The sequence below is a fragment of the Eptesicus fuscus genome, chromosome 6 (assembly GCF_027574615.1).
Source record: "Eptesicus fuscus isolate TK198812 chromosome 6, DD_ASM_mEF_20220401, whole genome shotgun sequence".
NCBI lineage: Eukaryota > Metazoa > Chordata > Mammalia > Chiroptera > Vespertilionidae > Eptesicus > Eptesicus fuscus.
In genome coordinates this window covers 88,554,264-88,615,211 of record NC_072478.1, presented here as the reverse complement: position 1 = coordinate 88,615,211, position 60,948 = coordinate 88,554,264, and the positions used below count along the sequence as shown (strand labels likewise).

The 60,948-nt window shown below is 41.9% G+C and overlaps 2 protein-coding genes across 5 annotated transcripts in view; one reads left to right on the top strand and one right to left on the bottom strand.

Moving 5' to 3' along the window:
- Positions 1 to 1,072: 1,072 nt before the first annotated feature.
- Positions 1,073 to 50,825, bottom strand: G3BP1 (G3BP stress granule assembly factor 1). 4 transcript variants are annotated; one of them, XR_008556414.1, is made up of 13 exons: positions 50,663 to 50,719; positions 32,658 to 32,770; positions 29,486 to 29,567; positions 27,974 to 28,147; positions 24,349 to 24,439; positions 23,263 to 23,356; positions 21,617 to 21,818; positions 20,432 to 20,533; positions 20,061 to 20,172; positions 19,722 to 19,850; positions 19,296 to 19,405; positions 15,086 to 15,345; positions 1,073 to 1,183 (listed from the first exon to the last, which is right to left on the bottom strand). XR_008556414.1 is itself a non-coding variant. In XM_008152240.3 (12 exons), the coding sequence occupies exons 2-12, from the start codon at positions 32,750 to 32,752 to the stop codon at positions 15,139 to 15,141; spliced, it is 1,398 nt and encodes a 465-aa protein (XP_008150462.1). In that variant the 5' UTR covers positions 32,753 to 32,770; positions 50,663 to 50,825; the 3' UTR covers positions 14,553 to 15,138. The 4 variants fall into 4 exon arrangements, 2 of the variants coding, with proteins under 2 accessions (XP_008150462.1, XP_054574041.1); XR_008556413.1 differs by lacking the exon at positions 1,073 to 1,183 and adding an exon at positions 14,553 to 14,913; XM_008152240.3 differs by lacking the exon at positions 1,073 to 1,183 and having other exon boundaries at positions 14,553 to 15,345; positions 50,663 to 50,825.
- A 7,656-nt stretch (positions 50,826 to 58,481) lies between these two features.
- Positions 58,482 to 60,948, top strand: part of ATOX1 (antioxidant 1 copper chaperone) — a 10,690-nt gene continuing 8,223 nt past the window's right edge. Inside the window, exon 1 of the mRNA XM_008152273.3 lies at positions 58,482 to 58,602. Coding sequence (XP_008150495.1) covers positions 58,597 to 58,602 — 6 coding nt within the window. The 5' untranslated portion in view covers positions 58,482 to 58,596. The remainder of the gene's footprint in view (positions 58,603 to 60,948) is intronic.

The following is a 60,948-nucleotide window of genomic DNA, read 5'->3' as shown; positions in this document are numbered from 1 at the left end:
CTGCCAGAGGACGCTGGTTTATTTCTGAGGGGGCAGGGATGTGTGGGGACAAGAATGGACCTAGGAGCTCCTGTCTCATTTGTTTTAAGCCTGCGATTTGTATTCCCTCCTCTGGCCCATGCAGTTTGAAATTTCACTGCTCTGAAAATCTCCTCGGGAACACTGGGTCGAGAAGTCAGAGTATAGAGAATGGCAAGCCAAAAATATACCCTTCAGAGAGCCCAGCAACAAAAATGATATTTTACATAAGGCCAATAACCAGCTACAGAGCAGTACCAGCTAACTAGTCTGAGGATGAAAGGCACTTGCTGGCTGCATGCAGGTTCCAGGCATAACGGGGTCCCCATCCCCATACCTGAGCTGCTTCACAATCACCTGCATTGCTTTGTTCCTGGCCTGCCCACCTTTTTCAGATCCAGCTGCTTTTTTATGCAACCTTAGAAACCCAGTGTCCTATTTAAACACATCTGCCATCCAAGGTGGACAGAGGTCAGTTGGAAAGGGTCCTCGTTCTGGCGCTACATTGGGCTAACCTTTCTTGGCTGGCTTACTGCCCTGTAAAAAGAGGGGATTGGCCCTAGCCGGTTTGGCTCAGTGGATAGAGCATTGGCCTGCGGACTGAAGGGTGCCAGGTTCGATTCTGGTCAAGGGCATGTACCTTGGTTGCAGGCTCAATCCTGGTTGGGGCACGTGCCAGAGGCAACCAATAAATGTGTCTCTCTCACATCGATGTTTCTCTCTCTGTTTCTCCCCGTCCCTTCCACTCTCTAAAAATCAATGGAAAAATATCCTCGGTTGAGGATTAACAAAAAATAAAATAAAAAGAGGGGGTTGAAGGAGAATTTTTGAAGCCAAACTCTAGATACTTTCATGGAAAGGGCGTGTTATAAAATGCTTCACTGTTTCCCCATTTTAATGTCACACTTAGAGCCCCTCCCAGGCCTTCCGGGACAGGTAGGGAGAGGTTGAGACAGAGGGGGCCCTCAAGGAGATTACAATCTTCACTTTCCTGCCATCAGTCAAGGTATTTCCCAGCACCGAGGACTTGCCTCTCAGACTAGCTTCTCACCTGCGAATGCCATCAAACACCAGGACATTGCACCGGGCATTTTAGCAGGCATGTCCTGTGGAGGCTATGGCCCACTTTCCAGGGCACCTGTGTGAATTCGCTCTGCGAGAGCCTCTGAAAGAATCAAAGAGAAGTGTGTCAGAGTATAACCTGTGAAACTGCCCTCGGGAAGTGACTGCAATGACTCCAGTCCCCTCCCAGCCTGATCCCAGCCCCCAAACAGACATAATTTAAATATAACCAGAAACTTCCAGCAAGATTGAAGAATATTTTCCTGTTAATGTAGTTGTAGTTACAGGCAGAAAAAAATGGGACTGCTCCAGACCATTGGGGGAGGGGGGGGGGCCATCTAAATTCATACCATTAGCTAGGCTACACTAATAAAAAGAAAAAATATTATAGCAGGTGTGGCTGGAGTTGGGCCAGCACTCTCCACTCCAGCTGTCTCCACTCCTCACCCCCAAACAAAACCTCACCCTGGCAACCCTGAAATTGCTTCCACACTCCTGTAGCTCCAACAAACACTGTTTGTCATCAGAAAACACTGCTCCTGTCTTTCCCAACAGGGATGTGTTTATGCTCCATTTCAACGGAATCTCTTCAAAATGTCTATAGGGTAACATGACAAATGTTCTTCAGTCTCCCTTCATCTGGCCCTGGAATTAATGAGAATATTGCAGACAAATTTTTTTCTTCTTCCCAATGTTAAAAATTAAGACTTAAAATTAACACTGTAAAGATTTAATATTTCCCATAATAATATGGAAACCATATTGTAAACCATTTCCTACCATCACTATATAGCTAGCCACTCCTTTGCCCCTGAAAAAGATTCAAATCAGGGATATTTTTTTAAAGACCTCAAAAAATAAATAAAATAAAAAGAGCCCTCTAAAAGGAATAGCTGTTTCAATAAAACAAATATAGCAAAATGGTAACTGTGTATTCCAGGTGGTTAATATAGTCAGTCCTCTAAAATGCTTCCACATTTTCTCCCATTTCCTCGGGCCTCAATTTTCCTATCTGTGAAACAGTAATCAAGCTTGAAGGGTTTTCCCAGCTGTAAAGTTTTCAAAAGGCCACTTCTCTAGTTGTCTTTTAATTGCAGAAAAATAGGAGGACTTCTCACAGGCTCTAAGGTGGCCCCACACTACATCTCATCCTCTCAGCTTTCCTCTAAATCCATTCCAGGTTCCCTCGTATGGTGGGAAGGGCACTAGCTTGGAGGTGCAACTACCAAAAGGTACACTATCCTGAACAAGACCATTACCTCTCTGACCTTGTTTATGTGTTCCGGGACAGTAATCTCCACATCACAGGTCCAATGTCCAGGTAAAATGACATAATGACTGCTAACTCTATCCCTACATTGCAAACTAGAAAGCATTCTCAGGATCTCATTCGCTATGACTCTCATCACTTCTTCCTGTTTGCCAGAAGAGGTCATCAAAGAGCTTTCTTTACTAACTGAGATGGGCTCCAAAAGGCCAAATCCACCGCCCTGACATCTCATGACCAGCTCAAGGACCCCCTTCCTGGTGAATCACTCCATGCTCACTGCCGCACCTGGACACGCTTTAGAGACCTAAATTCTAGTCCTGGTTACACTGATCAAGCACCTGCATCCCTTTTACCCAGAGATGTGAGCACCCACTGAACAGAAGGCACCATATTAAGCTCTGCGAATAGTTGCCACTCACATGCAGAGTAGTAGTGGACTGTGAAGAAACCTGGACTATCACAATATTGCTACTGAACACCTCCTGTGTGTCTTTTAATTAAATAACGGAATTTCCACAATAGCCCTGATTGTATTTCTCATTTTACAGTTGAGGACAGTAGGCTCCAAAAGTTCCTTTCACCAACCCAAGTCAAAGCCTTGCAGAGTTTGGACACGATTCTAAAGACAATGGGAAGCTAAGATTTGGAAACAGCCTTGACAGGTTTACATCTTCCACTTTCTGTTTTTGACTTTCAACAAATTATTTCACCCCATGACCTCAGTCACCCACCTACCTCCCAAATTGACTATAAAAGTAATTGATGTAGTTTGTCATTAAAAAGCAGAATACATGAGATTGTCCATTTTAACTGAATCTTATAACTTAACAAAAAATTATGGAGCCTTTAGCCTGGGTACTTTCCAGTATACAAAAATTTAACTCCTACAATCTGTTAAATACCAGGGAATAACTATCTTGTACTAGAACGGAAATCCATCATCTTTTAGATCAAGAACCAAATGAGACAATCCTCAGTCTTCATCTTCTCAGAACTTGGTCATAAGCAACATAAACTTTGAGCACCTACTAATCCAGTGTCTGGTACATGATGTGGGGCCATGTTCCAGCTAGAGTTATGGAAGAACCCAAGCAGGGTGAGCAGCAGGCAGATGGTTATCGATAGCATTTGGAGGACAGTGAGAACACACTCCCTGTTAACAGTCCTGCAGGAGAGATCAGTGTATGCCTAGAATGGCCTAGATTTGCCCAGAATCAAGAGTAAAGACTAAACCTTTTCTGGAGGTCCTCCCTACATCTGGAATCCCTTTAAAACATCACTCAACTAAGACAAGGCACCTCCTACAAATATGGCAAGGCACGGGAACCAGAAAGCAGCACTGTCCCTAACTACAGAACTTAAACTTAGTGAAGTGAGATGTGATCTGGATAGGAGTTCTCTAATTCGGGAAGATGTGGTAAGAGACAGAGGAAGAATTCAGAGGTGAGAATTGGGACTTACAGGAACCTTCTTGGAGAACAGGATAGGTGATCAGACTCCTATTTCCCACAGCAGTTTACTATCTGGATTTATATAATTGTAGTTTCACCTTTTAAATATAACTACTTCCCCCAAGCAGGTGTTCAGGTAAAGAGGGAGCACCTCTATATGGAAATGCCATTGAAATGAGTATTAAAAGTGGTGGCAGGCCCTAGTCAGTATGGCTCAGTGGGTAGAGCGTCAGCCTGTGGACCAAAGGGTCTCAGGTTCGATTCCAGTCAAGGGCATGTACCTCAGTTGCAGGCTCCTCCCTGGCCCTGGCCCTGGCCCGGGCCCTGGTCAGGGTGCGTGGAGGCAACCAACCCATGTTTCTCTCACATCATATTTCTTGGGTGAGAATTTTTTTTTAATCTAAGTAGAAGCTGCTGCTTGTCTCCCCATCCTTTTGCCTCTGACCTAACAATCCCTTGGATAACTTGATGTGCACAAACTAGGCCAGACCAGTTCACGGGACAAGGCCTCTGCTTACTACAGTTCCCAGGACTCGATTGGCCTATCCATGTCTCTCCGCCTGCATCCAGAAGCTTGACCTTTGCAGAATAAGACCATGAGCTACAGCAGTAATGCCAGAATGTGTAGGCCACTGCTCTGAAGGCCAGGGCCAGTCCTGCATAGCTCTGCGTGCTGGTGAGACAAAGGGCACTCTGAATGGCCTCGTCAGGGTCACTGGGTATGTAGGTAACTGCTATGTAATTAATTGCCTTGATATGATTTTTCAAAATGTCTCAGCATGGAGAAAGCAGCTCGGCCTCTCAGGGTACACGTCAGAAGTGGAAGCTCAGGGAGGAGGTCTCCATAATTACTGTCATAGCCAGCACTAACCTCCCTACACCCGCCTGTCATCCATCTACCTGCTGTTTATTAAATCTCTGTGGCAAAAACTGCAGTGTAAAAGCAGGGCATCAGAATGAAAGCCTCTTTTCTTACAATGTAAGAGGGGACAATAGAACTTGCAAAACAATCACTAATGAGAAATGCAGGAAATATGTATGAGAAAGGAGGGTGCCCAAAGTGGGCAGAAAACAGATCATGGAGCCTTTCAAGACCTGAGGGCCATTTGAGCAGTAGCACCTTAAAGAACAGAGGGAATAGCAGGAGTAAAAAACATGGAGGTAAAAAAAAAAAAAAAAAAAACTAGGGGCACATACAAGGTACAGTGATTATCCATTTGGTTCAAGTGTAGTGAATGCTAGGCACAGATAAAGCATGGAGTACATCATAACAACCTTAAAGTTCTGACAGACCTAGGGCACAGCACACCTTCAAGGGCCGAGAGTTTTCTATCTCCTTCCCATTAGCTGACACTTCCAGCCTCATTCAGATTCTCCTATACTTATCTGGGGGAACTTACCTTTTCCTTCATCTTAGAAGTAGACAGAGTACCCACTAGAAAGTCACATCTTCAAGGGCATTAATTCACCCCAACATATAGGAAGCACTTAGATTGTGCTCAGTAGGCACTGGAGAGGGAATAATAGAGTACAATCAAGTCCTGATTCTACACTGAGATTGCTAGTCTATGGTGACTCTGAAAAACTTTCTTCTGGAGCTTCATCTTTTCTCAGCCAGCCAGCCAGCCGGTACTTAGTGCATGCAGGTACTTCTAAAGGAGAGCTTGTGGTGCAAATACTATTACCTTTTGTTGCTCTGAATTAGAAAACAGAGCTGACCTGGAAGGAAAATATAGCCTAGCATATCCTTATTTTCAGCTGCATCTAAAATAACTTCTCCCAACTTAGAGCGTCTCTCCCTAGTCAAAGCATGAAGTCATGTTCATAGAGAAAAAAAGGTGTGAAGAGGAAAAGAGCCAAATATGAATTTTTTAAAAAGACAAATGTAACTGGTTTTTAATCAAGTCATTGCTAGTATGTAAAATGAAGTTTCTTTCAGAAAGAGTTGCCTTTCTTGGTTAAACTCTTTAGAAAGAATACTGTGGGGGGGAGAGATTAGAATTACCTACCCTAGTAAATGATTGGCCCAAATCTTTTTTTTAAAGTGGTGCTTACATATCAAAGAAGTAATTTGCTAAAATCAAATATTTTCCACATTAGGTATTTCTACCTCATTCAAAGGTATGTGTACCGCATGCTCTCAGCATGCCATTTAGCCCGAATATAGTAAGCTTTAAAAGTGAGTGTTCCCATAATGCATTTCAAAGTTTAAAATTTATACCATGAATTTAAGTCATACTATTTCATATTTTAATAGTTCTATTTTCCAAGTCTTAATCCATTATTGTATTTTCAGCACTAACAATAGTGCATCCTGCTGGTCTATTGGACAGATGAAATGCCTACCCAATGTGATTCTTATGCATATTAGACAAACAATAGTGCAAAGATCTCAAAAAGAACCCAAGAAAACTATGCAGGTAAGTTCTAATTTCAAGACAAACACAGCAAGGACCTCAGCTGCCTCTATGTTTGAAAAACTGGACAGAATACCCATCTTCCCCTTCTGTAATTACATTGATATATACAAAGTGAACCACAAAGTGACCAAGACAAAAACCTTAATACTTTTAAGTCCTCTAGTAAGGTTGTCAAAGGGTGTCCAGGTCTCCTTGTCTGGATCTCATTGTCATGATCGACCTATTGGCTAAAATCACTTCTCTAGAACTGAGAATTACTTCAATATAAAGAACTAGTGTCATTTGGGCAGAGAGCGGCTGGTGAATGATTGAAAGACAGTGACTGCTCACTTTCTAAGTGTTCAAACACACTAAAGTGCTTCCAAATCACAAATTGTTTGGTCCTCTCTCCCAGGAAGGCCATTTCCAGAAACCTCATTCTCAAAGTTGACTGGCCCAGGGAACCCATGGGAGGAGACCAAATTAACTTGCAGCCATCGTTGTGAACACACAGGAGGCATACCTAGAAACAGGACGAACAGGGCTACTGGTGATATTCAATTCACAGCTAAGACATTAATGAGAAAGCAGTTATTAGATTGATTTAAAACAGTCCAAAGTGAGTTTGAAATTATCAAATAAAAGCTTACTCATTCACTGGGGAAAGGGGTATTTTATTTACATGATGTATCATAAACTTTTTATCATAAATTTTTTTTTTTACTCAAGATTATCCACTAAAATAGGCCAGTTTCTGCCAATAGAACCAGTGCCCGATCTCGTCTCACCAAAGCAAATGGCTCCTGCATAACTGCAGTCATCTCCAAAGGACGCACCCTTCGTGTTTGCTCCAGTTCATTAATTTAGATATCTGCACAAAAGACCTACCCTTTGTCTTAACAGTTACCTGATTTGATATTTAGGCAGAATTATTCTTCAAGTGACTTTACATTTCCTTTTTTCCAAAAAGGTAGCTGCCAACAAAATGTGTTGTGACCGGGGGTGGGAGGGGGGGGGTAAAAGTTCAGTATTAACTTTCAAGAGATCCAGGGTATGTTACCTGAAACCTCACACTTCAATTCATTACACTATAGCTATTCAAAATTATTTTTAACCCCAAAGAACAGAAGGGCACCCAATTCTTCAGGTGACAATATCAGTGCAGGCTGTGGAGACTGCTACAGGTAAGACAACTTAAGTTACAATTCTGTGATTCCCATACTTTAGGGAGATGTAAAATATATGCTGCGCTGGGCAGTGAATTAGTTAAGCTACAAAGTGCTTGATCACCTATGATGGAAGAGGTTCAATATCACTCATACTTCCACGGAAGAGACTACAAAAGTCATAAGCCCACAGAGTAGTAACTGACAGCTAGCCAAAGTAAAAGAGAGTTCTAAGAAATAGCCTAGGGAAATCTTAAACAATTACTTGGCCTGGAAAACTGGGTCAGAATTACTCACAAAGCTCCTCATCTTTTCCCATAAGAAAATGTGACATTATGTCTTTTATATGGAAATCTCTTTGTATATATGTATAAACTTGGTATGGCCTTAATGCTGCAGTTAAGGATTTGTTTGGCTACCACCTTAAGCAGCGTGTTAAGCAATCGCTTCCTTAATGTAAAATTTTTACTTCTTACAGGACTCTTAACCTTAACCAACCTATTCCCTTTTGCCCCTTACTCCTCCCTTTTTTGCATGAAGTCATAAAAGTTATGGCAATTATTTTTTGGCTTGTAAAAAAAAGTCTATTTCTGCAGTTTGAAGATGGAATGTAAAATTTCTGTGATACATGTATATAAAATATATTTACTGAACCATCCATATACACATATCCATGCTGATTCCAATGAAAAAAATTAAAGTTTTCTGAAATTTTCTTTGTGGTTAATCCATAGTTGTTATTATTCAACCAACTTTGTATGTTAGAGAACTTTTGAAGTCTTGCAATTACCCCAGAAAGAAACCTACATACGATCTAGAAATCATCATTTCACTTACGACAGGCTTTATATTAATTCAAGAAATATTTATTGATATGTGCGCTAGGGAGATACAAATGACTCAGACACAGATCCTGCCCATCAGGAGCTTACAGTCTAGCAGGGGAGATAGAACACATACATGGGACCATAGTCAGAGCTGTTTCAGTAAGATGAACTTAGCGTGGGCTATCAGTAGGCTGGGGTAAGAAGAGGTCGAGGAAGCTGAGAGGCCACTGAAATTATCCCAGTGAGGAGAAAGATGTGAAAGACTGTTGAGGTAGAACTGATAGGACTTAGCTGGACACTGGATGTAGGGAGCAAGAAAAAGGGAAGCAGACAACATAGACTTGGGACATGGTTGATGACATGAACTGAAAGAACAATGGAGTAGGTTTGTGAAAAGAATTTAAATTTGGCACATAAAATTCTTCTATGTACAAACAAAATGCCTGGGATATACTGGGCACTTAAGTCAGGCCAAGGATGGAAGTACCTCAAAATGACCAGTGACTTCCTCCCTCCTCTGTCTCCCACCCCCCGCTTAAAATTTCCCAACAATCCCCTCCACTATGAAATGTCATAGTGCCTAAAATTTATTCAATTAAGTCCTGGCTCTAGACATACCTCCCTTTTGAAAATGAAAATAGAAATACATTAATTCATTCAACTCAACGAGTCATCATTAAATGCCTCTTTCCTATAGTCACTGTACCTTCAGTGGAGTGCAGGGATTAATTTCCCAGTCCTTGTTCTCTAGGAGCTGTGGTCTAATGATGTAGTAAAACAGATACATGTCATTCTAATTCCAGGTTGAAGGCATAAGTTTTCAGCTAGGAGAAAGGTAGAAAGTGCTCTAGGAACACCTATCTTTTAAAAATGAAGATTGGGACAGACTGTCAAACAAGAGAGACAATGTGGAAGGAAAGAAGATGGGAATGAGTTTGTTGTTCCTCATTTCAAATTCTGGCCAGATCAACCACCAAATAAAGGCTCCCCACTCCTGTTGCACATTTTTTCTCTCGGGGAAAAAGAACAATTAGTTCTTGAACTGGATCTTCAAAAAAATGACTTCGATGGCAAGGGATATATGGACGGGGGAAAGCAGATGCAAGTGTATCTTCAGGGAAGAGAGAGGCACTTGAAGCCACGCAGTTGCAATGCCTGGCCTCTCAGAGGAGCCAGGAGTAGTTCAGGATGGCTGGAGCATCACTTCCACGAAGAATGTGAGAAATCACTGGAAAGGAAGATTAGGACCCTGATACACACACGGCATTGCCAGGCACTGAACAGGGTACCTGCCTAAGACCAAATTGCTGCCCCTTAGGAGCTTACAGTTATAACAATACAAGGTGGAAAAGCACCACAATGTACAGAATGTAAAATGCTGACAGATTTAGGAGAAAATTACAGCTGAGTTTCAGCTATTAACATATTAGGATACCCAATAGCTTTCGGACAGCTAGTAGTAAACCCATCCCTGAGGGGAACACATGTTAATGTCCTTCAACAGGCCCAGGTAGAAGTGGGCATTAAGAGAGTTCTAAGGAAATGGAGTAAACCTAGGTATGAAAACTGAGCTATATAGGAGCAACTGAGTGAGCATGTAAAATGTGGCTCCTTCCCCTTTCTCCCATATCCGGACCTTCAGCCAGCCTAGGGAGGACTAGCAATCCCCTCCATGTTACTTCTACAGGACGATCTGGGACTCTGTACCAATAATCAATTCTCTGACTACCTAGATCTTTAGAAAAATGAAGGTGTTATATACAAATCATTTTAGTCCTTTCCAGCACTAGCTTTCTATGAATTCTAGGAGCTCTTCTGTCTCTTGTGCTAATAATCAGAACGAGAAAAAATCTTTTAAGGAAACATTCAATTGTTTCTCATTTAAAAATTATGGGTTTTTTTCTTATAAATCACAAAATGATTCTTATACCATCAGCTAAGTTCCACCTCCACCTCACTCATCTTCAAAATCTAACAACTACCTATGTAAATTTATTTTTAACAAGATATGTTCTACAATCTAAGTATGCATTGAATCTTTAAAGGAAGAGAAGTCCTTTTCTTCTCCCTACTCTCTTATGCCAGTTTCTCAGTATGTCTTCATTTAAAAGGGCCAAATCAGTATACATACACAATCTTCAGAAAGACATTTAAGAATTTAAGTAAAATAGGTGATTCTAACAAAGCTTGGGAAAAGTTTCAGTAACCAAAATGGTTAATTATAACAATAGTTAAAATTGCTTGTATCCAGATTAAATAAGATATGATCATCCCTGAAATTACTACCAAAAGTATAGGCAAACTTCCCATAAGTGGGTTTACAAAAAAATACTTTTGTTAAAATAATTCAATAGTAAACTTTTGGTAAACATCCCTTAATTTTCTTTTTTTAAGAAAATAAGACACACTGGGTAGATGCAAGTCCCTTGGAATCTGTGACATAGGCCATGTTTCAAAGTGCGAAACATGTGGATTTCTAGGTGGCAAGGTCACATGGTTTATGGAGTAATAGTGGAACTGACTTCCAATACTATTTTCTTTTCCCAGCGAACTAAAAAAAAAAGCTACCAGGTTCAAGTGGAAATTGGAGGAGAGACTGTCCAAGGTTTTCAAAATAAGTCACATAATCAAAAAGCGAACAACCTTTATTCTAAGCCATACTTTAGCATAAATCAAAACTAAAATAAAACTAGTGCTTTTAGGCCACCTCTAATCAACTCTTTATTCATTCAGGCTACAATGAGAGACTGTTTCATGAAAGGACAACAAAGCAGTCTAATTTCAGCATTATTCTGAGCTAGATACATAGTCACTAAAAAGAATATAAATGGAAGCTTTATCTCACACGTGCCACCATTTTTCCTTTAGTAAGAATTCACAAGCCTGCCTATGGTCCCCAGAACTTCAATATCACAGTATACAAATGCAAATCCCAAGAGGAATTACTACCTTTAAAGCAGAAATCCTTACATAATTATCTAGTACCACATAGCCAATACTTTACTTGATCATCAAGTTAAATCTACAACCTTATCCCACACAAGACATTGCTAAGTTGCTAACATTCATTCCTAAGGTTTTTAAACATTTGTGAAAGACTATCATGATTATCTAATGCCCATTTTCAATATATTAGGCAGTTAGCTAGAACCTTATATTCAAATAAATGTTGAAGTTGCTTCTTTTTCAAAGTTCAAGATTGCTTAACTAAAAGGTCATCTGTATGTAGTTCCTGCAGAAATTCTTTTAAGTAGCACAAAAATAAAACTTCAATATAAAAGATAATCTTTAGATCAGTAGGTTTGACAAATGCAACCATTTACATAAAAGAAATAGGCCATTCAGCATAAACAATGGTCTACAAATTTAAACCTCATAGGAAGATTATTTCCATATAGATTCTAACAAATTGTTTTCTATAAAGTGCCTCATTTTCCACTAACTCATTAAACTCTACACGGATTTTCAAATAAAGGGATGAAGAAAGTATCAGAGGATGGCAGTTATAAGCACAAAACATAACTGCTATAAATTCACCTGGATTATGCTCTGATAAAAATATTCACTTCCAGATTTCAAGACTGTACTAAATGTATTATCAAACCAGATAAGAAATTAATCTAAGAACAAGTCATTATTATTGTTACCAAATAGTCTGTAAATCAAAAGAAGTCCTATACAAATCATTTAATTATATTATTTACCCTAAGGAAATGAACAGAAATGCTAATCTTGTTATGAATGTTTTATAGACCCTGGTTTCTATATGGTCATATCCTGTATCTTAATATGTCATTCAAATGTACATATGTAGGCATTTTGGTTTTGGAGAAAAAGCATCAGTTTCGGAGGTCAATCTGCTCCTTGCTACATGGATGGTTTGGAGGCCTAGTCACACAGCTGCTCTGATGCCGTTTCTCCTTTATCTATTACTTTGGGGAAAATAGTACCTAATCCAGAGTCGTGAAAATTATTTTTCCAACCTAAACTAAAGTGCAATTCAACTAATACTGTTCAGTAACCTACTCAAATAATTATTTTTGGATTATTCTTTTCACTGCTCCCCAGAGAAAGCTCAAAAAGTTGAGAACACAGGCATACACAAGTCAAGACCAACCTCACCATAAAAGCAAATAAAAGTACTTTTTTAAGTCCCAAGGTGTATTTATTTTCAACAGGTCTTAAAAGACCAAGATGCACAATGAACTAAACTAATCTTATACCTAGGAAGATACTAGATAAATAAGTGAAGGGTGTTAAGCTCAGTAGAAAAGAACTAGACACTGGGCCATACCTAGAAATGAAAAATTGTGTTTTAAAACGTGAAAAGGTTGAATATGATGAGCCAATGCTGCCTATAGAAAAATCTTGCCTTATTTTATTTTCACTTTCTACCTGTGAGAATATATGTATCTCTACAGTATCATGTTTATTCCATCAGCAATAATGGAAACAAAGATACCAGGATTTTTATAGTGTTAAAACATGATGCTAAATCCTATATATAAAAGTCCTCAAAACTCCACAATCACCCAAATTCTGATGAGCTGAAATTACTGAAGTAAACTTTTGTTTTCTGGGATTAAACAGTAACTCCCTGCAACAAGTTACAAGCAGCATCTAGCATAATGCGGCCTTCTCCAAAAACTTTTTTAAACCACATATTGGTACAAATGAAGGAAAATTAGATAACTTACAATAAATGTTACTATAATTGCTGAAAGAACTATTTGCTAATTAATTTATTTTTATTTATCTGAAGCTTTATTGCAAAGGAATGAGTCTTCAACTCCAGTTGTAATCCACCCATCATTATTTATAGAAGTAGAAACCGTTTTTAAAGCAGTTGCTTCATTTTTACAGACATGTGGCATTGTTGATCCCTACCCACTAAATGCCAAATGCAGTGTTCCTCCCCAACACCCTTCACAATCTCACACATTTCCAATGTCCTCTAGGATATAACAGCCCCAAATTGGGTACCACTGCATCTAGTTAGTACCCTTAAACCTGAGTAGAAAGAACTCCTATTTTGAAAATGCATGGTTTAGTATTCACTTGTGAAAAATGATTTATAGGTTATCCATAATTTATCCTTTACAGTTACTGCAAAAATAACTCAGGCTAAGTTTTGTTTTCTTTCCACAAGCTTAATATAAGCTACAGAAGTATAAGCTGAATTTCTCCTAATTATCACTGGCTAGGCCAAATGAAGTGGTTACCAAATAATCATTTAAACTGAACACCAAAACAGCCATGTGATTCAGTTATGTAAGTTTCTTTATATGAAGGAGATGCTGCCAATTTTCAAATATTTGAGGTATTGAGGACCAACTGATAACATCAAATTTCATTTTAGTTTAAGACTACACCCTTCAGCAAACCTAGTTTCCCAGTAACAGAAAAACAAACATTCCTATTCCTACTCACACTATCCTCAAGCAACAGTCCTAAAGATGAATACTGTTAAAAAGAAAATAAGTTAAATTTGACAGCCTTCTTGCCCTTCAACTAGTAACAATGACATGATACTACACAAAGGCTTGCTTCACAAATGTGTAAACAAAACCTTCACCCAAGTCATACACAGCATTCAACAAACATACTATGTAAAACGAGTATTAGTCTACATTGCCAGATTAAATTTTCTTCCAGAAATATTTTAATAAAAATTGGCCATTTCAAATAAACACCTACTGCATGTCCATCAATCAAAGAGAACCAGTAACAAAATAGAAAATTTACCAAATGGCTATGATTTAAAGGAAAAAAGACTAGCAGACAGTCAAGCATATCAGCAAAGTCCAATATGAAAATCACATTCCTTCTTGTGGGCTGATTAGAATTCTGGATACCAAAATAAAATGCTGAGCTATTTAGGTCAAAGAACCTCTACAAAAGCACCCGTCCTCAAGGCATTCCAGTTTGAGACACAATTTCAGACTAAAGCATAACAAGTGAACAGGAGACGCACAGTGAAAGAGGGGTTCCACAATTTCCAACATACTCTGTGAACCTGAAAAAAAAAAAATCTAGATTTTTTTTTTTATTATTATTTTTCTTTCAACAATTGCCAAGACCGGAATCAAAGATAAATAGAAGGCACAACAGTTTTGCTCTGGTTTTGTGTTATTCGGATTGTGGCGGGGAGGGTGTTGTCTTTTTTTTTGTTTGTTTAACAAATACAAATTAAACATGAAAATAAATTCTACTTCAAAATAACCCCTAATAATTTAAGAAAAGCACATCAGTTGCATTCTAGACATTTAAAACCTATCTCACAATTTAAATTTCAACAAGAGTGGTAAAAAGAGTGGATTTTATAATTGTTTTGTGATCACATATCAAAAGAAAAAAACTTCACTAACATTTTTTATTCAGTTTTTATCCATATCAGCGAGAATCAAAATGTCAAATTTTCCAATGGCAGTTTCTCCACACCAGAAGGTAGTCATGACTCTCAAAAGAAACAATTTTGGGGTTTTTCCTGCCTTCAAAATGTTTATCAAATCCTGTGTTTCTCAAAGGCTTTTGAAACATGTAGAAAATAAGTAAGAAATATCCCAATGAATGAAACATACCAAATGTCAGTAATAAGCGACACATTCCTTTGGGGAAATGGCTGTTTAAAAAAAAAAAAAAATCCAGTCTGTATATGCAAAGTAAAGCAAGGAAATTCAGTCTTTTTTTTTTCTTTTCTTCTTTAAAAATCCATTTTTCCTAAAATATCATTCCACAAAATTGGAAGTGAAGGAATAAAAGGTGAGGAGAGAAAAGAGGAAGGGAGGGAACACACACCATTAACACAAAAAGTAAAATTGTACAAACTTAAGCAGTTTATAAGAGACCAGGGTCATACTGCAAGATACCAAAGGATGGTTGAAGAAATCACCATTCTGCAGGAACAGGGTTTGTACTGCTGCGTGAAGATCAGTGAAGAGCAATTCACTGCCTTGGAGCAATTCCCCTTCCCACTCCAAATCCTGGTTTCTGCACCATGCCTCCACGGGGAGGGCCTCTCATTCCACCACCCAGCCCACCTCGAGGGCCTCCAGGTCCCCGCAGGCGGTTATCTCGCCGGTCTCCTTCCCGAGCAGCTCGATTCTTCTTCTCTTCCACATTCAGACGGACCTCACCCCTGAACATGATGGGCTGTAAGAGTCAAGGAGAGAAGACTTACACACAGTGCTGACCAGCGACCAACTGGCAAGGTTAAAACAAAGCTATTATACCGAACCAGCAGCTTACAAATCACCTTCGTCCTCACAGTTCAGTTTTTCTTTTAAATTCAGAATATATAATGTTCCCATTAACAAAAACAGGGAAAGGTGAATATATAATGTTCCCATTAACAAAAACATGGAAAGGTGATCTGGTATGCAGGAGTATGCAGGCCAGTTCAAAAAAGTCCATTTAAACAGCACAGGAGCACAATTAACTCTTTAATTGTACTTTAATAAAATAGATCTTATTTTCCCAAAGAATTACATAAGTAGAATATAAGAATTGTCATCTTCTCTATGAATTTCAAGGCTTAGAATAAAACCCCATCACCGAATGTGGAAAGATTGTGCTGCACATATTTATACAAAGTACATATACATCTCAAAAGCATTAATTTTATCTAAATACTAGTGTCCCCGTACACGAATTAGGACACACTGAAAGGAAATTAATTAGAAATTTTATGTGTGTGTGTGTGTGTGTGTGTGTGTGTGTGTGTGTGTGTGTGTATATAAAACCTAAGGGTTGGTCAGTCCTACCGGTAACTATGACACACTGACCACCAGGGGGCAGACGCTCAACACAGAAGCTGCCATAATGCGCACTAGCCATTTAAAAATAAGCGGCACCGCCGAAACCGGTTTGGCTCAGTGGATAGAGCGTCAGTCTGCGGACTGGAGGGTCCCAGGTTCGATTCCGGTCAGGGGCATGTACGTTGGTTGCGGGCACATCTCCCGGTGGGGGGTGTGCAGGAGGCAGCTGGTCGATGTCTCTCTCTCAGCGATGTTTCTAGCTCTCTGTCCCTCTCCCTTCCTCTCTGTGAAAAATCAATAAAATATATTTAAAAATAAAAAAATAAAAAATAAGCGGCACCAAGGACCTGGCGCCGACAAACCAACATTTGGCTTCCCCCAATGGGACACAGGCCCGCCACCACCCTGGAGTGACACCCCACAAAATTGCAGCCAACGCTGCTAATGCTGCTAAGACCTCATGGCGCCAAATGCAGCCCACAGCCCAGCCCAGCCTGGAAACGGTGGCTGTGGGTGCCGGGTAATGATGTCACGTAGCAGTACCTGGCTTCCTCTCCCTAGAGACTAGCCTCCTTGGAGTTTCTTCAGCCCAGGAACTCGACTTGCTTTATAGCCAGGTGCAAACATTTTACAGTTTAACCAAATATTTGTGAAGCGTTTTCCCATGCCTCATCTCATTTGATCCTTACAGAAGTCCTAGAGTAGGTAGGTAGGAGACTTGGTAGAATCCTATTATAACATCGTTCACCGGCCATACAAAATTATCGACTTATAAATCAGGCTGCTATATTTAGTCAAACATTTAATTAACTCACTCCTAATGTCTTGGCAGGACCAGACCAAATAATTTTGCGGGCCTTATACAGCCCACAGGCCAGATGTTCCCCACCCCTGCTGTAAGGAAACGAAGAATTCAAGGCTGCACCACAAAGGTTGGCCACTAGACATATTGTATGCTCAATGATGGATTTAGCCACAAAGCCTACTGGAGATTTCTAGGTTCAATATTCTGTGGCCTTGGTGAGAAAATGAGCTAGTTTTCTCACTTCTCAAAGTTGTGCAGGAGATGCTTCACAAAAATACTAGATTCAATGTACACATCTCACTGGAACTCAAGATAATGCACACCTAGAGGTTAAGGCTCACATAATATTATGACTACATCAAACTTTGCAGTATATAGCCATTAACATTCTGGAGAACCTCTGGGAAATAATAATCTACAACATTCCTATTACATGGTTAATAAAACTTGTAGTTTTAATATGCAGAGACTGAAAGCAGATTACTGGTTGCCAGGGGCTGGGTAGAGAGGATAAGGGAAGAGACTGCTTAATGGGTAAGGGACTTACTATTGATGAAAATGTTTGGGTTTTTTGTGTGTATGTTTTTTTCTGATTTCTTCCTTTTTTCTTTTTTATTTCAGAGAGGAAGGGAGAGGATGAGAGATATATTAACATCAATGATGAGAATCTGACTGGCTGCCTCCTGCACGCCCTCTACTAGGGATAGAGCCTGCAACGTGGGCATGTGCCCTTGACCGGAATCAAACCCGGGACCCTTCAGTCCACAGGCTGATGCTCTATCCATTAAGCCAAACTAGCTAGGACTCATGAAAATGTTTTGAAACTAGATAGGTGTTAATAAATGTTACTGTATTGTACTAAAGTTATAGGGGGTACCTTGTAAATTATATAAATGTCTAACCAGACGTCCTCAAGCCACATGTGGGTGTTTTTGCCGTTTTGTTTTTCTACTTCAAAATAAGATATGTGCAGTGTGCAAAGGAATTTGTTCATAGTTTTTTTTAAACTATAGTCCGGCCCTCCAACGGTCTGAGGGACAGTGAACTGGCCCCCTGTTTAAAAAGTTTGAGGACCCCTGGTAACCACTATGCTGCATACCTCATAATATTGAATGTCAATTATAATAGAAACAATTTTTTAAAAGAAACAAACAAGCCTTAGCTGGTTTGGCTCAGTGGCTAGAGCATTGGCCTGTGGACTGAGGGGTCCCAGGTTCAATTCCAGTCAGGGGCATATGCCCAGGTTGTGGGCCTGATCCCCAGTGAGGGGCATGCAGGAGGCAGCCAATCAATGATTCCCTCTCATCACTGATGTTTCTATCTCTCTTTCCCTTCCTCTCTGAAATCAATAAAAACATATTTAAAAATAAGTAAATAAAATAAAACTAAGATGAGCCAGTGTGGCTCAGTTGGTTGGGCATTGCTCCATGCACCAAAAGGTTGATGATTTGAAGGTTCGATTCACCATCAGAGCACATGCCTGGGTTGATGGCTGGATCCCCAGGAGGGGGCCTTCAGGAAGCAGCTGATCAATGTTCAGCTCTCACACTGATGTTTCTCTTTCTCACTCTCCCTCTCCCTTCCTCTCTCTCTAAAAATCAATAAAAATATTTTTTAAAGTAAGACTTAATTTTGTTTTGTGAATTTCACCTCAAATTTTAAAAAGTGAGGTTTTTAAGTTCCCATATCCATCTCAGAAAACTAACAATTATCTCTTTGTTCTTCTCTACTACTAGTGCTACAAAAAGTATTTTTTGCTACTAATGAAAGATGTCGGAGAAGGGAAAAGTTCTTTAGAACTACACAGTAAGACAATTCCGTTTCTACAAATCCCTCTATAATTAGACTAACTGATTTTTTAAAAATATTTTTTTATTGATTTCAGAGAGGAAAAGAGGGAGAGAGGGAGAAACATCAATGATGAGAGAGAACCATTGATCGGCTGACTGCCTCCTGCACACCCCACACTGGGGACTGAGCCCGCAACCCTGGCATGTGCCCTAACCGGGAAATGAACTCAGGAACCCTTTAGTCCGCAGGCCGACACTCTATCCACTGAGCCAAACTGGCTAGGGCAGACTAACAGTAATTTTAGTAAAAGTGGTTTCCAAACCCAGACAATTTATAGAAGAATAAAAGGCAAAGCTCCTCCTAGTTATAACCCAGGCAGCAGATTTATACCAAGACTACCCAGGGCAAACAGGCTCTTAAGCTATCTTAGCTAAATACAACATTGCATTTCATGTTCTACACCAGAAGCCACCACCAAGAAAAGGAATTTGCCTAACTCTCAGTGAATCGGGAATTATTCTCATCATTCACTTATTAAAAAACTAAGTTATTTAGACAGAAGCTTTGTTTTTCTAAACTCCCAGGCAGTTCTTTTGATACAAAGGGTTGAACATCATAGAATATATTACCCAAACATGTTGGAATAAATTGCACTTTACATATCAGACATAGTTATAAGGATAAATATTCCAAGAGCCAACACACATGCTTATAAACAAACAAACAAAAAAAGATGAAAAGATGCTTACCCTGTTGCTAAGGACCTTTTGGACAGGCTCAGAATCATCAAACACAACGAAACCAAAATTGGGCAATTTCCCACCACTGTTAATGCGCAGCTCCACCACATTCCCATAATCTGAAAATGAAATACAAATTCTCAAATAACTTATTAGGACATTTCTTTTAAATAATACACACACACTATCCAATACGACATGGCTACAGAGTACGTGACATGTGGCTAGTTCAAAACAAGACATGCATTAAGGGTAAAAACACATGACTCTGAAGACTGAGAATAGAAAAATGTATATTATCTCTTACATATTTTTATATGTTGAAATGACAGCTTAGATACCTTGTGTTAAATAATTACATATATGGATCATCTTCTATTTCTACTGGGCAATGCTGCATTAGATTAATCTAGTGTTTAAAACTCAATCACCTACTTTGAAAGAAATCTTTAAGCTCTGATTTGTCGACCTCATGAGGAAGATTGCCAATGAAGAGTTGGTGACTGTCAGGGTGTCTCACGATTCTTCGGGGTTCAACATCACCTTGCTCACCAGCCTCACGGACTTAAGAGAAAACAAAAGCAACAAGGAAAGACAAAGACACCTTTCAGTGACTGTACCATACAAGTGTTTTCTCTTTACCCTAAATACAGGTAATTTCAACTCTCAGGTAATTTTTTAATCTAAGAAAATATTGAGCACAGCCCTCCCCTGAAACAAGGTACCCACTTAAAAATCCCCCACACTAGAAAGGTCATTCTTCTGAGCTCTTACTTGGTCTAGGTCCCCTCTGGGGAGGAATATTTATCCGTTGTTCTCGAACTCTTTGATCCCTCTGAGGCCTCTGCGGTGGAATCTGAGATTCAGGCTTAGACTCTGGGCGAGGCTGAAACATTTCTAAGTTAACTTTTGTGTAAAAATAAAGCATGCTTACTTTTTTCTTGTGAAGTTTCTTAGCTAACAATAAGGTTTAAACTAGAATATGACAATTCCCTCTCACACACAAAAACCATTAAAAACTATCTTTTACCCTTCTCCTCTGGTCTTATAATACTAGTTTCCACATTCTCTAAAGCACTATGAAACCACAGTACACAAAATAAAAATAGATTCGTCTTAATATGCAAGCTGAATTTGAAATTTACCTGTGAAGCTGGTACTTTAACAACATGAGGCGGTATCCCAGTAACTGGAACAGCACCACTGGGTGGAAGGTTCTTACTGGTCACAGATGCCCAGGAAAATGTCTAAGGTAACAAACACCAATACCAGCTGATTATACCATACATTAAAACAATATAAAAGCCATTAGTTCTTGATTTCTTGTACATGATATATGTATCACATTTTCATAGGCAGGGTAGTTTATAAGTATCTTGAGATTACCCTTCCCCCTCCCCATTTACAAATTTAGTACTAAAATTTCTTAGAAATGCTATGATACAAACACTGATCCAATGTTACCAATTTTAGAATTATCTTAAACCCCTTTTCTATCTATATAAAAATCACCAAATCCTGTTATTTAATTTTGAATTATCTTCTTTCCATCTCCATTGCCATGTCTCTAGTCCAAAATATCATTCATTTTCTCTCTCTCCAGAATTAATATAACAGCCACCTAACAACTGATCATTCATTCTCAATCCAGCCAACCTACTTTTCAACCTGCACGGCACTAAAACATTTCTTCACAGAGTACCAAATGCAAAGGTTCTGGGAGTTCAGTTATCATCATCCTGATGTGACAGGAGTTACTGAAAAGTTTCAACATTTTGAAATCAGGTTTCTCATCAGGAAAGTAGTTACATTTCAACAGTTTGCTTCTACTCCTACCATAAAGTTATCCTCAATTAGATTTCATCAAAAAAGGGAGGAATGTCTATTGTGTCATATTTTTTTTAAAGATACATCACCACTTGTTTATTATAACAAGCATGTAATAATCTGCAATTTAAAAGATGAAATATTAAAAAGATGAGGGGTTGTTGATATGGTGATAAAACAACACCTGAAATTTCTGGTACAAAAAGTATTGAAGATTCCTTAGAGGGGAAAGAAAAGTTACTTTTGATTTTATAAAGCAATATGCATCTCTTATCTGAGGCATGGTTCAATGTGTAAGAAATTTCCCTGAGCCACCAATATGAAAATGCACATACCGAAGTCAACCAAGCATAACAAGAGAGAAATTTAACCCTTTGCACTCGCCTGCTTTTTTCTCGATTCCTTTATTCTAATGCTAACCATGTTGAGTCACACTCGACATCCGAGTGCAAAAGGTTAAAAGTATATGAGAAGGAGGGTAAAAATAAAGACATGCTACACACCCTCAAGTCTTCCTGCGCTGTCTGAGCGATGTCTGTGGGTGCTGGGGAAGAACTCTTCTGAGCATCCTCAGGAGCAGTTTCCTCCAATACTGGCTCACACTTCTCCTCTTGGATTTCAGATACAGGTTCCTGCTCCGGTTCTGGTTCAGGATCAGGCTCAGGTTCAGCAACAGGTTCCTCTAAATGTTCTTCCAAGTCATTGCTTTCACAGAAAAATTTGAGAAATATCATTCTACCTCCATTGATTTAGCAAAAAATTCTCAAGTATTTATTAATTAACTATAGAACCCAAAAACAGATATAAGAAATTCATGTCTGAGTATTAAAACAAGGCAGTTTTTTAGAAAAGCACTCAATGAGTCCGGCTGGTGTGGCTCCCATGGTTGAGTGTCAACCTATGAATCAGGAGTTCACAGTTCAATTCCCAAGTTGCAGGCTCTATCCCCAGAAGCCGGGGAAGAGGGGAGGGGGAGAGGGTGGTGCAGGAAGCAGCCAACCAATAATTCTCTCTCATAATTGATGTTTCTCTCTCTCTTGCTCTTCCCCTCTGAAATTAATAAAAATATATTTTTTAAAAAACAACAAACAGAAAAGCACTCAATGAGCAAACCTTAACTACAGTTAGATTGGCTCAATTCTCATAAGCAAATGCATCAAAATGATCGAAATGGATCAAAACTATTACAATTTTCCAATCACACAACTCTAACAGGCTGTGAGGAGGGGGCAAGGGTAGTTGAGCTGTTCAATAGGTACAGTTTGTTTTGCAGGATGAAAAGCTCCAGAGATGTGTTGTACTACCATGTGCATATAGTTAACACTACTATACATTACACTTAAAATGGTTAAGAAGGTAAAACCTCTCAATAAAAGAGGTAAAAAAAGACATTAGTTATGATTCAGAATAATAGTTCTTTAACTTTCACTTAAATCAGTTTGTTCAAGCTGTAGATGTTTTCTCCCCTGAAATTCTAACTCAGTAGGTTTGTGGTAGAATAAGTCATTTTCAACCAGCAATGCAGGTGAATACTGTGATTAAGTTCATCAGTGCACCTTAAGAAACATATGAAAATATCCTTTAAGCACTGAATATTAACATTACTAGTATCACATGGCAACACATAAATATTGTAGTAATTTCTGTTACTATCTAACACATTTCTGTTCTGGTTGCAGATTTTAAAAAAACACATAAGATACAGTAGCACATTTATTGTCTCAGTTAATTAATGATATTCTTTACTGCTACAAATCATGTTTGAATTTCTATCTATTTATGCCTAATCTGCAAACAAGTCATAGTAACTTTATAGTCATCCTCTTCCCCAAAGCATTTAATGCAGTGGCTTGCTAGGATGTGTTCATTACTTGGTAAGAAAGCCTAACTCTTTTACACTTCTACCCAGAAAAAACCTAAGCCAAAAAGCAACTGGTAGATGCTATTTAAATAGTCCTCATAATGCAAAGTATATTGAACACATTATAGATTTTTGGAAGCTCAAAGGTACCAAAAGTAAAATCTTTCTTTTGGGAAATTATCTCTATTTTCTGAGATAATTCTGAGATTACATGACTGCCCTCCAACAAAGGGAAAGACCAAACAACCCCAATTCTCAAGAGCTCTGGACAGAAAAAGTTTTCCTTACCTGACAGTCTGATCATAGAAAGTTCCACCATCATCAGGTACCGCTTCTGGTGTTTGCTGTCTTTCTTCAGGTTCCTCTACTTCTTCCTCAGATTCTAAGTGAGAAAAGAAACGTAAAGTACTTTGTGGTTACTTAATTCACAAATAAATTCTCTTTCACAATGTTCATCATAATAAAAAATGCAGACTTAAGCAAATATATATTTAAAAAGTCAAGAAAATAAGGCAATTTAGTAAAATCATAGCATAGGCTTTAAGGACACTGTAGTGTCGGGTTAAGAACATGGAATCTGAAGTCATATTGCCAGTAATCCAATACAGACTGTACCACTATATCATCTATATGCCATCGGGAAAATTGCCTGTCTTTATTGCAGTGCCCTAATCTATTAACCTTTTGCACTCGGATGTCGAGTGTGACTCGACACGGTTAGCATCGGTAGCAGCTCGAGAAAAAAGCAAGCGAGTGCAAAGGGTTAAATGGGAACAACAGTGCCTAAAGTACTTACTTATCTATAAGGCTATAGTATTACATAATAAATATAAAGCACTTAGAATCCTCTCAGCCATACAGAAATTATTCTGAGACAATTCTCCATGTGTCTCTTGTGTTTCTACACATCTTACAATTGAGGCAATGGCTATCCTTTGTTCCAGACTATCTTTTAAGAACATTTACAGAGCAAACAATCTCAGAAAACAGTGTCTCCCTCCAGATACAAAGGCAGGCATGTTTACTGTCCATTCTGAAAGATCTGGGTTCCCTAAACTTAAGGTTCCATTCTTATAACGCATCCCATTGTAATGCAGGTATCATTTGGACTTCAATATCCTGTGGAAATTGTGACAAAAAAATGCTACTTATTTTTGCTGTAATAGCCTGTCTACTTCTGACTTAGGAGTTTTATGTCTTCTACCAATATCCATGAACTTGTTAGCTTCAAGTAGGTTAAAAACATACAGGCCCTTGTAACTTGACAATTACAAGTTGTTAATGAAGAATACAGAGTATAACAAAAACATTCAAGTAACCCATATTCTTTCAGGTCAATTAATGCCATCAAAAAAATTTAGGCAAGTAACTTACCCTCCTGAGGCTCAGTGACAAAGCCACCAAAGACCTCATCTTGGTATCTGAAGATATCATTGTGAACGTAGAACTTATTTGCAACAGAGCCCTGCAACACCAAAAAGTTTTTACTTACTCAGCAGACTTTTAAAAAGCCAAATCACCCTACACTGGCAGTTCTCAACTATAGGCATTATTGCCCCTCCAAGGAGCTACTTAGCAATACCTGCAGGCATTTCCGTTTTCACATAGAGAGTGAAACTGACAACTGAGTAGAGGACAGGGATGCTGCTAAGCATCCTTTAAATGCACAGAACAGCCAGCCACAACAAAGACTTATTGGCCTAAAATATTAACTGTGCCAAGGTTATAAAACCCTACTCTACATTATGGCTGTTAAAAACAACACTCAAATATATGGTTTGCTCGGTTTTATTTTTTTGAAATTATAAGAAAAAGTTTATTTAGAAAGCTACATAGGTAGTAGAAGTGAGCCAGCTGGGCTGCATAAGCTCAGGAATCAAGTTACAGAGGCAGAGGAAGAGCTCTTAGAGCTTAGGAGAGAGAAAGGCAAAGGTAATGTGCCTGGGGGCAGGGGGGATTGGGGGGGGGAGTGGAGAAGGGGAAGGGAAAGGTGCTAGCATGCTCTCAAGTGAAAGAGCCTCAAATATATGGTTTGCTTTAAATACCAACAGTTGGATGCCCAGAATGTGATAAAGCTTTAAGGATGTAAGATGCCACAGCCCTCACCTCAAATCATTTCTTGAACAACAAATACCTATTACCACCTTCAGCCGATATTTTAAATTCCCTAATTCTGTACCCAAGACTATTGATACAAGCACTCAAGAGTGGGGTAGCTGAAAAAGTTTGCCTATACTAGATTTAAGATACTCTAGTCTAAATCCAAATATGTCAACTCCTAGTTATTCAACCTCTAAGACTGTTTCCTCAGCTGTAAAAAGGAATACCAACATATACCTTAGAGCTTTCAGTATTAAATGAGATAGTCTTTCCCTCTTTTATATCCCAACTAATTCCATGCAGATTCAGAAAGTCATCAGCAGTTTTACACTGTAGATAATCAAAGCCTTCCTCTAAAAATTATGACTACAATGACATGTAATTTTCAAAGACAACTGAATTATTTTATGTTCAAACAGTAAAATGATAGGGGGCTTTTAGATTCACAATCCTAAACAGAATATTATCTTAAGAGTAATGGTAAAGAAAACATTTAATCAGCAAGTCCTTATGGAGCCACTTCCACAGACTTAAGCAGATAGGCTTCCTGCCATGGTTCAGTCTGGACCAGTTGGGAAAACAGTACAAAAGCAATTATTCAACATATATCTGTGGTCCTTTAATAAGCATGATAACTAAAAAGAGCCAGGGCTTCTTGAAGAAAATAGCTGATCCAGGGCTGGGGCTGGGGCTGGGGCTGGGGCAGGGGCTGGAGCTGAAGCAGAGACAGTGCAAGATGAGCCTGAAGCATCTTCTGCCACAAAGTTACAAAGTGATTAAAAAAAAAAAAAAAAATATACACACACACACACACACACACACAGAAGCTGGCTTAAAAGGGTTCACACTTACCATTTCTGGGACATTTTAGACATTAATATAAAGTTAGCAATGGATTAAATCCATCACATAAAACTTCATGAATGACAAGAGATAGGAGAAAAGGCAAAGCTTTTTACAGTAGAATACCAATTAATATTGAATGATAGAATCATATAATCATCATTTGTAACTATTCAGAGTAGCAGTTAGTTCTGGCAAGAATCATCAATGAATGAAAAAACTAGTACATAAGTTTGATGAAGAACAGGGTATTTGGCCCTAGCTGGTTTGGCTCAGTGGATAGAGCATCAGCCTGAGGACTGAAGGGTCCTGGGTTCGATTCTGGTCAAGGGTTCATGCCTGGGTTTTACAGGCTCTATCCCTAGTAAGGGGGGCAGGGCTGTAGAAGGCAGCCAATCAATGATTCTCTCTCATCACTGATGTTTCTCTCTCTCTCTCTCTCCCCCACTTCCTCTCTGAAATCAATAAAAACATTTAAAAAAAAAGAACAGGGTATTTGCAGTCTCAAGGAACCACCCACAATCTACACTAATAAAAGAGAAACATGCAAATTAACCATCACTCTGCTACACCCACAGCCACACCCACCAGCCAATCAGGAACAAGTATGCAAATTAACCCAACCAAGATGGCGGCCACCCACGGAGCTGGAGCAAGCAGAAGGCTTGGGTTGCCCTGGCAATGGAGGAAGCCAAGCTTCCCTACCTGGCCGGCCCTGGCCTCAGCTCAAGGCTACAAAGTTTCAATTATAGAAGATAAATAAATCCTAGATACTTGCTTCCAGCTGGCCCTGGCCTCTGCTCAAAGAGGCACTAGGGGAAAAAAAAAAAAGGAGGGGCTGGGACCTTGGGTTGCTGGGGGGATGGGATGGCAGGGGCCGTTGGGGGTAAGCAGTCAAGCAGGGGGGCCAATTGGGGGTGAGCAGGCCGTCAGCGGGGGGCGGGCAGTTTGGAGTGAGCAGGCCAGCAGGGGGGGTCACTGAGGGTGAGCAGGCCACTGGGAAGGGCAGATGGGGGCAAGCAGGCCAGCAGGAGGGGCAGTTGAGGGTGAGCAGGCTGGCATGGGGGCAGTTGGGGCGATCTGGCTGGCTGGGGGGCATTTGGGGGCGAGCAGGCCAGTGGCAGGGGGCAGTTGGGGGCAAGCAGGCTGGCAGGCAGAGTGGTTAGGGGCAATCAGGCAGGTAGGCAGGTGAGCAGCTGGAGCCATCAGTCCCAGATTATGAGAGGAATGTTGGACTGCCGGTTTAAGCCCGATCCCTGTAAACCGGCAGTAGGACATCATTCGAGGGGTCCCAGATTGGAGAGGGTGCAGGCCGGGCTGAGGAACACCACCCCCACACTCATGCACGAATTTCATGCACTGGGCCACTAGTTTATTTATAAACGAGCAAAGTAAAACTTCAGAGTGATGAAACCTGTTGACCATCGCCTTAAGTGGCGAAAGTTAACATCACTAATAAGAGGATTAAAGGAAATCAAGAGCCTCCCTAACATGAGGCAATGAAAGAACTTAAGTGTATAACTTAAATCTAATCACAAGAAGTACCAGACAATTCAAACTGAGGCATTCTACAAAGTAACTTGATCATACTCTTCCAAAATGTCAATGCCATCAAAAAATAAAAGTAAACTATCAGAGCTATACACAATGTGTACCCCTTCCTGTACTCAATCTTGGAACGGGGAGGTGGATGGGGATTACTGTAAAGGACATTATTGGGAAGATAACCAAAATTTAAATATGGACTATAGATTAATTACTATATTACATCAATACTTCATGAATTTGATAACTATACTATGGTTATGATATGCTCACTTAAGTATTTGAAGATGACTAGGCATATTTCTAACTAACTATCAAATGGCTTAGAAATTAAAATGATAGGTTAATAGAAAAAGATTTCTAAATGTATGGACAAGTGTTGACAGTGGCTCTAGGTAAGAAGTATATAGGAGTTAATTGTACTGTTGTTATAACTTTTCTTTAAATTGGAAATTTCAAAATGAATACTTTTTAAGAGATACACAACCATTCACTGTTTCTTTTTTCATACCTCAGGAGCAAGGACAAATGTCTGCATGAATCTCCTCAAAGCCTGGTTATTATTGGAGAGCAATCCCATCACCTGGACCACCACACCATCATTCAAAGTGGCATGAGCATCAACATGGCGAATCTTAGTGTGGCAATTGGTGAAGTTTTGTGACATCACTTTCCTATGGATTTCCTAAGGAATGAAAGCATAGGTTAATGCCTTAAAACTTACATAATCCCCAACAACAAAAAATTTCCCACATAACACAAGTAAAAAGAATTTACATGTTTAAATTACAAACTATACAGACCCTATTCTGATTTGTCTTCTTTTTTTATATGTAACAGCTTGAGCCAAACTGATGACATATGGCAGGCAGCAAGATGTCAAATGCTCCCCCATAACTTGCTTTAATATAGTATACTTAAGAGGCCCGGTGCACAAAATGTGTGCACTGGAGGGGGGGAGGGTGTCAGGGGGAGGCAGAGAAGGAAGAGGGGGTCCCTCAGCCAGGCCTGAGCCCCCTCACAGTCCAGGACCCCTCACTCCTTACCTCGCGGCTCGCTGCTCCTTAGCACTGCCGCAGAAGCGGGAGAGGCTCCCACCACCACCACAGAGCGCCATAAGCCCAGCTTCTGGATGAGCGGCACATTCCCTGTGGGAGCGCACTGACCACCAAGGGACAGCTCCGGCATTGAGCATCTGCCCCCTGGTGGTCAATACGCATCATAGCAACCAATCGTTCTGCCGTAAAGGTCACTTAGGCTTTTATTATATAGATTCCTTGTGACCACCCCTGAGCCTTTTAAATTATTGTATTGAACATACCTAAAAATATTTACAGCCCGTGCCGGTTTAGCTCAGTGGATAGAGTATAAGCCTGGGGACTGAAGGGTCCCAGGTTTGATTCTGGTCAAGGGCACATGCCCAATGCGGAGCATGCAGGAGGCAGCCAATCAATGATTCTCTCTCATCACTGATGTTTCTCTCTCTCCTCCCTCCCTTCCTCTCTGAAATCAATAAAAATGTAGTTAAAAAAATATGTAGAAGTTTATAATAGATGACCCCATGCTAAAACCAATAATCTCCTCATATATACAAAAAACTTCACAATATGTAATACAAAATGAGAAATGTGACATCATAAGCATTTCAATAACTACCGTATTAACCCTTTGCACTCGCTTGCTTTTTTCTCAATTCCTTTTTATTCAACTAGGGATTTAATTTTTTAAATACCCCAGATTTTACAAAGCGCGGCAGTAGAATAAAAAACTGGAGTTTCTTTTCATACAAACTTATTTATTTGAATTTTTTTATATTTCAAATTATTGATACATTCAAAGAATAATTTGCACTCGACATCCGAGTGCAAAAGGTTAACCAAATAGTTATTAAATACCTGAATTTTTCAAAACTTGACAAATTTGATCTTTCAGTATCAGCAAATCTATTAAGCATGCATCTACCTCAATTTTAGGGATTATTTTCTAGCTGCTAAACCACCTACATAAAGCTTGGTATGCTTACTTTCTGTCCATAGACTGCATCTGCTGGCTTTCCATTTGAATCCAATCCCCCGTGGACATAAGAAGAGTTCTTTCCATAAAACCTGTCAAACAGGAATATAATTTACTTGTCATCTTCCTAAGAACAGGTATTAATTTTTCATGTTTGGTACCTAACTGCCTCAGCAGCAGATTCTTGGAACCAAGAATGTGCTTTCTTTTTCATCTTTGTATACAATCATGGATCCATTCCCTACATGTCAGTAAACACTGCTGAATGAGAATGGATTTGGTCAATGAGGTTAGTCACACCTTCCAGGTTTCAGAGTAGATGATCGTGTTGAGAAGGATCTTCAAGTTAATGTCAGGAAGGGCACTTAAAATAAAACAAAAGTCCCTGTTTTCACTCAAGAAGCAATCAGGCAGTTTTGAAATAGATGAGGACACCTATACTCTCCATAGACTTGGAGAGTCCTTTTGTATTCAAGAATGCTGGTAAGGAATTACCATTAAAATCATCATGCAAGTGTGTTTTAGTACTTTTTAGTAATGTTTGCTGATGCACTACAAGCTGTAGATTTTAATTCCCATAGCTTTTTCATTTTTCTCTATCCTCGACTGCTGTGTTTCATCACAATACTATACTGGATCAGGAAAGCAAACCCACGGTTTATCACCCTATAAGGATTTCTTGATATCTGTACTTTATATAAATAATTTTCACAAATGAGCCCATATGTGCCATTCTACATCTTGACTCTACCTCCCCGAACTCCTAAAAGGGGAAAGATCTGGGCCCACAAGACCCCAAGTATACCTTTTAATTGTTAGTTATTAAAAGGTTGCACGTCAGCCAGTGAAATCAATTCACTGCTGGTAAGCCACTTTTCATATCTCAGAGATAAAATGTGAAAGAAAAAGGATGTCTTAGAATCAATAAATGTCAATGTTGATAAGAAATATATTAATGTACTTGGTTAGTTTCTTTCAACTCCTGCTTATTAAATTCATATTTACCTAACTTGTAAGGGTAAGAATAAAATTTTGACCTAAGTCCTAACCGGTTTGGCTCAGTGGATTGAGCGTCGGCCTGCGGATTGAAAGGTCCCGGGTTCGATTCCGGCCAAGGGCATGTGCCTTGGTTGCGGGCACATCCCCAGTAGGAGGTGTGCAGGAGGCAGCTGATCGATGTTTCTCTCTCATCGATGTTTCTGGCTCTCTCTCCCTTTCCCTTCCTCTCTGTAAAAAAATCAATAAAATATATTTTTTTAAAAATATTTTTTGACCTAAAACACAACAAAAGGCCCAGCCAGTGTTGCTCAGTGATTGAGGGTGGACCCATGTACCAAGAGTGGTTGGCAGTTTGATTCCTGGTGAGGGCACATACCCGGGTTTGGGGCTTGATCTCCCATGAGGGGCATGCAGGAGGCAGCCAACTGATGTTATCTCTCATTGATGTTTCTATCTCCCTTTTCTTTCCTCTCTCTCTAAAAACATTAAAAAAAAAAAAACTTAAAAATTTTAATAAAAAATAAAACACAACAAAAACTTTGGATACTTTTTCTATCACTAACAGTCATGAATACCAGCAGATTTTTAACTCTTTAGCATCTTTATCTGCAAAATGAGATTAACTCTACTACAATGCCTTACCAAAAAGTTTTTGAAAAGATCAAAAAGAAACAGGTACAGGAAATATTTCCCATTTCTAGAGTACAAACATAGAAAAATGGTTAGCATGGTTTTACTTCCATGTTTAATTCATGTTTTGATTTACAACAAGCACGTATTATTTCCACTAAAAAGAGCCCCTAATTTCTAAAAGCATAGCAACACTAAAGTATGTTATTACAAGAACGGTCTTCAATAGTCTTCAATACATTCTTACTAAATAATTCATGACTCAACAAAAACAGCAAAACAATGAACAAACAAAAGCATAAATATACCTTTACATTTTCAGGCATTATTTTTCTGATAATGTATAAGTTTTGGTAACTTAAGTCTAATTTTTAAATAATATTTGTAGCCCTGGCTGGTTGTTCAATGGTTAGAGCATCCACCTGCAGACTGAAGGGTACAGGTTTGATTTGTGGTCAAGGACACATACCTTGGTTGCAGGTTCCCCAGCCCCAGTAGGGGCACAATGCGGGAAGCAACCAATCGATGTGTCTCTCTCAAGTCAATGTTTCTATCACTCTCTACCCCCTGCCTCCCTTCCTTCTCTCTCTCTAGAAATAAATGGAAAAAATATCCTTGGATGACGATTAAAAAATTATCTATATGCTAGAGGCCCGGTGCACGAATTCGTGCACAGGTGGGGTCCCTCAGCCTGACTGATGATCGAGGCCTATCGAAGGGCCGGCCAGGGGGAGGGACAGCGGGAGGTTGATGGGCCAGGGGGCAGAAGGGCCATGGGAGGTTGGCCGGCTGGCACCCCAATCGGGGCCATGGGGGGTGGTTGCTGGCCAGGGGGAGGGACTGCAGGTTGGCTTTGGGAACGCACTGACCACCAGTGGGCAGCTCCTACGTTGTGTGTCTGTCCCCTGGTGGTCAGTGCACATCATAGCGAATGCTCGACAGGTCGTTCCAGTTGTTCATAAGAGCTGCCCCCTGGTGGTCAATGCACTCCCACAGCAGGAACACTGCTCAGCTGACTGACGGGCACCAGACGCAGGGCTCACGGCTGGCCGCCGCAGCCCGGAAACCGCAGCGGAGCAGCAGCGAGCCTACCAAGTGGCGGCAGCAGGCACAGTGGGGCCGGGATGAGCAGGAGTGGCAGGCAAGAGCAGCAGGTGGCGCTGGACTGCCGGTTTTGGCCCAATCCCCGCAGGCTATGCCAAGGGACCCCCACCGGTGCACAAATCCATGCACCGGGCCTCTAGTAATAATAATATTTGTATATTCTATTTAAAATGGTATCACTTTAACAACCACAATTTATTGGCACTTATATAAAGTACCATTAGACATTTTGACTTGGGGTGGTAAACACACAATACAATATACAGATGATGTATTGTAGAGTTTTATACCTGAAACCCATATAATTTCATTAACCCATATCACCCCAATAAATTCAATGAAAAGAAAGCACTAATTATGCAACAACCCTACAGGTGAAGGATGAATAAGAGAATTTCCAGGATAAAAAACCACATACTAAAAAACAGCAGTTGAAGGAGAACTTTTACCTGTGCAGCATGTCTGGGGCCTGGTTCAGCAGTGTGTAATACTGTCTCACGAATTCCCGCCCGACCAGCAGGGGACTAGGCTTCTCCATAACCATTGCTTTGGTCAATTCAACCTGGAAAAAAAACAACAGTTAAATTTGTTCAACCGGAAAGTTCAAGTACAAAGGGAAAAAGTAGCAGGGGAGAAGATAATCATTTAGCTAAAACCAACTCAAAAGTAAAGACAAGATTACTTTAGAAATTCTTGGTTTGAAAAAGAAATAATTATTATAAAAACAAAACACACAGACCAGGTGAGATTTTATACATTGAAATTTATTGTAATCAGAGAAATACTGTGAGAAAAAAAATATCACTATAAAGAATTAATTCATCGGCCTAAGCAGTTTGGCTCAGTGGATAGACCGTCGGCCTGCAGACTGAAGGGTCCCAGGTTTGGTTCTGGTCAAAGACATGTACCTTGGTTGCGGGCACATCCCCAGTAGGGGGTGTGCAGGAGGCAGCTGATCGATGTTTCTCTCCCACTGATGTTTCTAACTCTCTATCCCTCTCCCTTCCTCTCTGTAAAAAAAAATTAATAAAAATATATATATAATTCATCATTATTCCCAATATTCAATTTTCTTAAACTGAATATAAGAAACTCAAAGGTACATATTTCCATCCTACCGTAATTTTCCAAATTAATTTAACCCAGAGTATTCAAGTTATAAATTACAAACATATTCTTATTTATGGAACTATTTCATTTGAGGATAAAATCAAACAATACATACAGCTTAAGACATATGGGCACATACTATCACATTTTTAATCAAACTAAGTCAGAGAAATATTTTGTATCTTTAAAAACAAAACCTGGAAGTTCTAAATATGCTCAATTTATTCTATAAAGGGACCAAAAATAATCTGAAAATAATGTGGGTAAAAAAAGTTAAAATGTTTTTACTCAACAAAATAATCCCTATCACCTCAAAATTATCATTATGATTTAAAGTTAGTACCTTTGAGCATTAAGGCACTTGACAGATACTAAGTCCTCAATTATTGTCAGTTATTATTTTAAAAGAACTTTAAGGATATGATGTTCTAATCATTCTGCTGTACATCTGAAACTAATACAAAATAATATTGAATGCAAACTGTTATTGAAAAAAATTTCAAACCTAAAAAATAGGAAAGAAAAACTTTGAAAGGTATTTGGCGTAAGATAATCCTAACTTTTTACTTAAGAGGTAAAATTATCTTGAATTTAAACACAGAGGGATATATACAGATTAATTACAGTACCAATTAAGGAGACAAATTTTATTTCAGTTTTCTAAAGGATGGGCAAGCCCTAGCCAGTTTGACTCAGTGTATAGAGCGTTGGCCTGTGGACTCAAGGGTCCCGGGTTCAATTCCGGTCAGGGGCACATGCCCAGGTTGCGGGCTCAGTCCCCAGTGGGGGGCGTGCAAGAGGCAGCCAATCAACGATTCCCTCTCATCATTGATGTTTCTGTCTCTCTCTTCCTCTCCCTTTCTCTCTGAAATCAATAAAAATACATTAAAAATAAAAAATCTAAATAAAAAAAGGATAGGCAAAGTGGACTGAGTTTGGTTTGTCAATTCCTGAAGAGCAGTTTGTGGAGATATTTTATCCTCACCCACTGCATTTCCTCATTATTTTTTTTCTTTTCCTTTTTTTTAAGACTTTATTTTTATTGTTGACATTATTACAGATGTCCCCGTCCTTATTATTCTTAAATCTGTCCCACTTACTTGTTTCACCAGAATGTAAGAAATTAGTTGAAGGCCTGTTCTGCATTTTCCCCAAATTACAGCCACTATGAAAGAGCTTCCCAGTCATACTGAAGAGTAGTTAGCCTGCAGGCATGGTTATGAGGATATCAGTAACAAGAATTTGGATCCCAAGTCTTAAACTAATAAACTTCAAGTAGACTAACCTGAGGCAGAATGTGAAATTGCTGTATTTTTCCCCCTGGCTCTTGGTCCAGGAAAAGATAATTCCAGATGTTTTTACTGATCCTAGATTCTTCAGAACTTACAGATTACAGTTGGATATTAAAGGTTCTTAATAGTCATCTAGCCTGCAGTTTCTGAGTTTTACGATTTCCCATTACTTACTTAACCCTTTGCACTCACTTGCTTTTTTCTCGATTCCTTTATTCTACTCGGGATTTAATTTTTTAAATACCCCAGATTTTACAAAGCGCGGCAGTAGAATAAAAAACTGGAGTTTCTTTTCATACAAACTTATTTATTTGGATTTTTTTATATTTCAAATTATTGACACATTCAAAGAGTATAAAAAGAGCTGCTACCGATACTAACCATGTCGAGTCACACTCGACATCCGAGTGCAAAACGTTAAACCAGAGTGACTACACTTTATATATTAGAGTTCCCATGTAAATTTTCCTTTCTTAAAAGGACTTAGCTACTCACACTAGCTGGTTTGGCTCAGTTTATAGAGCACCAGCCTGCATACCAAAGGGTCCTGGGTTTGATTCCAGTCAAGGGCATGTACCTTCATTGCAGGCTCCACCCCGGCCCTGGTCAGGAGTCCTGCAGGAGGCAACCAATCGATGTTTCCCTCATATCAATGTTTCTGTCCTTCCCTCTCTCTCTAAAAAAAAATAAATAAATGGAAAAATATCCTCGGGTAAGGATTAACAAAAACAATCCTATATAATAAAGAGGTAATATTCAAATTGACCATCACACCAACATACAAGATGGCCGCCCCCATGTGGACTCAAGATGGCGGCCACAAGATGGCCAGCAGGGGAAGGCAGTTGGGAGGACCAGGCCTGCAAGGGAGGGCAGCTGGGGGCGACCAGGCCTGCAGCAGACAGTTAGGGAAGACCAGGCCAGCAGGGGAGGGCAGTTGGGGGAGACCAGGCCAGCAGGGGAGGACAGTTAGGGGCGACCAAGCTGGCAGGGGAGGGCAGTTAAGGGTGACCAGGCCGGCAGGGGAGGGCAGTTGGGGGCAACCAGGCCTGCAAGGGAGGGCAGTTGGGGGCGACCAGGCCAACAGGGGAGGGCAGTTAAGGGTGACCAGACTGGCAAGGGAGGGCAGTTAGGGGTGACCAGGCCAACAGGGGAGGACAGTTGGTGGCGACCAGGCCTGCAGGGGAGGGCAGCTGGTGGCAACCAGGCCTGCAGGGGAGGGCAGCTGGTGGCAACCAGGGCTGCAGGGGAGGACAGTTAGGGGTGACCAGGCCTGGAGGGGAGGGCAGTTGGGGGCAACCAGGCTGGCAGGGGAGGGCAGTTAGGGGCAATCGTGTCGGCAGGGGAGCAGTTAGGCATCTATCAGGCTGGCAGGGGAGTGGTTAGGGGTGATCGGGCTGGCAGGAAGAAGTGGTTAGGGGCAATTAGGCAAGCAGGCAGGCAAGCGGTTGGGAGCCAGCAGTCCTGGATTATGAGAGGGATCCCAGATTGGAGAGGGTACAGGCTGGGCTGAGGGACAGTCCCTCGCCCCTGCCCTGCATGAATTTCGTGTAACCAGCCTCTAATAACTAAATGTGATTAAATGTTAAAAAAAAAAAGGGGGGGGGGGGTGTGGCGGGGCTTAGCTTCCCTACTGAAAAATCACTAACATCTGACCCAATGTCAGATTAAAGAAAAAATTCCCAGATCTCAGACTATTTTCAGAATGTTAAACCGGTCTTCCAATTCCTCAGAAACTGAAGTTAATATCATTTTTATTCCATTAAGTTGTATTTACATATTTTTAAATATATTGAGGCTGAACAGAAAGTTTTGCTTCCCTGTCTCATCCAAAATATACAATTTATCCACAATATAAAAAGCAATTTAAAGGGAACCTTCATGACAGGACTGATAAACCAGAGAAAGAAAACAGTACAATTAAGTAAACACTGATCTTTTTTTTTTTTTTTTTAGTGCCCTTAACCTGAATTGACCCCAAGACCCTTTGGTGGACAGGCTGATACTCCATCCCACTGAGCCACACTGGCCTCCTCCTATCTTTTTCCACTAATTGCATTCCCTTCTCTTCAGTACCATATGCTCTTATTCACTAGGCAATACTACAAATGTCACCATTACTAGGCTAATAACATCAACCTAACTTTGTCCTTTGATACTGTCAAGTAGTTTCATTAAAATATAAATTTCTAAGTAACATTTTATCAGATGAGATCGGGCGCGTTCAGGGTGGTATGGCCGTAGACAGTAACATTTTATCAAATACTATTTCTCATATCCAATCTTCCTATGCAAAAATCCTGAAAATCCTTTAGGTTGTATATCAAAGGTAAAAAATAAAAAAAAATTAAACCTCTAGACCACCTCTAGAATTTCTCTTTTCTCTTTCTGTGAGATTACCTATATAATTCAAATTAAAAGAATTTTAAAAGCTCATTATTGGTTTCACTGAACCATTATCATCAACATTTTATTTCAGGTCATCACCATAAAACCAAGTAAGTAAAATCAAACATATTTATATGCTAAATTTATCTTCATCACATTTGTGCATTTTTCTTAACTGCTATAATTCTGGAACTTGTCAGAGAAATACTTATAATTCACCAAGTTTCCAAACATTAATTTTTTTAGTTTACTAGCTTAACATAATTGAAAACTAGGTTTATAATTACAATTTCTGAATTTTCCAAACAGATGGTACTTTATTTGGGGTTGAAATTTTCAACTTCAGAAACATGCAATATAGCTACATTGAAACCAAATTTTCAATACTCTAGTACTAAAGTTACAAGTTTTAATGTGGATCATCAGGGTTGCTTCCAAGGCTTATTTATGTATACCACTGGCACATGTGGTTCCACTAAAATGAAAGCTTTGGCTCTTGAAATCTCTCCTTTAAGCACTTCTATAATAAACATTGAACAATGAGCCCAAGGGAAACTGTAGCAGTATTTAAAAATAATATTGTTGGCAATTATTTCTCAATAAAACTGGGGGGAAAATTATGTCCACGTGACTAAAATATATAGTATTTTAGTAGAAAGGAACTGTATTGCTTCACTGTTCCATAAAGGGGCTGATTTCAAAATTAAAATATCAAAGGCTTCAAGAATTCCACATTAGGAAGAATGCAAGCTTCTTACTACATGTTACATTTCTTAAGAATAGAGATAATTTCTTACATAACTTTCTACTCCTAAAACTTAACAGTAGCTGAAACATTAATAGGAAATAAGTTTTCTTTCATTCAACATTCTCACACAAATGGAGGATAAAATTTTATGCAAGCAAAATGAATATCTGACCATCCATTTGTCAGGGTTTGTATAATTTAAATTAAGATAGCAGGCATAACATTGTTTCTTTAAAGGTTAAGAAAAGACTATGGTTAAGGTGGCTAGAAGATAGTTGCCTGAGAGGGAACTGACTGAAAAGGATCACGGGAACTGGTTAGGGTGAGAAAAATGCATGTGTTAAGGTGACAGTTATATGTATATGACTTCTCAAACTGAACCTTTACATTCTATGATCTTACTGTTTGTAAAGTACACCTCAAAAATTCTTTAAAAATTTTTTAAAAAAACCTTCCACGTTTAAAAAAAATCCTGACTTTTTTCTTTGGGGGGAGAGGGTACATGTAGAAGAGGGTATGGGGGGATAAATGGTGATGGGGAAAAAATAAGGAAAAAAAAGATAGCATTGGGCATGTGTCAATAAAGCCATTTTTGCATGTGATATTAAAAAAACCCTGAAGACATCATAAAATGTATTGAAATAATTAAGATTACTGGACCACTAAACAGCATCAGTGACTACAAAATGTTTAGGGAAGTTCTTAGGTAATCTAAGATCATACACCTAAAGTTTTGCAAATATTCATCTCTATTTAATCACCATTCTCAGTAAAAAAGAAATGCAGAAAATGTCTATAGACTCAAAAGATCTGAGTCTATACAGAGAGACTCTATCCTAATTAGAAAAATTCTATTTGTTTAATCATCTCTGAAATCTTCATCATTGTTTCTGGCCCAAACATAAAACATAAGCTATGAAAAATATGTGAACTAATGTCACATCTCCTGAATAAAGTCACTATTCTCACTCTTGTTCGTCATAACTCTCAATTCTATCAAATCTAAAATAATGAAAGTAAACAGACTCAAATGGATTCATCTCAGAAAAGCTGGTGTTTTGCCAATCACTGATTCATTGTGACAATTATAAACTATTAATGAAAACCCACGTTAAAAAGTTCCAACATTCTCCCTCATTTACTAAACACTCCTAAAACACTGTGTCCTTTTAAAAGAGGTTTTATAAATTTATACAACTATGGAGTCTGGCTGTTCCTAACATAACAGCATATACCCATCAATGGAAAGATTATTGGTTAGACCAGTGGTCAGCAAACTGCGGCTTGAGAGCCACATGCGGCTCTTTGGCCCCTTGAGTGTGGTTCTTCCACAAAATACCACGGCCTGGGCGAGTCTATTTTGAAAAAGTGGCGTTATAAGAAGTTTAAAAAATTTGACTCTCAAAAGAAATTTCAATCGTTGTACTGTTGATATTTGGCTCTGTTGATTAATGAGTTTGCCGACCACTGGGTTAGACTATGATGCATGTATCAAAATCAGGAGTAGGAAACATCTTACTACTGCAATCCCCTGGCTAAAGACTTCCTAAAAGAAGCCATTCTCCCAAGAAACAGTAAGTTCGTTAAACAAACATTCCAAATAATTCCAATGTGGAGATCACTCCCTTATTACACTGATTTCAGAGCAACAGGATAGATCATTCTTAGGAATATTATTTTTATTATTTATTTTTTAAATGTCTTTGATTTTAGAGAGAAACATATAGGATGTCAGCCCAAAATTTTATTTTAGAGAGGAACATTGATGTGAGAGAAACATCAGTCAGTTATCTCCCACATGCATCCCTACCAGGGACCGAATCCACAATATGTTGTCTGTGTAAATTTTACACAAACAACAAAGTACAGTGATTGCCAGAGAGAAAGGGGGTGAGAAGAAGAGGATAAAGGGGGGATAAATAGTGATGGAAGGAGACTTGATCTTTAATGTGAACACAATATATAACATATTATAGAATTGAACACTTGGTACCTATATAATTTTATTAACCAACTAGACTCTAGGCTTGGTGCACGAAATTCATGCAGGGGAGGAGGGGGGGTCCCCCGTCGGCCCAACCTGCACCCTCTCCAATCAGGGACCACACAATCCTGGACTACTGGCTCCTAACCTCTCACCTGCCTGTCTGCCTGGTCACTCCTAACTGCCCCCCCCCCTCTGCCAGCCTGATCGCCCCTAACTGCCCACCCTGCTGGCCAACTGCCCCCTCCCTGCTGGCCTGGTCGCTCCTAACTGCCCCCCCCCCCGCGACTGGCCTGGTCACCTCTTACTGCCCCCCTCTGCCAGCCTGGTCACCCCTAACTGCCCCCCCCACCAGCCTGGCCACCCCCAACTGCCCCAACCCCGCCAACCTGATCACCCCTAACTGTCCTCCCCTGATGGTCTGATCGCCCCACGCAGCCTGTTCATTCCTTTGGTTGTCCCTCACTAACCCCCCTGCAGGCCTGGTCATAAGCAGCCATCTTGTGAGGGTTAATTTGCATATTACCTCTTTATTATATAGGATGTCATCCCAATATGTTCAATAAGAATTTTAAATAATGATAATAATATTCCTGCCCTGACCCATGTGGCTCAATTGGTTGAACATTGTCCCATACACTTAAAGGTCACCAGTTTGATGCCCCGTCTGGCACATGCCCTGGTTGTGGGTTCAGTTCCTGGTAGGGATGTGTGTGGGAGGTAACGGACAGATGTTTTTCTCACATCAATGTTCCTCTCTAAAATCAAATAAAGACATATTTAAAAATAAATAAAATAGCAAAATTGCAGACATATGTCGTAGCAATATCTTTACAGACACAGATCCTAGGGCAAGAGAGACAAAGGAGAAAATAAACAAATGGGACTACATCAAAATAAAAAGCTTCTGCCCTGGCCAGTTTGGCTCAGTGGATAGAGCATTGGCCTGCAGACTCAGGGGTCCCGGGTTCGATTCCAGTCATGGGCATGTACCTTGGTTACGGGCACATACCCAGTGGGGAGTGTGCGGGAGGCAGCTGATCAATGTTTCTCTCTCATCGATGTTTCTAAGTCTCTATCCCTCTCCCTTCCTCTCTGTAAACAATCAATAAAATATATTTAAAAATAAAAAAATTAAAAAAAGCTTCTGTACATCAACAAGCCCTAACCAGTTTGCCTCAGTGGATAGAGCGTCGGCCTGCAGACTGAAGGGTCCCGGGTTCGATTCTGGTGAGGGACATGTACCTTGGTTGTGGACACATCCACAGTAGGGGGTGTGCAGGAAGCAGCTGATCGATGTTTCTCTCTCATTTATGTTTCTAACTCTCTATCCCTCTCCCTTCCTCTCTGTAAAAAATCAGTAAAATATATTTTTTTAAAAAAAAGAAACCATCAACAAAACAACAAGAAAGCCCACTGCATGGAAAAACATATTGGCCAGTGTTATTTCCAATAAGGGTTTAATCTCCAACATTTACAGAGAACTCATACAGCTTAACAAAAGGAAGATAAACAATCCAATCAAAAAATAGGCAAAGGACCTAAATAGACACTTTTCGAAAGAGGACATTCAGAAAGCCAAGAGACACATGAAAACATGCTCAAAGTCACTAATCATCCAAGACATACAAATCAAAACAACAATGAGGTACCATCTCACACCTGTCAGAATGACTATCATCAACAAATCAACAAATGACCAGTGCTGGAGAGGATGCGGAGAAAAAGGAACCCTCCTTCACTGCTGGTGGGAATGCAGACTGGTGTAGCCATTGTGGAAAACAGTATGGAGTTTCCTCAGAAATGAAACTGCCATATGACTCAGTAATACCACTTCTAGGAATATATCCCAAGAAAACAGAAACACCAATCAGAAAGGATATATGCACCCCCATGTTCATAGCAACACAATTTACAATGGCTAAGATCTGGAAACAGCCTAAATGCCCATCAGCAGATGAGTGGATTAGAAAACTATGGTACATTTACACAATGGAATACTATGCTGTTATAAAGAAGAAGGAATTCTTACCATTTGCAGCAGCATGGATGGAACTGGAGAGCATTATGCTAAGTGAAATAGGCCAGGCAGTGAAAGAAAAATACATGATCTCACTCATTTATGGATAATAAAGAACATTATAACCTGATGAATAAAAAGATAGATACAGAGGCAGAGAATCATCAAACAGACTGTCAAATTATAGCTGGAAGGCTGGGGAGTGTTGGGGGTTGGGGGAAGGCAATGGACACAAGACACTGGGGGGATGGAGTGAAGGCATGTGCCGGGGGGGGGGGTAGGGGAGGCCAGGGCAAGGTCAATGGGGGAAAAAAAGGAGACATATATATGTACTACTATTTGTAATACTTTAAACAATAAAATAAAATGTAAATAAATAAAATAATAATAATATTCCTAAGAAGGATATAAATTGAAATCATTATAGACTAGAAAGATCAGAGATGAAAGAAACAGGACGTGGGAAGAATAAAAGGAAGAGAAGCACCCATTTTTCACTAAAGGAAGTTCACTTTCCACTAATTTTATATCTAAGTTTTAATATTCCCAGTATTTGTGAATGTCATGATATCTCAAAATTACTCAATGAAAAGGGAAAGGAAATATATATTTTTTTAAATATTATACTTTCCCTTAAAATATTTTTCTGGAAATACTAAAAAGGTGCTAGGTTAGGAAAAGGAAATAGTTCTTTATCCCAAGAACTAAAGACAAAATTGACCACTTAGAAATGATTAAGAGAAGTAAAACATGACAAAACTTGGAAATTGAGTGCTCTATTTTAAAAATAGTAAATGAGTATTGGAAATACAACAAAAGGTACCCCCAAATTTTCTTTAATGCTTTCACTGGGGAAAATCCTCAACTCCATTCACTAGCTGTGCTCATGGACTAGTAACTTGCTATCTGTGCACCTCAGTTTTTTCATCTGTAAAATTAAAATCCTAATTATAAGAATTGTCTGGTAGACAGTAAGCACTGAATGTTAGCTTTTAGTACTATTAATATTATAATTATTAACTATGATAAAGAAAGCATTTCTATATCCCATCCTTTTCTGTCACTTATAAGACAATTTCTTTAAATATTCTGCTAGCAAAATAAAAATGTAGATGTCCTATGAGAAGAATTTTTGTAATGTATCCTGAAATACAGAAGCCCAAACATTCAATGTAAAACTTGACCTTTTTAGAAAACTTTTAGGGTGACTTTATGACTGCAGTGGTCCACCCATACTAATGCTATGTAGATAAGACTTGTCTGTTTGCCCACAGAATATAACTTTCCAGTCAAACTGTAAATCTAAAACTAAATCAAGTACACATCTTAATATCTTAACTTTTAAAACATGCATCTTGGAACTACAGTAGTTTTAGGTATGTTTAAGCCCTGTTAGGTATAAAAATTTCTGCTCTCTTTAAAAAAAATTAGCATTAGCCCTAGCAGTTTTGGCTCAGTGGATGGAGCGTCAACCTGCGGACTGAAGGGTCCCAGTTTCGATTGAGCCCCTGTCAGGGCATGTGGGGGAGGCAACCAATCGATGTGTCTCTGTCTCTCCCCCTCCCTTACACTCATTCTAAAAAAAAAAATCAGCTGAAACCGGTTTGGCTCAGTGGATAGAGGGAGCGTCGGTCTGCGGACTGAAGGGTCCCGGGTTCGATTCCGGTCAGGGGCATGTACATTGGTTGCGGGCACGTCCCCAGTGGGGGATGTGCAGGAGGCAGCTGGTCGATGTTTCTCTCTCATCGACGTTTCTAACTCTCTATCCCTCTCCCTTCCTCTCTGTAAAAAATTAATAAAATATATTTTTAAAAAATTAATAAATAAATAAATAATAAATAAATAAATAAATAAATGGAAAAATATCCTCAGGTGAGGCTTAACAAAAAAAACAACAACAAAATATTAACATTAAGTTTTACTTTTCTGTTAAACACTGCTAAATAATTTATTCTTATGCTAGGAAAATTAATTTGCTAATACTAAATAAAATTAGTATTTCTGAAACAATGTTTACTCATCATAGTCATCAGGAATATTTCCCTTGTGAAAAACTACTAGAAAATATGTGAAAATGTTTATCTCATTTTATTCCAAATACTAGAGGCTCAGTGCACGAAATTCGTGCACTGGAGGGGGATGGGGTCCCCCCCTCAGCCCAGCCTGGGCCCTCTCACAGTACAGGATGCCCTCAGGGGATGTCCGACTGCAATGAGGCAGGAGAGGCTCCCACCACCACTCACCACCCATGAGCCTGGCTTCTGTGGGAGCACACTGACCACCAGGGGGCAGCTCCTACATTGAGCATCTGCCCCCTTGGTGGTCAGTGGGCATCATAGCGACCTGTCATTCTGCCGCTTGGTCAATTTGCATATTAGCCTTTTATTATATAGATTAGCAACTTAAAACCTCTGAGCACTGACCACTCCTTTCTTTTTAGAGGGGAGGGCAGTGGGGCAATATTATATTATAGAGTAGTCCATACAAAAATTACATTTAAAAAAACACGAGACGTGCTCTAGCCCATTTTGCCCAGTGGATAGAGTACTGGCCTGAGGACTGAAGGGTCCTGGGTTCGATTTCAGTCAAGGACACATGCCGGGGTTACAGTCCGATCCCCAGTAGGGGGCATGCAGGAGGCAACCAATCAATGATTCTCTCTCATCATTGATGTTCCTCCCTTCCTCTCTGAAATCAATTTAAAAAAATATTTTTTTTTTAAAGTGTCAGAATCATAAAAGACAAAGGAAAGACAGAAACTGTCACAGACCAGAGAAGACAAACTAAGGAGACATGAGGATTAAATGCAATGTGGTGTCCTAGATTGGATCGGGGAAATGAAAGGTGACATTAGTGGGGAAAAATAAGGAAATCCAAATAAGGTCAATGATTTAGTTAGTAGTATTTTACTAATATCAATTTCTTAGTTTTGATAAGTGTATGTAAGATGTTAACATTAGGGAAGCTAGGCAAAGGCTATATAAGATGTCTCTAGCCATGGCTGGTGTGGCTCAGTGGATTGGAGCATTATCAGTACACTTAAAGATTGCAGGTTCAATCCCAGGTCAGAGCACATATGGAAGGCAGCCCATCGAAACTCACATTAAAAACAGATCCTGTAAATACACATATCCTCAGGTGAGGATTTTTTTTTTAAAAAAAAGACGTCTCTACATTGCATTCCAACTCTTATATAAATCTAAAATTTACCTATCTCAAAAACAACTTTTCCTGAAAGATAAAAACTTCAAGACAGAAATTAGAAAACATAACATGCACTAGCTCTTCTTGGTTTTTAACATCCCTTTCCCATTTCAAAATTAAAAGTTAAGTCACTGTGTTTAAAGTTAAGCAACTATATATTCTTTCTTATCAAGAAGAAAAGATACTTTATAGTTACTATTAATGCTTTACCTATGAAATCCCTAAAAACATGAACTTCCTAGCCTTTAGATCATACAGCATAGGGGGATACACTCCAGGAAACCCTAAGAGCAAGCTCACAAATGTGGTGTGTACTTGAGGCACAGCCTAGGACAGGTAAGTGTCACACTCACGCCATCTTGATTCTGAATCCTTCAGGGTTTTTTTTGAATAGCTAGATACACCACATGCTTTACAAAATAGTTTAGACAACTATTTGAACATCAAATTATCAGTTCTCTTTTTAAGTAAAAACATGGCAAATCTAAGAAATGTGAAAGCAATTTTAAAACATGTAAAGGGCCATACAAATATACAATGCTGTTATATATTCATAGCCACTTAACAGCCACCAAGGATGACATACCTACAAAATGTGCCCCATCCAGGATGCCTGCTTTCTTTTTCTGAACCATCTAATATTTTTTAAATACCTCAATAGCACACAGGCTAAACAGCTAAGCAATATTATGAGATTGGCCGAGGACAGAAGGGGAAATCTATCATATAAAGACCTTACTTACTGCCCTAGCTGGTTTGGCTCAGTGGATAGAGCCAACTGAAAGGTTCCAAGTTCGATTTTGGTCAGAGGCACATGGCCCAGATTGCGAGCTCAACCCCCAGTAGGGGGTGTGCAGGAGAGGCAGCCGATTAGTGATTCAGTGATTCTCTCTCCCCATTGATGTTTCAATCTCTCTCCCCCTCCCTTCCTCTCTGAAATCAATAAAAGTATATTATCAAAAAAATAAGAACTTACTAAAGCCACAGCCTTTTTTCATATTTACTTTCTGCTTTATAAAACCCACTCATCATGTGACAATTATTCCTAGCTCTTCACCATTATCACCTGGCTTGCAATTTAGCTTTTCCAATCAAGGCCAGACAAGGTGTCCAATAATACTTAAAATAAAAAATTTAAAGTAAACAGAAAGCTTATTTTTGAGATTTAAAAACATAAACCTGCCTACCAGTTCTGGCCCAGTGGATAGAGTGTCAGCCCATAGACTGAAGGGTCCCAAGTTCGATTCCGGTCAAGGGCACATACTTGAGTTGCAGATTCAATCCCTGGCCTGGGTTGGGGCACCTGCAGGAGGCAACCAATCGATGTTTCTCTCTTTCTCTCCTGCTCCCTTCCACTCTCTCTAAAAACCAATGGGAAAATATTCTCAGGTGAGGATTAACAAAAAAATAAAAGTAACAACATAAACCTGGTTAACTGCCACAGTGTGATCACGAACTATAAGTGAGATTCCAGTTGCTCAATGTAAATTTAACTCCATGGCTGGAAGGACATTATTGCACGAAAGGTTTTGCCCACTAGATGTTAAGAACTGACTAGCCAGAGGAGAAAAGAGCAGTTTGGTGTGTTTTTTTGTAGCCTACCTACTCTGACAATTATTTCCCTTTGTAAAGTCAATTAAGTTTTGTGCAAAGCAGTCTTTTTCTTCAAGATTTTTTTTTAAAGATTTTTTTTTAAATGTTCTTTTTGGAAGTGATTTCCTTTTTAATTTATTATTAATTTTTTTAATTGATTTCAGAGAGCGAGGGAGAGGGAAAGATAGAAACATCAATGAGGGGAGAGAATAGAATCATTGATCTTCTGCACATATGCCCTTGACCAGAATTGAACCCAGGACCTTTCAGTCCACAGGCCAACCCTCTATTCACTGGGCCAAACCAGCTAGGGCTCTTTAAGATTTTTTTCTTGATTTTTAGAGAGAGAGAGAAACATCGATGTGAGAGCAAAACATCAATCAGCTGCCTCCTGTCTGCCCCCCTACCAGGGATAGAGCTGAAACTGGAGCATGTGTCCTCACCAGGAATGGAAATGGTAACCCTTCAGTGCACAGGGCAACGCCTAACCAACTGAGCCACACCAGCCAGAGCTCCAAAGCAGTCTTAAAGCACAACTAAATGAACATACAATGCATATATAAATTCTGAAATATTAACTTTAAAAAATATATATTTGCTGCCGAAACCGGTTTGGCTCAGTGGATAGAGCGTCGGCCTGCGGACTCAGGGGTCGGTCCCAGGTGCGATTCTGGTCAAGGGCATGTACCTTGGTTGTGGGCACATCCCCAGTGGGGGGTGTGCAGGAGGCAGCTGATCGATGTTTCTCTCTCATCGATGTTTCTAGCTCTCTATCCCTCTCTCTTCCTCTCTGTAAAAAAATCAATAAAATATATTTTTAAAAAATTTTAAAAAAGAAACTATATATATATATATATATATATATATATATATTTGCTGAAAGGTCAAGTGAGTCATTTTATTAAACTGGCAAAAAGAAAAAAATTATTTAGGTCACAAATTCAGGCTTTATATTAAATTTCATCTTTTAATTAAACATTTCCTTATCCATCCTAAAAGCCATATACAATTCAAAAACCTGTAAGACGCCCTAGCTGGTTTGGCTCAGTGGATAGAGCATCGGCCTTCGGACTGAAGTGTCCCGGGTTCAATTCCGGTCAAGGAATTGAACATGCCCAAGTTGCAGGCTCCATCCTCAGTGGGGGATGTGCAGGAGGGAGCTGATCAATGATTCTCTCTCATCATTTGTTTCTATCTCTCTCTCCCTCACTCTTCCTCTCTGAAATCAATAAATATTTAAAAAATAAAAGAACAAATGATTAAAAAAAACAGTAAGAATTTAAAGCTAACCTCTGCCCTTTATTTTCTATTCAATGTACTAAAACAAGTAAAATAAAATAATGTAAATTACAAAAAAACTGCTGCAAAGTAGGTCACCAACATTTCCACATCTCCTGATGTTCCTTAGCAGACTGTCAGCTGAGAACTGCAAACTGAATTAAATAAAGAACAAAGAACTGCCTACTTTTCTACCAGTTAAAAGAGGCACAAAAGCTTATATTGAAAGGGTTTAACAATAACAAAAGTAACCTCTGACTTGGCTGGGAATCAAGGTGGCACCTAAGTCTTTGCATTATTACAATTTTTCTTCAAAAATCACTTTTTCTTGATAAATGAATGCACACGAGATCAGCTGGGCTACCAATTTGGGAAATAACAGTTTTCATATTCCTGCTTAACTGATAACCATTTGCCTGAGGCCAAGAACAGGGGGGGGGGGGGTTTCCTTAAAAGAAGAATTTGAAGGGGAAAGTAACAAAAATTTTCCCCAATTAATGCATAAGATAATTTCATTGATGTGTCTTACCTCAAGCAGTAATAAAATTAGCTGGACTCAAACTCAGTTTAAATGTAGGTCATTAGTGTTTTAACATTTGCTAACTTAAAATGCTAATTCAATAGTTAACGGGTGTCTAATCGCAGGTAAGTGGCACTGCTACAAGAAGGCAAGTTCCAAGTAAAACAATGTTATATTCTAAGGCAATCTGTTATTTATGGCAACACCAACATACCTACAGCTTTTCAATACAAAATTTCGATCCTATATTTGCTGCTACTTTCTGTTAAGAAACATGGGAAGTATTGGGTAAATGGACACACTTACAAATATTAAGCTTCCTGATAGTTTTTAAATATACTTACAAGGATTAAATGATGTGTTCTCTCTGACTGCAAAAAAATCAAGACCAATCGTAAATTGTGTCCATATACTCAAAATAGGTACATTTCTAGGATGTGAGGGTGATCTGGCTGCGACATCTGTCACCCCATTGATCGCCAGGGTTGATTCGGCTGATCTGGCTGGCTAGGCGGGTGTCCCCCCTCCTCCCTCACCGATCCATGTGCGTCCCTCTCAAAATAGGTACATTTCTTAAAAAAAAAAAAAAAAAGTTGAAAGTCATCCCAATCAAAATTCAAATGGATTAAGTCTCAAAACTTTTCCTGTACTTTTTATCTCAAGTAGAGACATCTGTGGTGTAATGACTTGGACCTGCAACACAGGAACATTTATTATTTCATGAAGCCAGGGAGTATACTGGCTTTCAAAAAACGAAAATATAACTTTCCTAGAAAAATATACACTCAAGTCTTTGAAAGTATCTTCTATGTCTGCATATACACAGGAGCCTAAGAGTAAATGCTAAATAATGAACTGAATGTGGATAGGCTGTCATCCGCAAAGGATCCCAACTACCAACAAAGGTGAAGATTTCCCACACACCTCAGTCACCCCTAATTTGCCTAGCATAAGCTCCACAGAGGTCAGATTTACACTGTAACTGAGCACCCTCCTTCCCATTCCTATTTCAAGTTTTAACCCACACATCCTGGCGAGGTCTGAAGCACATGGCTCTGAACCTCATTTTCTTCGATTATATAAAACGAGGAAGTTAAGCTATGTTTTCGAAGGTCTTTCTCCAAAGTATGCTCCGATTTTTTTTTTTTTGATTTTTTTTTTTAAGAGAGAAATGATTCAGGGTCTAATATCAGAGCCTAACTTCCTGCTGGCGGGAATTTCCCATCATCACGCTGTGAGTTTCAAATCAGACGAGGAACACTGTCCATGTTCCCTTGCACTTATTCGTTTTATCGGACACTTTTCCCAGGAGCTTTTAGGGCAGCACACCCATCGGCTACCTACGCGAATACCAACAGAGAGGAAGCCCAAACGCTTTCTCTTCCTTTGTCTTCAGCCCACGTCCAACCCTGGTCTCCCTGGAAGCCCAGGACTGGCTCGAGTACCAATGCCGCTGGCTGCAGCCTTCGCAGCAGGGCTTTCCGGGGCGGATGCCGTCCCCAGGGGACTACCAGGTCTCTGGGGGCCAAGGTGCCCTGGGGCCACCTAGGACGCTGGAATACAGAATAAAATAGGCTCGGGGACTAGGAGTCAGCCAACCTGGGTGCAAACGAGCACCTGCCCCCTTACCGTCTGCATGCCTCGGACCATGTCACACACCGCGGGACCTCCGAGTCCGCTGTAAAATGAGGAAAATCATCGAACCTACCTCCCCAGGTGGTGGGAGTCAATGAGAGGCACACAAGTGGCTCAACACAGTGCCTGGCACACAATAAGGGCTTGGAAAGAATTCGTTATTACCACTCATTACCCATGCATGCACCCACTGCTCCCCCTTAACTCCCTGGAAAACCAAAAAGCAGCACTTCTGCTTCCCGGTCGCAAAATCCTTTTCTTATCGCACTTTCGTGACGCTCCCACCCCCCAATAAAAGCCTCCTCTGGCCCAGGCCACGCTGGAGCCCCCTCGCCAGTGGAGGAAAGACCAGCTGGCGCGTGGGGAGGCGGGCGGGAAATGCGGGCGAGCCCTCGAGATCGCCCTGGGACCCCGGGCGGCGGCCGCAGCTCGCTCTCGCCCCGCGTGGCAGTTGGGCGCGGCACGCGCACGCGGCGGACACGGCCACGCGCGCCGGCCCGGCGGAGGGGGGGGGGGGGGGCCGGAGGGGCGGAGAGCCTCCGCGCGCCCGTGCGCCCGCCTGCGGCCGTTGAAGGGGGGGCGCGCCTCACACGGGCGCCGCTCGGTCTTCTCCTCCCTCTCACAACCGCTGCCGCTCTTCCTCGACCCCGGGCCGCACAGCGGCGCCCATACCCCGGCGTACCTGCGCGGCTGAGACGGAGAGGAACAAGCTTTGCGCCACTGCTCGGAGGAAGGAGAAAAAGCCCTCACGCAACTGCGTCCGCACACGCGTGCTCCGTCGCCGGTCTATATAAGCGCGACGCAGCCTAACTTGTTGCGGCCAGGTCCGGCAGGCTGGCGACCAATCCCGACTGCGTCCTCTGGGCTCCTCGAGCAGCAATTGGATATCGACTCAGGATGAAGGCGTGACTCTTGATTGGCTTTGACTCATGCCTATGAGACTGTGAGGATCTCGTTTCCCTAGTAACGGATTGGCATAGAGAGGGACCAATTACTTAAAGGGAAGGTGGAAAGGAGGGTGGGAAGGTTTTTGACCGATGCCCACAATGGCCAATAAATGCTTGGGGCCGCTCCCATTCGTTGAAACGTCTTACCCTGGGCGGAGATCCGTTTTCCATTGCATGAGCGGTTGCTCCACAAGGTGGGGCCCGTGTGCTTTGGGGAAGTAAACCCCAAGCAACTAGGAGGTGGGAACGAGGGAGGCCAAGGAAGGCCTCGGCCAATCGCAACGCAAGAAAGAGCTGATTGACACGGGGGTTGGACTCCACCGAGGAGACCGAGCCCTAGGGCCGCCGTGCCTTCAGGGGCGGTTCTGAGCCTCTCCAGTCCGGGGCGGGGTCCTTTTTCCTTCTTTCCCTCCCTTGTTAGATCCGGCCCCTGCGGCCCCTCTCCCGCCTTTTCGGCAGATCGGTACCAGGGAAACCAAGTGGTAAACTTTCCCCTTGTTTGTTTCTTCTGATGGCAACTTTTTATTTCCATGCCGAAGGGCACTTGCTGCTCCCCCCCGCCCCCGCATTGGTCTGCACTAGCGCGGACAACTAAGAAGGGAAAGCCAGGGAGAAAGCAACTCCCGTGAAAGAAGTAAAAAGTCGCGCGTGAAAGCTGCTGTTGAGCTGGAGATCACACATTTCAGCCCGGCCGTTTGGGGCAAGTGCTGCTGCAGGTCGGCCCGAAGGCGCCGCGTGGGTGTTCGCTGAGGTTTCCCCTCTCTGCTGCAGCCGAGGGGCGGTAGTTTGCAAACTCTTTGATCCGCTAGGGCTTCCTTGCAACACCCTGCGCCTCACGGCCATTGTCATTCGGTTTTCTAATCCGCTAGGGAGGAGGGAGCGCTTATTTCTCCAGGCCATTCCGTCTTTAAAAGGTCATTTGTCAAACTCCTGTGTGGACACCCCAGGAGTTCCCCGAAACGGTTCTGCGGCTTAGCGGCGCCCCGGCCGGGTCCGGTCCACGTCTCTGAGTGTATCGCTGGGCCCTCTGTTGGTGACCAAGAGCACTTTCTGTGGAACTACAAAGACACGCCTGGGGCCATTCTCATTGCAGGCACGTGAGCCTGCGGGAGGGCGCTCCCGATAAGTTTTGCAGAGCAACGTGGAACTGAAGCACGTGGAGCGACTCTGCTGGGAGCGAAAGGGGCGCGGGCAGCCACCAGGTTCGCTCCCCAACGCGGGCCTGGCCCCGGGAGCAAAGTGAGAGCGCCCCTCTGCCCCCCCCACCCCACTCCATCCCCAGGCCTCACTCCGGCAGCGGCCTTGCTCTTTCGGCATCTATTGAGCTGCAAGGGCTGGAATCAGGGCTATCTAGATGCTGTCTCTGCTCGCTGTCGCCCCTTTCAGCAGACCTGAGTGCAGCGCTGCGCTGAGCCCGGCGCTCCCCAAACCGGGGACAGGTGTCTTGAGGCTACGAAGACACCAGAGGCAACTCAGCCCAGAGGAGAAAAGGTTTTCTGGAGTAAGGGACCTCCGGGATCACGTTAGCCATGCTCAGGAATTTGAGCTTTATTCTGAAAGCAATGGAGAGCTACTGAAAGGTTTCTTAAAGTTGGACCAAGAAATTTGCATTTTACAAGACAGCCCTCCAAATTGAAACGCTAATGAGAGCAAATTGGCGCAACTTTAAATTCACAGATTGGTCATTTAACCCAAGTGGTCTGTGATAGGGGTCAAGGCTATTCTTAATTTCATTTGGGGGAAATTTTAAATGATTACAGCTCTTTTTGTAAGGCTACTTGGCAGTCTCTATTAAATCGTGTATATCCCACTTCTTGGTTGATGGCCACTTTTTTTTTTTTTTTATTTTTTTTTTGGCCACTTTTTTTTTTAACAAAGAGGCATGTACAGTGTGTACATTACAGTATTGTCAGCTTTGTTAGACTATTTGAATCACAAAAGTAATTGCTCTTCAGTTTCCAAACTAACTGTTGATATGCATGTAATATAGAATACTATGCAGCAGTTTAAATTTTTTTATTTCTTTATTTGAGAGAGAAGAAGAGGGAGAAAGCGAGCGAGGAAGGGGGAGAGAGAAAGATCGATTTGTTGTTCCACTCATTTATGCATTCATTGGTTGATTCTTGTATGTGCCCAACCTGGGATCAAACCCCCAACCTTGACGTATGGGACGACACTCTGAGCAACCCGGCCAGGGCCAGGGCCCTATGCAACAGATTAAAAGAGAAGGACATAGAATTGTACAGATATGGATCAGTATCCAATTGTTAATTGAAAAAAATCTTAAGTGCAGAGGGAGAGTTCTAAATTTAAAACAATGGCCATTCCCCTTAGGGCAGTGGTCGGCAAACTGCGGCTGGTGAGCCACATGCGACTCTTTGACCCCTTGAGTGTGGCTCTTCCACAAAATACCACATGCGGGCGTGCACGTACAGTGTGATTGAAACTTCGTAGCCCATGCGCAAAAGTTGGTTTTCGGCTCTCAAAAGAAATTTCAATCGTTGTACTGTTGATATTTGGCTCTGTTGACTAATGAGTTTGCTGACCACTGCCCTAGGGAATCCCCTAGGTTGGAAGCAATGAGTATTTGAAAGTTTTACATTGAGACTGTGTTTATGTACTGTGTTGAGCAATGGGAGGTAAGAAGACCAAAAGAAAGGCCGGAAAAAAAGGAAGGAAAAAAAAAAAAAAGGAAGGGAGGGAGGGATTACCAGAGAGGGAATGTGGACAAGACCTCAGGTGGCTGTTGCTGTCTTCCACAGGAGAGAGGGAGTTGACATCTTGTGATGTCATCCTAAACCCTCAGGATCCAGATGCTAGATGCTTAGAAAATGCTCAGAGTCATTTACCACTGTGAGAATAAACAAGTCATCTTTTCTGTCAAAGAACAGTTTAGATAGCCGCCATTTTGGACCGCGTGACTTGGCAGCCGCCATGTTGGCCTCATGGCTTGCAGCTCCCCTGGGGGCTGCCCTTTGAATTAGCCAATCGTGAAAGACTGTGCGCCTGAGCTCCAATCAAGAGCAAAGGACAGGTCACGTGCATCAGGGATTATAAAGCCAAGCAGACAGTCTGCTCGGTGTGCACGTGCTTCCAGACCATGTGTGTGCACCCTTCTACGTAGAAGTAAATATGTTTGCCTTGCTGCCTGGCTCCCGAGTGTTTTGTATTCTATCAGAACCCCTGACTTGGGGGGCTCGCCTTATTTCTAACACCACCAGTGACTTGCCTGGAGCACTCTTCTCAAGGTGGAGACCGCAGGGGAGATTTTGAAGAAATCTGGGTAGAGGTGCTACTAGCATCTAGTGGGCAGAGGCCAGGGATGCACAGGAGAGCCACCCCCCCTCCCCTCCCCCCCCCCCCCCCCCCCCCCCCCGCCGCGAGAAGCCACCCTCAGAAGCTGGGCCTGGGGCAGCCACACATGCCTAGGGGAGCGCACTGAAACCAGGAAGGAAAACCTTTCCCCTGTTATCTGGCCAAAAAGTCAATAGAGAAACCCTGGTCTAGTTGTTACTGGTGAGACGATGAGACCTCATTTCTTGTCTTCTTGAAGGAAAGATTTCAATCAAGAGACAACGTGTAGAAAAGCAAGCCAGAATTTATTGGCTGCAGCAGAAATATACTTAGGAGAGCGAAACAAAGAAGGGCATGGAAGAAGCAACAGGAGAGCCTAGGCTGGGCTGCTTTGGCTCACTGGGAAGTCAGAAAAAAGGGGGCCTTGGAGACAGGTTCAGGGGGTTAGCCCGGGATGAGCTACTACTGCCCATTGCTCCCCTGGTTGCAAGTTTCGTGGGGGTCCTTTGGAGTTCAGGAGATGCATGCCTGTGGGGAAGGGAGAAAGGGAAGGGAATGGCGAGGATGTGCTCCCTGGAGGGAGAACTCCCAATGGGTCCTTTGCTTGGGGGCATTTGTCTCTCTCTGGCCGGTGGGACTCTTTGGGAAGGTCTCAGGGAAGTGTCTCAATAGAATATTCATCAGTTTTCCAGCTGTGTCCTTTCAGGGTCATAGTCTCCACTGATTGGCCAAGGCAGCTGGTACTGAGGCAGCCACGGCTTCACTTGTCTGGTTTTTCTGCTTTTCTGGGCCTGGAGCTGAAATACAGCCGAGGCCTAGATGTTATCCTTAGGGCGGAAAAGGTCAGGAGGTCTAAACCACATGACTAGCGATATCGCATCGGTATTCTAGGCAGCAAGGGGAAAGGAGTGGTATCTGTTCTCTTTGTGAGAAAAGCAAGAGCTTTCCCAAAAGCCTCTTCTAAGCTTCTAGGCTCCTTCCAGACTTCTGCTTCGGACTCTTCGTCCGGAGCCGTATCATATGGGCAAACTGGCTGCAAGGGAGGATGGGGAAGCAAATATTGAGAGATCTAGCCTGTATAGTAGCAATAGTAAAAAGACTGGGAACGAGTGTTGGATGAGCCAACCAATGGTTTCTGCTATAGGGCTGGTTAAATAAACTATGGAACAACTGAACGATAGAACACTATGTAGCCAAGATAGCAAAGTAGAGCACCTAAGGAAGAATCCCCCCACCTAACCCCACCACCACCCCTAGGCTGAGATCCAGGCTTGGTCCACTGAACTCCCTGGTGGTGGAACTTGCTAGACACCCACCCCCTGGACTGGAAAACCACCTGCTAGGATGCTGGAAAAAGTTCTTCACAGAAAGAGGTATCTCACTGGAGGCACTCTGCTACGAAAGCACACAAGGGGGGTAGGTACTGGGGCGGGGGGCTGCTGGCTGCTAGGTGCTGCTGGTCCCCCTGCTCAGCAGGAGCCTGGTGCTGGAGAAGCCACCCTCAGAAGCTGGGCCTGGGGCAGCCACACATGCCTAGGGGAGCGCACTGAAAACCTTTCCCCTCCCCGTGTCTCTACAAAAACTTGACTGAGGAAGCTCAACATCCTGCCAGCGGGCAAAGGAAAAATATGTAATGGTCCAGATCCATTTTCACAGAGTAGGCAAAAAGGATGAATTGGAGCTGAGAGATAATAACCAGCCCACTATCTCAAAAAGGTTTCATGTGTTAAGATTATAGTTTTCTTCATCCAGTGGTTCCCTAAGCCAAAAGGAGGTGGGACTAAAAGTAGGCCTTGAAATTCAGGGGCAATGTATCCAGGCTGAGGCCTAGAAATCTGAGGGTTTTGTTTTTTTAAGTTTATATATTGATTTGAGAGAGCGAGGGAACATTGATTTGTTATTCCTCTTGTTTATACATTCATTGGCTGATTCTTATATGTGCCCTGACCAGGGATCAAACCTGCAACTTTGGTGTATTGGGACAGTGCTCTAACCAACTAAGCTACCCAACCAGGGCTAGAAATCTGAGGTTGTGTGTGTGTGTTGTATTTTTAATTGATTTGAGAGAGAGGATGGGGAGGGAGAGAGAGAGAGAGAGAGAGAGAGAGAGAGAGAGAGAGAGATATTTGTTCTACATATTTATTCATTGGTTGATTCTTTTTAAAAAAAATAATTTAAAAAATATTTTTATTGAGGAAGAGAGAGGGAGAGAGAGATGGAAACATCAATGATGAGAGAGAATCATCGATTGGTTGCCTCCTGCATGCCCCCCAATGGGGATTGAACCTACAACCCCAGCATGTGCCCTGACCTGGAATCCAACCATGACCTCCTGGTTCATAGTTCGACGCTCAACCACTGAGCCATGCCGGTCGGGCAATGGTTGATTCTTGTATGTGCCCTGACTGGGGATTGCACCTGCAACCTTGGCATATCGAGACGATGCTCTAACCAACTGAGCTACCCAGCAAGGGCTCAATCTGAGTTTTTGATAAGCTCTCCAAGCACTCTGTTGATGGAGAATTCTTTGAAACTACATAGACTGAGCCCCTTTGGCAGAATCCTTGTATATTCCAAGGACAGAACCACCTTGGTAGCGTGTGTGTGTGTGTGTGTGTGTGTGTGTGTGTGTGTGTGTCTGAAGTTCCAAATGTTGGCATGCCTGTTTCTCTGGAAGTGGCCTACAGCATCTGCCTCCATCTGTCTTCACCCATGGCTGTTGTTTCATTTTCCCATCTCCCTGTGTCTGCCTCTCAGTCTGAATATCTCCACCTCTCAAACCATGCTCACACTTGTCTTCCAAGTTTTGTACTTGCTATTTTGCCTGCCTCCCTCCTTCCCGAATTTCTCATCTATTTTCATCATGTAGGTTTCCCCGACCTGCGGGGTCTTCTAGCGGGGGTACCGAGGCGGCGCACCTAAGAGAATGAGAAACAGACAAGGGACGCAAAGAATGGAGGCAAGACAAAGGGGTTTCTGATCAAGCCTCAAAACTTTATTTTTACAGCGTTCCTTATATGTGATTTCTAGAAGGGTGGATGCCTAGGAGGGGTGGGGGCTGACCTAGATAATCGGCTAAAGTCGTAACTATAGATAAAGGGTGTGGCAGTTGAAGGGCGGCTACAGAAGAAATGCTTTGTCCTCAGGCAAGAGGAAGTGGGCCTAGTTACAGTAACTTACTGAAGGTCAGAGTTAATCCTTTGACCGACTCTTGGTTCCTGACATGTAGGGCCTCATAATGAGTTACCCCAAGATGAGCCTCTTTGATATGTGGATTATTTTCTGCTAAAGACAACTGAGTCCTGTTATACTCAAGAGAAACTTGTGTGCCCCCGCCCCCCACTACCTAGAAGAATTTAAATTAGGGACCTTGCCCATAATAAGATTTATGACCAGAAATAACTTTCTATGACCTATCCGTATGTTAGTGCAAAGTTCTAATTACTGCACTTTTGCTTTTTTTTTTTTTCCTGATCTTCTTATTCTGAGAATGACCTTCCTTGCCTTTGAAGCCCCAAGTACTTGACCTCATCCTTAGCTCAGAATGTCATAGATTCGCCATTTCCCGTATCTCAGAACTCTCATGGACATGGGGTCTCCGACTCTCTGATGTATGTGGTGTTCCCATACATAGATATGTTACTAAATTGGGTTGTTTTCTCTCATTAATCTGTCTCATGATAACTTAATTATTAGACCAGCAGAAGGAACCTTGGGACGTGGAGGAAAGGATCTTCCTCCCCCGGACCAGATGAAGGTGTACTCACTCTTCCCTGAGCTCAGATACCACCTCCGGCGCAAGTCTGCTCTCTTCCAGAACCCCTCAGGCGCCCACCACGCACACTGGAGTCTGAGTCAGCCTTTCCTGCTCCCATGACACGACTCCGTTAACACTGCAATCCCGCACGCTTCCTGGGCTCCCTTTTCCACTTCTGCTTTGTGGCTGCCTCGCCAGCCTGGGACTCGCTCATAATAGTGACTGAGTGAACACCTGCGGCTGTCCCTTTAGGGAAAGACGGGGTCTGTCCCGGGCACTAAGGGGCCCTCGTCTTCCAGCCCCTGATACCACCCGGAAAGGAAGCAAGCTTTCTAAGAAAGGCCAGCAGGCGGCCGAGGCCAGCCCAGTTCGCAGCCTCGCTCACAAGTGGCGGGTGTCCCGGCCACGCCCGCCGGAAGGAGGCGGAATGGCCAACCGCGGCCGGGCAGCTCGGGGCCGGGGCCGGGGGCGGGGCCTAACTGCCGGGGGCGGGCGGGGGCGTGGCCTGGCCTGCGGGCGGCTCCCCCGGCGCGCACTCCCGGAAACACAGCAGCGCCAGCGGACAGAACCCCGAGCAGCGTCGCCGCCGCCGCCCACCGCCCACCGCCACCCTCGGTCATGCCGGTAAGTGGCCCCCCGCCCCGGCCCCAGGCAGCCCGCGGCTGCACAGCTGCTTGGCCAGATGTTGCTCCTCCCGGGCTCGGGCGCAGCCAGGGCTATCGCCCCTCTTCCCAGCCATCGCCCCTCTTCCCAGCCCTCCCCACCCAACCCCTGCTTCGGCGCCGCTCCGGAAAGTCGAATGTGAAAGGGTTTTTATGTGGAAGTCAGGCTCCAAAGCCTCGGAACTGCAAGGCCTCCAGCGATTACAAGCCCAGTCCTTCCCTGCAGAGACGGGGAAAGAGAGCCACGCGAGCTCACCGGGAGTGGGTGGCGAGCCGGACCTGGTCCCGGTCCCGGTCCCGTTCCCGGCCCCGGCGCCCTCCACCTGGACACGCCTGTCCGGGGAGCTGGCTGGGAAAGAGGGGCGGGCGGTGGGGGGAGGAGGGGTGGCTATTGCCTTTCGGACTCGGCAGGTTTTCAGAAGTCCGTGTTTTTCTTCCCTTCCCCGCCCACTCTGTACAGGGAGACACTGAATGGACCCAGTACTTTTACCGGCCACTTGCTGAACTTGAACCCACGAGCCCCAGAGAGGTTCAGGGACCTGCCCAAAGTCTCCAGTTGCTCAGTGGCAGAGTTTGGGAAGGAATGAGCAGGTCTTCGTTGGTCTGTGCAGCTCAGTCAGCCTTCCCGCATATTTCTGGTTGCTCCTGGCCTCATTTTGTAGATAAGAAATTAAGATCATGCCCTGGCCAGTGTAGCTCAGTGGGTTGGGCGACTCCCTGGCACCAAAAGATTGCCGGTTCCATTACTGATCAGGGCACATGCGGTTGCGGGCTTGCAGGAGGCAGCCGATTGACATATCGCTCTCACATTGATGTTTCTCTCTCCCTCTCCCTTCCTCTCTCTAAAAATAAAATTTTAAAACTTTTAAAAAAAAAAGAAATTCAGGCCTTTTGTCTCACTTTCCCTCTCGGGAGCACACTCCCTGCCTTTCCCATCCCTTTCTTCATTCCCTCCACCCCCAGGCACCTTACCTTTCTCTCCTAAGCTCCAAGGGCCCTTCTTTTGCTTCTGTAACTTGTTTCAGAAGCCCAGCTGGCTCACTTCTACTACCTCTGTAACTTTCTAAATACACTTTCTCTTATAATTTGAAGGAAAAAAAAAAAAAGAAATTAAAGCCTTTTGCAAATACCAAAAACAAAACGCCAAAGCATAACTTACTCAAGGTCTTGGGAGTTGGATGGAGCCAGCATTAATCCCCTTATCTTCAGACTCCCAGTCTCCTCTGGCCTGGCCATGCGCAGACAGAAGTAGTCACACTGGCTAGGGAGGAAGCTTTGATCCCAGTGGCATCCTAGAGATCCTGGTTGGGTCATGTGGTGTTTAGCACTTCCCCCCCATGGTGCCTCCTTCTCAGCTCTGCCCCAGTGAGTACTCAGAGGTGTCTCACCGGCGCCCTGTGTCTTAGCAGCCTAGCTTTGGGGAAGCTGGCAGGTGAGCCAGAGGCCCCCTGGGCCAAGCCACAAACATCTCAGGTGTCTTTCCCTTGGGTCTTGGCAGGTGCCTTGAGACAAATCCTCAGACAACACAAAGTATGGACTAAGAACCTAACAGGATCAGCCCTCCCAGCTGAGCAAATGTTAGAGGACAGCATTAATCACCCTGGGACCGGGATCGTGGAGGCCACCAGGTTTTTGTGGGGTGTGGCAGTGAGAGGAAGGCCAGCTGGAGGATCACTATCCTGTGCTCACTTCTGGGGATTTTGACCAACAAAAGACCCTTCAGAGGGATGACGGGTATGGAGGGCTCTTGGTGCCATGTTACGGAGATGAACAGCAGAAGGAAGGAGGGGGGAGGACTGTCACCCGAGAGGTTTCCCAAGCACTTGGAATCTCAGAAACCTTTTTGAAAATCTGTGCTTCTGCTTGCCAACCAGATGACCTCAGTTAAGCTGCACCTTGATTTCCTCATCTGTAAAATGGGGATAAAAACTGACCTCCCAGGCCCTAGCTGGTTTGGCTCGGTAGATAGAGCGTCAGCCTGTGGACTGAAGGGTCCCAGGTTTGATTCCAGTCAGAGGCACATGCCTGGGTTGTGGGCCCGATCCCCAGTGGGGGGTGTGCAGGAGACAGCCGATGGATGATTCTCTCTCATAATTGATGTTTCTATCTCTCTCTCTCCCTCCCTCTCCTTCCTCTTTGAAATCAATAAAAATATATTAAAAAACAAACAACAACAACAACAACAAAAACTGACCTCTCAGGACTGTTGTTAGTGTTAACTGGGAAAATGCCACTAAAATGTTTGGCACAGCCACTGACATAGCTAGCCCACAAGAAATGGTAGCTCTTGTGTAGATTTAGGACAAGT

Bases quoted from the DNA above. Each gene is read 5' to 3' on its own strand.
- G3BP1 (XM_008152240.3), bottom strand. From the start codon at position 32,752: ATGGTTATGGAGAAGCCTAGTCCCCTGCTGGTCGGGCGGGAATTCGTG. The intron at 24,440-27,973 runs GTATGAAAAAAG...TTGGTGTTGCAG, and splicing joins CATTTGTCCTTGCTCCTGAG to GGCTCTGTTGCAAATAAGTT. The intron at 19,406-19,721 runs GTAGGTGATTGA...TTTCATTTTCAG, and splicing joins GCTTAAAGATTTCTTTCAAA to ATTATGGGAATGTGGTGGAG.